The 71,642-nt window shown below is 43.7% G+C and overlaps 2 protein-coding genes across 2 annotated transcripts; both read left to right on the plus strand.

The window, feature by feature from the left end:
* The first annotated feature begins 7,064 nt into the window (after positions 1-7,064).
* On the plus strand, positions 7,065-9,140 carry BCL2A1 (BCL2 related protein A1). Its single transcript, XM_032195208.1, has 2 exons — positions 7,065-7,501; positions 9,003-9,140. The coding sequence occupies exons 1-2, from the start codon at positions 7,082-7,084 to the stop codon at positions 9,105-9,107; spliced, it is 525 nt and encodes a 174-aa protein (XP_032051099.1). The 5' UTR covers positions 7,065-7,081; the 3' UTR covers positions 9,108-9,140.
* A 3,550-nt stretch (positions 9,141-12,690) lies between these two features.
* On the plus strand, positions 12,691-36,422 carry MTHFS (methenyltetrahydrofolate synthetase). The gene is made up of 3 exons (XM_032194513.1): positions 12,691-12,843; positions 16,250-16,514; positions 35,688-36,422. Exons 1-3 carry the CDS (start codon positions 12,691-12,693, stop codon positions 35,909-35,911), a joined length of 642 nt encoding a protein of 213 aa, XP_032050404.1. The 3' UTR covers positions 35,912-36,422.
* Positions 36,423-71,642: the final 35,220 nt, after the last annotated feature.

The raw sequence follows: 71,642 nt of genomic DNA on the forward strand, positions 1-71,642 counted from the left end.
AGTACTATCATGGTCCTGCTCCCACTGCTTCATGAAGTCAGCAGGTTTTGGGCAGGCTCAGCACTTCTCCCCACGCTCATGAACAGGGACAGGAGACTCCTTGTGGGTTTAACAGGTGAAAGAGCCAGCAGCAGGCAATCCATTTCCTGTCTGGGGCATCCAGGTGTTGCTTTACTGTCTATAACAATCAGCACAAACTATTGATTATTTGAAAGAGTGTAGAAGAGCTCAGCTTTCTGAAAGGCAGAGCTTTTTGGGGTCTGAGCAATCATCGGTGTTAGCATCATTACTGACATGCTTCTAGTTTCTGTGCAGGCTTAATTCTGCTGCTGGCTTTGGGTGAACCAAAGGCTTTTTACACAGACATTACAATGAATTGATGCACCAATGTGGTTCAAAGCACTGAATGCTGTGAAGATATATGATTAAAAAATGAGCTCAAAAGCAAAATTCCTTCTGCTGTGGTCAAAGGATGACAGCAGGTCTGGATAACTAGTCATGGTAGCATCAGCTTCCTTCACAGTTATTTAATAGGTCGTCATTTCACTTAAAAAGATTGAGGGGCTAGTAATACATGCTCAGACAGCACGGTAATGAATGTGGTATAAATACCTGGAGAGACAGATTAGCTAGCTATTTCTGCTCACAGCCTTCTCCTAGGAGCACAAAAATGCCATCTCAGCAGGCCTTTTTTGGAGGATCACAAAATCATAACAAACACGGGGATAAAACTATACCATGGGAGCTACAGCTAATTTCTTGCTACAATTTGCAGCAATTTACACGTAATCATTGTGGGTTTGAAAATACTGCACAATGCCAACAGCAGAGTGTGTGCTGACATGGTGCAGATCAGCATGAGAAAGACACTTTGGATTAAAAGCCCCCCTAGAATAGTTGTATGGGATGTTAGGTTTGTGAGTTCTCCCCAGCACTTGGCTTATGCAGGGCATTTTTATTCTACTATATACAGTCCAACTTCTTACGCTATAGGTGGATGGAATGAATTTAATACCAAATGCTTTCACACTCCAGAAAAGTCCTACCAGATTGCAATGTAGTCTGTCTTCCCGGTACGTTAGGTGAAAGGCTTTTTAAAAAAAAAAATAAAGCTGAAAACAGCAGGCACTAGCACCACAACGTTTTCATGCAAATACATATTTGAAGAAGTAATAAAATTGTGGTAGAAATACTGAATTAGGGTTCAGAAACATATTTTAATATAAATATTTATTTTGAGCATATGAGGCCTGCTAAAATCACATTACACATTCATGTCATTAAACATAATTTCGTTCAAAGCAGATCTGGATTGATTATAAAAGAGGAAAATATCTGCATACTGTAAAGATGTATTTCAGTTCATTTTTATAACTTGAAATAATTCAAGGCAATTTGCAAAGGGAATAAAAATAAATGCACTCCCTGACTGGACCCTGTATATAAAACAAAATAAGGACGAGTTACAAATCTCCATGAAGAATGATTTATAGCTGAAATATTAGTGTTGCTACAGCCTTCTTTTATAGGGTCATGAACAGAGGGGGTATCATAAAAGGTGGACTAAAATGATTTATTAGAAGGGTACATTATCTTCTACAGGAGAGATATTTAACCTATGAATCACTAATACTTGACCCAGTGCAAAGGTTTCTGGTATTAACAGGAGCAGATGCAGCCTTGATTTGAAGGAGGGAGAAGTAGGGAAGCAAACGTGCTCCTGGGAGAGCTGATGCAGAGGACTGCAAGGGTCTGAGACATCCAGGTAGCTTGCACCTGGTGAAGTGAACTTGAATTTTAAAGCAATTTATTTTAAAAACATGAGATACATAAACTTCTTTTGTAAAACCACATAGAAAATAATTCAAGAGCACTCTTGACTCCTTTAATCTGTTAATCACCTTTTTGAGCAGCTACATTTTTTTTTTTGGAAGGCACCTAAAGGAACCAGGCACATATACCCTCTTTACGCTCAGCAGCAACTTTTTACTTCAATCTTGTTTGTGTTTTGAAAACCGCAATGACTGGGGCTCTCTGTATGCTAAGTAAGGCTCAGCTATGTGACTGAAGTGCTGTGCAACCACATTTTAAATGTCACCACGATTTAAAGTATCTTTAAAGCATCGACACGGCTGATGTTGAATGCCTGTCTCCTCTGATCCCATTACGTCCCAAGACACAGGTCTAAACAAAAGCTGCGGATCAATACACAAATGGACTTTGCACATGCTCACGTTGCACCTGCTATAACAGTGAACCAAAAGCCAAGAGCACTCTTGCCTTGTGGGAGTGTGGGACACATAACGTTTTGGTTATCCTATTGAGGCATGAACCTTTGACTTATTATTTCATGAATATTCCCAAGCAGCCCTTTTATTTAGCTTCTGGGAGCAAGTATTTTCAGCAATGAAGTTGGCTTCAGCCTGAAATGTTACTGCTGGGATCTGCAAGATCTTGCTAAGTTTCTACCTAGAGTTGTTTGTGCTCCATTGTCCCAGAGGCTTAGGGAGCCTGACTTTTCCATGGCTCACTGCTGACAAGCTCCAATGACTTGTTCAAATTATCCTAATCCTGGATAAACATTTGGAAAGGCATGTGAGAACAAAACATGTGTCCACACACATGCACATGATGACAAATGGCACATGCATCGTGGAGCAACGTGCTCGGCTGCCCCCTTGACTCATGGTGTTGAGAGAGGTTGGATCAAGGCAAGTTGTGAGCTGTTACCAGAGGAAGTGGCGAGGTAGTGGCTGGCCCCGAATAGCACAGCCATCCTGCCCCTCGCTGTACTCCCCTCACATCACTCCAGGGGTCAGGACGGCCTCTCAGAGAATTCTTCTCATGCTTAGTCAATGGAGAGCTGCAGTGTACATCTTCACCTGAAGGATCCTCCCAAATATACTGCATGGTACTTTGAGAGCAGGAGAGAGCCTGTGACATATTTCTCAGCCCTCTGCCATTCAGGACTGCACTACAGCTCAACAGAAAGCAGTTGGAGCTACTTGTTTTAGCTTTCCAACTGGTTCTGAATCTCTCAGTTGGCCCAGAGGATGCAAAAATAGCTGCCCCCTCCAATCCTTCCTGGAGCTTGTCTTCTGTGCTACATCAGCACCTCCTGAGGCACACAGGATGTAAGCTGGCTCTAAATCTCTCTTTCAGTTGCCACAGAATTTGAGAGCCAGGATCCTGCTACAGATATTCCCTATCACATTTCTATCCCAGAAACATTAGGAGATGGGAAGGAGTTTTATACGATGAACTGCTCCCCAAACTTCTTACGGAGATAAGCTTCCCAAGCTCTGGGCTAAAGATCTTGGCTGATAACGAGTCAGGCGACCTAGCATCATTGATTAATTTAGATCATTACCGGTGATGAGTCCCAGTGCTGCAGTATTTCAGCTCTTTGCTGCACACAGGATCCAAAGCGAGCTGGTGTTGGAGACACCCGAGTGCCCGGGCCCTGTGCCTGCAGCCAAGCCGGCTGCGACTAGGTGGCAGCACTCCACTGGGCAAAGCAGCCCAGGGATTATCCCAACACAGCTCCGCAGCTCACAGAAAGCCGGCTTGCATATTCCAAACTGTAGGGGAATGGAGGGTAAATAAAAGTCACCAAAGCCTCCCGAAGTCTTGTATCAGGGCTGTGCGGGACAGCTGGAAAGTTACAAGTGAACCGAGCGATGAAATCCAACGCTGCATGAAAATTGTCCAGGTTTGGACATTAAAAACTGAGGAAAAACAGGAAAAGTCTGCAAGGACTTTCTCAAGGCCTCAAACTGTTCCTCCAGACAAAGCCTGTCTGCCTTAGCAGAGTTCGCTGTTCCCAAATTTACCTGGGACTTGAACAACTCTGGCAAGGCAGATGCAGCACAAATAGCTCAGTGAAGCTGAGCTATTGCCATTTTGCCATTTTGGCTTAATTTGGTCTGAAATAAGATGAGACAACATTATCTCATACGAGTCCATTTTATGAAAATCTGTCAACTCAGTTCCCATCTGTTCTAGAAAATAAGCCTTTTTAGGTTAGGGGAGGATGTGGAGCTAGCTCTGCAGAGCACAGATTTAAATTAAAGTATTTGAAGCCCCTTTCTATGCCAGGTAGCAAGGAGAGGGTTTGCATTTGAGCTTCCATGTCAGGCTGGTTTCTATTTCAAACCTATTATCGAAAATTATCCTATATAAAAGAGAGAGTACATACAGATAAGAGGAAAAGAAGAAAGAAGTAGTGCGCTGTATGAGAGCTCACTGCAGGCAGCACTGTGGAGAAACAGCAGGTAGGAAGAAGAGCAGAGATTCATTAAGTTTGAGGTATTCACTTATAACTACAAAATGTGAATAAAATCTGGCAGGAGAAAGGAAGGCACAGCCTCATGTAGAAAATGAGAATCGGAGCATTACAGTGGCACGATGCAGGTAAGAGATCCCAAAGCTGACTTCTTGTGCTCAGAGCTGAACAGGAGAGCTGGAGAAGACTGCTCTGGTCAACCTTTTATATATATATACATATATATTTATATACATGTATAAACACCTGATATATATATATATATATGTATACACACACATATACGCATACATATACATATAACCTGTCAGGGCTACTAAACATCCAGCACTTCGAATCACACCCGCCACCACACACTGTTGAAAAGCAAATACATCTAACACTGAGGCTGATGGAGCAGGGGCACCTTCAGCAGCTCCATCCACAGTTCTGGTCACCAGTGTCACAGCTGCTGTTCGAGACGTCTGCTCTGAGCTGCCACCCCCCTCCTGGGAGCTGAGCATGAGCTTCACCTTTCAGCCCTGTAAGAGATCAATGGGCTGGAAGTGGCAGCGTTTGCACCAAAACTGCCAAGATATTAACACTGATTTCTTTCTATAATGGCGACATATTCATAGCCTTATTTCATCAGCCTCCTCAGAATCCTAAATGCTCCACTAATGAAGAAATATCTGCCTCTGCCTCTGCTCTGATGCTGCAGGTGGTGAAGAAAGCAAAACCTGTCTCCGTAGGTATTGTTCACTGTTCCCATATTCAGCTATTACTTACATTCACAATGAATACAAACAGCTTTTCATTAATCAATTATTAAGAGAGTCAGGAGTGAGTTATAACTTAATAGATGGTGCTATGTAAAAGGGGTTCTTGGGATTTTTCCTTGAGTACTGATGTTAGCCCTGTTTGCAGCAGGCACTCGACAGGAGGGAAGCTGTCTGGGTTCAGCGTTTTCACTCCTTTCTCCCAGAAATTTCTGTCCAGAGTTAGGTTAGCAGAGTTGGGAAGAGGTAAGAGCTGTCACATCCTTCTCTTCTTTTTTTTTTCTTTTTTCTTTTTTTTTTTTTTTCCTTTTCTCATTTTATTTTCATTTGCATTCCTCATAAAAATGTTGGCAGTTTGCTGAAATCACTGAACATAACAAAGGCAAAGACAGCCTAATAGCTCTGCCAGAGCAGCAGCTGCAGGTATTGGATAGAGGACACCTCTGAACTTCCAAAATGAGCTTCAGTAAGAAGGCGTGCATGTGGAAGGGAGAGCTAGCTTCCCACCCCAGCCCATTCCCAGCCCTAGAATTTCATCCTGCCCTGGGGGGAGCATCTAAAACATGAGCTCTTCCAGCTCATACCACCCTCCTAAATTCATTCTCGCCCAAGGGTGAACGTGGCACCAGCCACCTCCTTCTTGGCTTCCAACAGAAAGCGAGGCAAATGGTAATGGAGTTTCCCACTAACTAAAGGGATTGATGTCTGTGCTACGCTGGTGATACCTTGAGGTTTCGAACCCCGCTGTGTGTGGAAGATGACTGTGTCACTCCGAACCTGGTTCACCTCATACGGAAGAAAAACCCTGCGAAGGAAGTGGAAAGTACGCTTCTGTAATTAATGGGTTTCTGCAAAACTCTGATGTCAGAGCAGCAGCATATGCAATTTGAGGGGGCTAAGTAGGGCTAGCAATACACTGACAGCATGGTCGTGTTGCAGTTTGAGATTTGCCTGATGCTCCAGCAAGATCAGGTTGCCTCAGGACAAGTGGATTTGTCAGGAAAAGGGAGGGCTGGAGACCTCTGCCTCTTCTCCCCGAAAACAACTGCTTGACCAGAAATTTGAATCGCAGAGCAGCCATTGTAGGCATCGTGATGCTTTTTTTGTAATCTGTCACGAAAGAATCATATGGTATTACACACCACTAGCTTGGCCCCATATTTTCAGCCTCGTGTTCTGACATGCTGACTGCATTAGCATTGTCTTTTATACTAATATTGTTTTTCACACCAGAACTCCCTGTGGGGGAAGGAAATCCTTGAAGCCATTCACTCAAATCTTCAAAGAAGGACCTTGAAGCGCACACACAGGGAGAGTGTGGGAAACTTCAGACCAGGGAATAATGCTACAAAGCTGGCTTTCCCCTTTTCCCATCCATACATGCACCACTGTTGTGTTCCCACTTCTAGCCGTTATATAAATCTCCCTGCATGATGAAAAAAGGTTTATCCATTTTTCCATACTGTTGGAAACTCCCACCAGTTTCTTCCAAAATTTGGGAAGCAGAGGTAACCCATAAACCTGCAATACAGATTGCAGCTTTAGCCACTGGCTCTGAAGATTGAGGTGGGGGAAGTTGGGGATTAGAGCAGCCTGCAAGTTCCTACAGCAATGCAGCTTTTCAGGCTTTTTTTTTTCCTTTTTTCAGCTAAATGCTTAACCTTTGCTAGAAAACACCTCTCTTAAATGCCAGATCTTTGCAAGTGTTACATAGCAAAAGTCCCTAGGAATTGACAATTTACACTGCTTAAGAAATGTGGTAAGTGGTGTTTTTAGTTGTAGAATCATACTATTTATAAAAATAATAAATCACTCAAGATTTGTTTTCTCCCCCGAGCAGACTTTTTTTTCTTTCACTTCCGCTTTGACATATTCCACAACCCACACGATAATTGACTACACTTTTACAGGAACTTCCGTGGTAAAATAAAAAAAATTCCATCTAAAACCGAAGATACAAAGCTGTGTGCATGTCTTGTGGCTGCTCATTATTGACCCTGATTAAGAGCGGTGCACTGCTCTCTGAGCTTCATACTAAATGGAAACTGCTGAGTTCTATTACGTTTATTATTTAGCTCAAGATTATCTGCAATATGTGCTTCAGGAATCACATCTTGGACCAGCACAAACCAGAGTTGCTCATGTCTTGCGAAACATTGCATCTTCGCTGCAAGATCAAACAGAGGAGGCTCTCAGACCCTTCCTGGACAGGATTGATATTACTTCTGTAGATGTTGCCAAGAGAATTTTCAATGGTGTCATGGATGAAAAATTTGCTGATGGAAATACTAACTGGGGAAGAATTACGACCATATTTACTTTTGGGGGTCTTCTCACTAAGAAGCTTCAAGAACATGGAGTTCAGCTCACTGGAGAGAAGAAGGAGCAGATCTCTTATTTTATCACAGAGTACATCATAAACAACAAAGCCGAATGGATAGATGCAAATGGTGGCTGGGTAAGTTTCAGTTCAGAATCTTCTAATTTTTCCCCAAAATATAGAGTCAGAGATTTTTCTTAATTAAGGGAAACTTTTGTTATGTACACTTTCAAAAACATTATATTAAGGGCTTTAAGTGGTGGCTTAGTTTATGATGTCTGTAACGTCTGCTTGAGACTTACAGAGAAAGCTTTGCTTCTGCTTTAAAAGGGAAAACGCTAAAAGACATCTTTCTTTTGAAAAAGGCACTTCCTGTTAATAGTCAAAACCCTAGAGTTAATCATAGGATTGTACGATAATTCAGGTTTAGAGAGACATTAGGAAATCATCTAGTGCAACCTCCTGCTCCAAGCAGGTTAAACAAGGCATTCTATCAGAGCTTCCCATTATTAAATCTAAAACTGAATGCATCCTACAGTTAGTGTAGCAATTACGCTTTCATAGAGGAGTTGGTCCAAAAATACTGAAGTTCAAGGTAAGGGTCTCATCCTCACAGTTAAGTCAGTACTTCTGCTGTGGATTTCATGAAGCCATTATTTAATCCCCCAAATCAGTTGACTTAAAGACATCTAGAGGTAAGAACAACTGGAGACAAATCTCTTCTGTTTGCTTGGGCCGAGATAATCCTAGAAGTTCCATATATCAATGGCCAAAGCTGAGAAAAGCATTTGTCAATATGTGGATTACTTTGTCAAGCTGCTGAATTTCCCTTCTGCTAGTGGAGGGGAGGTCCCTTTTGCTTTGCATAGTTTCATCCCACCAATACCTTTTTCTATTGCAGTTAGGGGAAGCTGAGTAACGGTGACATCAGAGTTAGTTATTTCCCTGGTACTTTTTTTTTCTTTACCTATTTGTAAATGTTACTTTCTCTTTCCATCCCTTTCTAATCCCACTTCTCTTACATTTCCTATTTGCTATTAATTTTTTTTTTTTTTTTTTTTTTTTTTTTCCCCCTCAGTTGTCTTCTACTGCTTTTCTTTTCCTTTATTCTCCTTTTGCTTGTTTTGATCCTTCTCTGGCTGGTAACAGTAAAAAAAGGTGATAATGAGTCACGGACCCTTGATGAGATTTATTGTAGAGGCTTCTTTCTTCATCTCTTGCAAATAGAGTGATTTTTATTTTAGAGAAGTATCAACTCTAGGCAGCTTTCTGTCATAACATGTGGCCCATCATAGTAGAAGAAGGAGGCTTGAAGGAAGATATTTATAATCATATTATTATATCAGAAACACGGTACTTGTGTCTTCCTTTAAGATGTGGGCTCAGATGATATAATTCACATTCATTTTGTATTTATACAGGGAGGGCATGGTCTTGACAAACATTGAGCAAGGTGCAGCTATTTTCACCTACTCATTTTAAAGCCCTATTCATCTTTTTCAGGTAGAGCTCCAAAGAGCTGCCTCTCTATGCACAATGGTGTAGCACTTTGTTAATCTGATACTAGCACAATGTGGTACATTTTCCCTATACATGTTGCTCCTAAACTGTCCCTAACTGTGCACATTCTTTTCCACAGGAAAATGGCTTCCTAACAAAGTTTGAAAGAAGATCACTACTGTCTTTCTCCAAAATTACAGACTTATTCGTGGCTGTTTTTTCCTTGTTCAGAGAGTACTACTGAAATAATGGACCTGCCATTCACGCACAATTTAGATATTGCCACAAGCTTCATTGCTAAGCTTTCCTCCAAGCAGTATCAACTAGAAAATAATTTTACTCTGTTTTTTTTTGTTTTTTTTTTGTTTGTTTGTTTTTTGTTTGTTTGTTTGTTTGTTTTTTTGTAATTTATTTGTATTTATTTTGACTAAATGCAAAGTTTAACATGCTCTCCTAATTGACAAACCTAAAGAAAAGACCCCTCTGGAGAGGAATTGACACAGCAACATGCTGCAATGCAAGCCAACCTTTCCAGGCAGGACTGCTTCGAGAGAGAGAGATCGTCCCCCACATCCAGACAGTTCTTGGAATCTCTGTTGCACCTCCATGAAAGGACATTGTTTTTCTCAAATACAATCCAATGGGTTAGGAAACAAACTTTAATCTCATTTGTTTTGTAAATGAATACTATTGTAATGCATTTTTATTGCAACATTTGTATAAGTAAAAGGAGGGGATTCCTCTGAAGAAAAAGGAAACGCAAATTCCAATGTAAAAGTGGGTACAAATTACTGACACAAAGCAATCTTCATAGAACAAATTGTGGAAACTATCAACTTAGACTTGTACACTCACTCACTGTTAATGCAATGGTATGTGTTTCTTTGTTGTATTTTTAATTGCTCATATCTACAGTGACTGTTCCTTCAAAATTTTGTAATATAGTCACCTGAACATTTTTAAACTAGATTTTTTAAAATAGAGAAATACAAATTATTTTTAAATCAAAAAATTTGTGTAAATACACTAATATTTTTGAAAAATACATTAAAATATGTATTTTAAAGTCTTATGATTGGCCTCATCTCTTTCAGAAAAACTGGAGGAAGGGGAAAGATCTACCGGGGTAAGATAACTCTCAGAAAAGCTGTTACAGAGCTACGAGAGAATCTAAGTAATACATGGGTTTGAGCTGAAGCCCAGGGATGTCAATACTTTAATTTTCTGTAGTACTCTTAAGTGTTATATGGCAGTTTATACAAGAAATGGATAGCTTTTTGCAAAATTAATGAACTGGATCAGCTTCAATGACAGTAACTGGTGTTTTGGGATACACGGCCTAGTCAGAAAATTCAGAGGTAGTTCCTAACAGACTTACAGAATTTTATAGTCTGGGACAACTATTGTTTTGACTCAAGTTCCATTTGCATTCAAACTTTAAACTGTTCTTTCTCAAGAATTTATTTTAGAAGGGTTTTCTTTAGCTGTAGTGACTGCCCTACATTTGGGGACTAAGACTAGGTCTAAATAGTCTTCTTCTGTAGACATGGTGGGAGGTGAACTGAACCAAGTCAGCAGTGGGCTTGTGGCACACAACGGCAGTATTCCCCGAGACAAATCCTCTATACCATGAAGGCTTTATGACACCAGCAGAATGAACCAGCTTCCTCCTAGTATTGGGCTCTCTCTCCAACTTGCTGGGTTTAACTAGAGAACACATGCATGCGTTAACATTCACAAGAAACAGCACCGCTCCCTCTTCCTCTCCAATGAAAGCAATAAAGATGATTTAGCATGTATACCAGGATTTCTGAGATTAATTTTGTTGCTGTTGAAGAAGAGATGGCAGCTTCCTGAGGGCATATGGCAGCTAAAGGAAAACATCCCCTTCAGGACAGCTATGGAAGTTTCTGTCAGGAATGACATTTTAAATGTATTTTGTCATACTTATTTATTTATAGTCTCAGTCTTCAGGATAAGGGCAGTAATTCTTATTCAGTTCCCTTTCTTATGCCATTTAAAGCTCTTACTGTGTTATGGCTAATATCAGCCGTTTAACGCTATATTCACTTCCTTTTATACTAATATAGTACCTTATTTTATACTGGGGAGTACAATTTTTGAATTAAATATAAAAGACTATCCGACCCTTTAAAAAGTCTAGATGTTGTAATGATTTGATAATTGGCCTTTCATGGATAAGGCCTGGGTTTAAATAAAAGAAACCTAGACCACTGACAGTTCCTTAAGCTCTAGATTATCTTCACTAGGACATAAATAATGTGTTTGCTTCGCATTTAAGAGCAAGAAAAGCTGGGTTGAGAGGCTGCACCTCGAGTTCTGTGTCCAGTTTTGGGCTCCTCACTACAAGAAGGACATTGAGGCCCTGGAGCATGTCCAGAGAAGGGCTACGAAGCTGTTGAAGGGCCTGGAGCACAAGTCCTGTGAGGAGCGGCTGAGGGAACTGGGGTTGTTCAGTCTAGAGAAGAGGAGGCTCAGAGAGACCTTATTGCTCTCTACAACTCCCTTAAAGGAAGGTGTGGGGAGCTGTGGTCAGCCTCTTCTTGAAGATAACTAGCAACAGAACTAGAAGGAATGGCCTCAAGTTGTGCCAGCGGAGGTTTAGGTTGGAGTAATGAGACATTTCTTCTCAGAAAGAGCAGTCAGGTGTTGGGACAGGTTGCCCAGGGAGGTGGTGGAGTCACTGTCCCTGGGGGTGTTCAAGGAAAGGTTGGACATGGTGCTTAGGGACATGGTTTAGTGGGTGACATTGGTGGTAGGGGGATAGTTGGACCAGATGATCTTGAAGGTCTTTTCCAACCTTAATGATTCTATGATTCTACGATATACTGTCTAGAATCTAAACAGAGTTTGTCTTAAAACAGCAGTGCTACTAGCTAAGTCTTCTAAAGTAGTATAGATATACTTTGTTAACCGTCATGGGTTTGTGTATGACACTGTTCGACATGTATTGCCTCAGGTTCTGGGGCAGAGCTGTTTCACAGCTGCCAGGCGATACGTTGGAGAACACAATACTCTTTCCAGAGCAAAACATGTGGCCAACAAGCCGCATGTGGGATAGCTGGTGGCTTCAATAAACACAGTAATTAGATTGAGATGTCTCCCAGTAACACCTAGAGAAGATGTATGAAAGTGCCTGTTCCCAAGTTCCTACCAAGAGAGAAACCAAAGGACACTTGCAGTGTCTCCCTTTCAATGCTCCCATCACCAGGCCAGCACCCGTGGGTGAGGGGCTGTGAGGCTGCCATGGGCCGGTGCCAGCGCAGCGCTTTCAGTTCCTCTCAGGGCACAAAATCTCCCCTGTATTCCAGGCCCACCAGCCACCACCAGAGCTTGTAGGGATGTGAAACCATCTGTCAGGCAGCGGTCAAATATCCTGCTGAAGTGTAATTTCCCTTTCTATAACAAAATTAGGAAAGGGGAAATTCTTTGCAATCAATGCTAGCTTGACATTCCGCCTTGAAAATGGTTCTGCATGGCACAGGGCTCACCCTGACAGGTGTTTTGTGTGGAGTGGAGACCGTGGGCAGAGCACACCAGGCCTCAGAGCCACGACTTTTTGCTGGGAATCACCCTGCAGGGGAGGCTGACCCCATGGCTGTGAGGGACGGAGGAGGTGGCTGCCCCAAGCAGGGATGGAAGCACCCATGTTCCCCTGACCCAGGCTGGGGCACAGTGCCCAACAATCCCCTCCCCGGACAGCGGGGCTGTGCTGGGACCTCAGCTGGCTGCAAGCCTCCAGGGAACCCAGCCCAGCAGCTCCACAACGCTGCCCCGAGGCGCTGCTGCCCGGCTCCCCGGGGCTCATGGAGCCGCCGCGGGAGGGCGGCGGCGGCGTCCCCGAAATGGCGGCGGCGCTGCGGGCCGCCAAGCGGGCGCTGCGAGCCGAGCTGCGGCAGCGGCTGCGGGCAATGGGCACGGCGGAGAAGCAGCGGCAATCCCGCCTGCTCAGCCGCAAGGTGGGTGCGAGCCGGGGCCCTGCCGTCACCCGGAGGCTTCCAGGAAGAGCGGAGCACCGGGGGCGGGCGGGGAGGACGAAGGAAGCGGGCCCGGCCCCGGCTCTGCGCGGGGAAGCCCGCCGGGGGGTTTCCGAGCCCCGCTGGGAGCCCCGGAGGGGACTCGGGGCCGCCGCCAGCTCCTCGGATCCCTCCTGGAGCAGCGGGGGCGGCTTGGCCATCGCCGTGCCCCTTCCTAAAGCGGCTCCGGCGGTGATCAGGCCGGAGCAGGGCGCTGGAAGAGGACGGGGCTGGGATTTCAGGGATTTGGGGTGGCTGCTGCGGGCGAGGGGGCATTGTGGAGTGGGGACGGGCTCTGCGGTGCATTCCGGCGCGGGGGGGCTTCACGTGGCTCTGGGGTGGCTGCTTATCCTAAAATGTTCGCGTCGGCCTGGCTTTACAGCCAGCTCCGTGTCAAAACTTAGCGATTGGCTCATCCTGGCCTTCCGCTTAACTGTCTGTAATTGCCCTTCCGTGTCCTTCGGGGTATTTCTTCCCTGCAATTTGATTTCTAATGTGATTTTTATACTTTAAAAGGTATCGAGAGGGGTTTACCTCACTGGTGTCATAGCACAGAGTGGTACCAGTGTGTTCTTTTGAAATGTCCTGTTCGCATTTGGATTGCAAAGTTTTTATATAGATGTATTTTGTCATTTTAATAAACACAATAAAATTTTATTTTTCAGTCACTGCATGTAATAGAACAGTCATCCTTTTTTTTTGCAGCACCAGAGTGTACTTCTAGATGATCTATGTTTATATTGTTATTTTCCTGCCAAAGGATCTTAAATCTTTTTATAAACTTTGCGTAGTACTAATTTGTAGCCACTTCATGAATGTGACATGGCAGCACAGAAACTTTAGGTCATAGGTTCAGTTGGAACTCACATGAACTTTTTTTCATTGCTTTTATATATATACAAATATATATATAAAATATATATTATATAAATATATATATATATATGCATTACATCCTACTACAATGCAAGTATATTTTAATAATTTCACAACCCTGACTTAAATCACAATTTTTACAACATACTGTCAGAGTCCTCTGCCAACTTTATAAGCACCCGGGCCATATACAGAACTTTATGGAGCTCTCAACCTTGGTCTAACTGCAGCCGATAAACTCAGCAACAGGACACTTGTCTCTGTGGGTGAGGACATACAGAATATAAAGGTTTATTTTGCTTAAAAGAAAGCATTGGGAAATATGACATAAGTTGATGTTATCATGCCATTTTAATATTATGACACAAGTTGAAAATCATGAGCTTTCTTCAGACACAATGGCATTGCACAGCTGACAGAAGAGAGTCAGCTTCCTTATGGGAAGGGAATGCAGCTGACATGAAATTCTTGAAAATGATGAGAAATACTTGGAACAATATGAGGCTGACAGTGTAGCTCTATAATGTATATCAGTAAGTGTAGCTAATAAAAGTGAGTATGTTTTTTTATAGCACCTGAACAGCATTTTTAGTAGTAAAATCTCATCTCAAAATTATCTTTAAATTCAAACCAAAATTGCTTAGCTTCTAGATGACTGCTCTTTTTTAACATGTCTGTTCATGATTAAAGTCATGGTGTTAGCATGCTCTAATTCTGCAGCAACAGCCATCAACAAAGGGCACACAATACTTGTAAGTGTGGAAATTTTCTCACTCTTCTCAGAAACTGCTCAGAGTCTTGGCAGCTTTGTCTTCACATTTCTGAAAACATTTGAAGTCATGCCTTTCTGATAGCTTGTGGTTTTACATCTCCAACCTCACTTCTTTCTGTACTGCATAATCATTTGTGGTGTTGGACATGTCAGAACAGATTTGACCTGCGTGGTGCCCACAGCACCTCTTTGACAGAGGAGAGTTTTGTGTTTCGGTTTCTCTATGCTGTCAGCCCATGAAAAGGTTCAGCTCAGGAGCCCCTCAGTAACATGAATCACAGGCATTGTCTGGAGTCTGCAATTTGACTAAATAGTTGGTTCTTTCAAACAAAGGCTGCCATGGAAATTCTGTTGTTTAAGAGCTTAATCACTTAGTTGGAAAAATCCATGTGTAAGGTTGAACAAATTATAAAAAGAAGTAAAGTACGCTTTTGAATTGTTAGGCACTTCTATGGCCAAGCAACACCTTACCATAATTTGGGCCAGCGTGTTTCATTATATCTTGCCTTACAAAATATATCCATCTTTTGAATATTTCACCTGGACTTTTAGCTGGTGTGCTAGAAAGAAAAAAAAAAAAAAAGAATGAGAACCAATTCTCCACTCAGATACGGGCATATATCTCTCAAAACAGGGAAAGGGCAAGGGGTAAAGCTCAGGAGAGCAGTTACCCTGCAGTTACGCAAACACAGAACAGAGGATTTGGTGTAAGCACAGTTTCTCAATTGTCTGATATTTCTGACAGCTTTTTGCAAATGCGTAGAATAAGCATAAATCACATTTAAGTCAGAAGGGACACATTTGTATTTGTCTTGTCTTGATGTAAGTAACAAAATATATAAGATACTAAAGAGAGAAGACAAGCTTTAAAAAAAAAATCTGCACAAATCTTAATGTGGAATTTAATCTGGAATTGGGCAGAGACATAGTAAGGTATGAATCTGTTAACACTCTTTCACCATATAAGCATTTTTTATTTTCCTTCCTACATTCGATCTTTCATAAGTCCAGCACAGACGACCTCATGAAAATAAAAAAAATGGCAAGGCCATCTTTCCTTCAAGCTCTGAAAAATGTGCAGTAATAAGATCACCTATCAGAAGCAGGTGATGTTTGTAGTCATATATCTAAATTTGCTGGATGTAAGGCATTTCAGATTAAAAAAAAAAAAAAAAAAAAAAAAGGGCCTTATCTTGCAAGACTTTGAGCTCTGCAGTCAACTGCTTTGATGCTAATTTTCTTTTGAGAAATTTCATTGATGCATTTCTCATCCTGCCTAGGCCCAGTTGTGAAATGCAGCATGTAAAAAGGATGGAAAAAAAGGAATGCAAAATCCTCATGTCTTGTATAAGCTGGCAGTTCTGACCTGCTGTATCTTTCTCAAGTGATGTTTGGTGTTTGAGGATGCCTGCACTATATGGCACAAATATTTAAAGGATCTGGACTATCTCTAAAACAGTTTTTTGATGGCCCAAACCTGTGTTATAATGTTTTGTTCACTTGCAGCAAAAATTTGCCCATTTTGATTTTGCTCATGGTAGGGAGTAGGAAACAAAGTCAGTTTATTTTATTCTCTTTGTGATTCATGGTAGTTTGTATCTCTGCTCTTTCCAATGGGTATTTTCCTCCAGTTGTGTTTTTTATTAAAGTCTGTTGTTTAGTAAACTTTTCATAAGCTCATTACAGCAATTTCCTGTATAGGTGATCGGGCATTCAAGGTACCAAGAATCCAAAAGAATTGCAATCTTTCTGAGCATGCCAGATGAAATCCAGACAGAAGAAATCATTAAGGACATTTTTAAGCAAGGCAAGGAGTGTTTCATCCCACGTTACAAACCTGACAGCAATCACATGGACATGCTAAAGTTATCATCAGCTGAAGACATTTCTTCACTTACTTTGACATCCTGGAATATTCTTCAGCCTAGTGACGATGACAGTGCAAGAGAGGAAGCTCTTGCTGGTGGTGAGTATTTTCCTCCTACATTGCAGGGTTGTTGATCAGGAGTAGTCAGGATGCTGGTAAGAAGTAATCAGATAGCAAGAATTAAATGAAATGTTATGCTTTGGTCTAACGTGTTGTGGTAGAGATGCTGAAGTCGATGTCAGCAGGTGCTACTTTCTCTTGCCTGTTTTTCTCTAACGTGTGCCACCCCTGTGATATGCCAGCAGAGCTGGCAAGAAAAATATTGCACAGTTGATCCAACTGAAAGTAGCCCCCCCTCCAGATAAATTTGCTCCCCGGTCCCCTTCCACAGAGAGGCTCAATGCAATCTTGGCAAGCACAGCATAGGGCCTCGTGGAGGCAGGAGCTTGCTAGAAGATGCTTGGGCTGCCATTGAAAGTCATGGGGATTCGCAGATATTTTCAGACACACTCTGAGAACTTTAGTTTCCCCTGCCTGAAAGGTACAGAACTTTTCAGGTGATGCCTGTAGGCTGACAAGAGGATTTTCTGAAATCTTTGATCCTGCAAATTGTATTGCATGGATGAATCACAGTGCTGATGTGGAGCCTGCCCATGCAGAACAGCTTTCTGGATTGAGACCTTAGACTGAAAATAAAAACAAAAACTTTATTGCAGGCTTGAGTAAACATTGCAAACTCTTTTCAATCATTGTCTCTTACATTTTCATTTTGATCTTAAAATGCTGTCTCAGACACTGGATTCTTTACAGAGTTGGAAAGTTACAAGTTCATTTAGGTCTATCTATGACATGTGGTTTGGTCCCAAAAGAATCTCTCTCCTAACCTAAAATTCCCCAGCTTTTACAGAATTGTAAACAAACTTACTTTTTCTGTGTCTGCATTAATTATTTTCATTCTTTTTGTAAACACATTAGTGTCTTCCTGAAACATCTGCAGAAATGTTTAGTGGATCAGGCTTGAAACCTCAGGCTGGGGAAGTTTTCTCTAGATGGAAATTTACCATGCAGACAGCTTCCACACCTCACAGACTCACCAGCTTTTTAATGCTCAGTACAGGAACATAAAATTTATATGAATCTGTTTGGTTGAACTGGGTTTTGTGTTTGTTTTGGGATGCCAATGTGCTTTCCCAGAACACTGCCCTATAGACAATTCTGCTGGAAGCATTAGCTCTAGTACGTAGTCTTCATTTATCAGCATTTTCACTGTGTTTGTTTCTATTTGTTTTTTTGGATCACTACCTCTTTCTTAATTCAGAATCTTTTCCATGTCCACAATTCAGGCAGCAAGGGATTTAACTGCTTCATACATCTGTCTTCTTTCCATTTAATATTTAATACTGTTATTTGTTTTCCTTTTTTTTTTTTTCCCTGTAAATTTCTATATATTGGTGGTATCAAGTGGCTTTTGAAGGTAACCCTTAAAGTGTCCAGGGTTCTGTTGATTAAGTCTAGTTAGATACTTGGGACAAACTTTTGCACTACTAACTAGCTGCTGTTGAATTTAACAAGTCTGTTGCAGAGATCACAAGGGAAACATACAATTTTAGGTGTAATGGGAGCAGGGACTACCAGGTGCAGAGGGCACTGGGATGGACCTGTGGTACCTGGCTAGCCCTGGAGCTGCTGTTTCATTCTCGGCACCAGGGTATGCTTATGGGCAGAGAGCAACACCAAGAGAGCTACAGCGGTCCTGTGAGTCCTATATTTAGGCTGCTGACTGCAGTGAGAGGACAGGGGAAGAGTTGTAAGAGGCATTTCACAGAGATCCCATGTGTTGTGTTTTGAGGAGCATAGAATGATGAGAGTGCATTTGCTCAAAATTACTCATACTTCTGTTTTGATGTAATTTCTGAAATGGTACTGTTTCTCTGATCAGCAGTTGTAACAACTGATATAAGGCCATGTCAGTGTTGTCCTGTCTGAAGCTTCAGTTTAGTCTGTTTTTACTCTATAATACAGGAATAATTTGTTGTGGATAGGAAGTCAGATTCTGGTCTTTTTTCCTTGGAAAGCTTTTGAAGATTAGAGAGTAAGTTTAGTTTTTTTGCACTGTTACATAATTGGACAGATACACTCCAATTTGTCCCCACAGAAACAGACACTGCATCTCAGTGCATCTTTAAAATACTTCTGCTATATTTTTGTGTCACTTATATCTTTTGAACTTTGGTACATTTGCAGGAATGCAAATTGCCTTGCTTCTACATTTGTCCTTCATTGTTGGAATTATGCATGGATGAAACATTTATCTTTGTGATGTTATCAAATACTGTGGTGATCTGAGGCATTTACATTGTTATAAAGAGATGACATGGTGTTATACTAGTAACGTTCCCATTGCTTGCATAAGTTGCTATGTAATTTCCAAGGAATACCCTGCAGGTACATAAATAAGTCATGTCACTACTGAGTGTATTCATTTTGCATGACAAAAAGCTTAAATTCAGACTGTCCTTAAAACTTCTTTCCTCTTTTTAAGACAGAGTTATTGTGAAGAACAGCTCAAATGTAAAACTAGGTATAATTTTTGCATGGTTTCCCAATCTTTGGTAGTACATGCAGGCTGTGTTTACTAGACATGAGCCCCTCCTCTGGGAGATGGTCCTTTTTCTGTTGGATCAGGATTTACCTGTTTTCATCTTGACAGCACAGCACATTACACCTTGTTGTCATAAACAAAGATCAGTGTAGTTTCTGTAGTAGAAAGTCTGTTGTCTTCGCTACCATACATGGATAACTATTTTAATATGAAATATTCCTTTCTTCAGGCTAAGTGGACACAGAAACAGAAAGAACAAAGCTGGAAGAGGCTCAGATATTTTACTTGGAGTAGGGGTGTATGTAAGTGCATGACTTTCCAGGTATGCTCACTGAAAGTTTTAGACAACTTTTGGAACAAGCCAGTGGTACATTTTCTCAATAGGTCTGAATTCACATGCTTAAATCCTTGCCCATCAGAAATATAAATATGCACTGGTATAGTTTGTTGCCCAAGGTAATACTTTTGATGAAACTTTAGGCAGGTTGCAGCAATTGTTTACACGAGCGTAAACACCTTACACAACCATGGAAAGAGTAAATCAGATAAAACCATGCTCCCTGTTTGCTTCTTATCACGACTCCTACAGAAATTTAAAGGACACCTTCCCAGCAGCTCTCATTTCAGTGTGGTTTAGGGAGGCGGTGTGATTCAGCAGGCTGGACATGGGTTTCCTCATTTATAATGTTATTTATTATTACTTAAATCTACTTTGAGTGCTATGGGTGAACAGCTAAGTTGTTCCTCCTAAAAAACAATTATTCTTACTGGGACTTGAAAAAATTGATTGGGTTGAATATGTCCCTGTGGTAAAATTCTTGAAGGTGACTTTTTTGAAGGGAGTCGTGACCAACTTTGGCCTCAGGGATCTCAGCTGGAAATCTTGCATCCAGTGCATATTAAAATTAAATGTCCATAAGCAAATTGTAGACTGGTAGTTGAAGATGTACAATAAATTATAGTCAATTTTTAAAACATTCACCTGGGTGATGGGGAGAGGATTTTTGGCCTAGATACTTGGTTTTGGCTGAAATAGGTATTAGAAATTGTGGCTGTGAATCTGCTTACTCTAGTGGGTTGTGAGGTACTCTCTGAAGAAATGCAAGAAACAGGATTACATGCACAAACTTAGTTCAGCCTCTTTATCTGTGTATATTCTGCCTCAGTCTTCAAGTAGGCCATTACATAGGCCTTGCCCATTGGATCTGGGGTCATTCAAGATGAACCCCGATGCAATGATCTAGACTCTTCCAAAGATGCAAAGGATCAATGCTGTTAATGAATGCTGCTAATAAGTATGCATTCGGTCATTTGTTTTCTCCCTTTTGTTCAAGTTAGAGTGGCAGGCCTTTTTTGCTGTACATTATTCCAACTATGGTATGACACAAGTCGTCATTTCCGTATGGGCTCTTTATCACTGTAATGTTCAATAACTTAAGAATATTGCCTGGCAGTTGCTGAGGACCAGCAGAGGCTCAGGATCCTGGGTTCCAGGCTAGGCTGTGGGGAAGAGTTGCCCCCAGTGAACACAGACTCTTTTGCCTGTCTTTCCAAACAATATGGCTTCTTCTCTGTTCCCTCCCAAGTGATTGCTTCCCAGGCTTGTCTCATCCTTAGGCTGGACCCCCCTTTTCCAAGTTTTAATTTCTCTGCCAACCGAATACCTGCCTCCTGCTCTTTGCCCAGAGTCAGTGTCTCCCTCCCTGTGTCCTTCTTGGCCTTTCTCACCAGACTGCCCATTTCCTCTTCCTCCCAGTTATAGGCTGTCACTTTTTCGGCAACTGGGCCCACATAAATAGCTTTCCACCGCCAAAAGGAAGGAGATCATGTGTTTTCTCTTCTTTCACTTGTCTGAGTCCAGACATACATGATTCCTTGTCCCAGTTTTCTCATTTCCTTCCTCACTGGTGTGGCTTCTTTCTCATTGCCTTAGAAAAAAAAAAGAAGATAAAAAAAGAAAAAAAAAAGCTTTTCTGTTAAACAGCACTTGTACTAAACAGCACAAAATTGATTGTGGAGTACTGTGTTCAGGTCTGGGGCCACCAGCACGAGAAGGACATGGAAAAAACTTGGAGAAGAGAAGGCTCTGGGGAGATACCACAGCGGCCTTCCAGTGCCTAAAGTGGGCCTACAGGAGAGCTGGGGAGGGGCTCTTTGTCAGGAATTGTAGTAACTTTAGTTTAAACTAAAAAAGGGGAGATTTAGATTAGATATTTGGAAGAAATTCTGTACTATGAGGGTGGTGAGGCACTGGAACAGGTTCTTTCCAGAGAAGCCCTGTCCCTGGAAGTGTTCAAGGCTGTGTTGGATGGGGTCTTGGCAACCTGGTCTGGTGTGAGGTGTCCCTGCTATGGCAGGGGCTTGAAATTAGGTGATCTTTGAGGTCCCTTCCAACTCAAACCATTCTGTGATTCTCATGCAGAGTTTTGTGATCCTTTCTTGTGGGCACTGCTAGATTAAATCAGCCGCTACCCTCTCTTCTTGTCTTCTGTTTGTCCCAGCCCTCCGCTGTGGTGCTGGTACTGTTATCCGTGTGGCCCTGCTGTGAGCTGCACGGGGAAATCTTCCACCAATTTGGACTGGTGCAACTAAAGGCTTGGCAGGAAACTGGTGATGAGGGGTTGCACAAACTGGTGACTAGAAGAAATGTCAGTGAAACTCCAGCCCTCATTTCCTTCCATGTTTCAGTTCCCAGTCTCGCCCAGGCAGAGGGACTAGGGCAACCCCTGCAATAAAAGTCCTTCTGAGTCCTTCTGAGTCTGAGCCTGCAGCTCCATGTGCCCTTCTTTGCCTCGCTCCTGGCCTAGGGAGTTCTCCCTCCCTGCAATTTCAGCGTATTCCCACCCCGGCCTCTCTGTGGCAAACTGGATCAATGAGCTTCTCTGGATGAAAAAACGTTTTGTTCCTCTCTGCCTGTTTTGGTTGGGAATTTTGTAACCCAGATGAGTGAATACATCCAGTTTGCCACATGACCATCTTGATGCAGGGTGCGTGGGATGGGATTGAGTAGCCAGGATGGAGACAATGTCCCTTATAAACTGGCACTAGTTCCTCGTGAGCTGTGGGGCTATCTGTGCGCTTGCAGCTCCAGCAGTGGTAGAGAAGGTGGCATCCTCAGAGAAGCCCAGCATTAACCCTAATAAATCTTCCCTAAGATGTGCAAATGGCAGATTTTCAAACATTGACAATATTTTACAAGATCAACTCAAATGGATTCGAGTGGCTAAAGCCACATTGTTGACGCAGAGGCTACTCTGATCAAGTTTTCTACTTGCCCCAAAACATGGAGCAACAGAGGTTTCCTGGCCATTTTTTGCTAGCATTGTTCTTAGAAACCAGTGAACCATTTTGCCTTGAATAAAAAAGAACATAAAAAACCTTGGTTTGTCATAAATGCCCAGATTGAAAAATATAAGCACTTAGAAATATAGCATCTTATATATAATGGGGAATGCTGAATAATCTGGTACTACTCTCCTGGAGAATAATGTATTTTTGCTTCCAGAAATGAATGCATTAAGAACTGGACTTGTATTTTGTAATTTAATTTGGAGACTTCCAGAATTTTTAGTGTTGGAAACAGTAGTGGCCTACTGATCACAATATTTGTGTTGTCTTCAAATTAATTAGTGAGATGCTAACTAGATAATCCGTGATATAAATACCAGAATATTTATTAAGGAAAAACCCAAAGGTCAAAGTGAGGAAATGCTAACATATGTCTGTCTATCAGTGACTTACTGCTGTTCCATTTTCACATAGCCCTTTGTACATTAACTTTTGAGGTTAGAGCAGTTATATTTTTCTGTCCTTACAACCTGCAGAATACTTTGAGCCTTGCTGTGACATAAATGACAACAATATGCTGATAGTGGGAATGGACAGGGCCAGTTTACCTGTGTGGATCGTATTTGGTTTATAAGAGCTATTTACACTGGGAAGTGTGAACCTCTTGCAAGCAAAATGCTGTCTACCTCTAGACTACAATTCCAAGCAAATCCAAGTAGTCTGATTTTTTTCCAGAATGATGATTAACCCCATTTTAGACTTTGCCATTGGGATCTGCCCTGCAGAAACATTTTAGTCTGTGAAAGCTCTGTTTCACCTGTCATTAAAGTCCCACAATTTTGTTGCACATTCGAAGAGTCTGCATGTGCTGCCAGGAGTGATGGCCTTTTGATGACATTGCTATTCTGTCATTCCAAATTTTAGCAAAGTTCTTCAGAAATGTGGCTGAGGTTGTGGCAACACAGTCTCAAGAGGAAGAGATTAATTTACAGCTGCAAAGTAAAATAGGATGTAAAAAAAAAAAAAGATAATGGGTTAGAACCCACTTCCTCTCCTGCCCCCCTCAAAAATGCACCAGAAATTGAAAGATTTTGAAATATACGGCTCATGAAAGCTTAGAAATAAAAAGCAGTACAAAGAAAAGCAGTGTCTTGAAGCACAGGGAAGGTCTAATAAGCTACTTCAAACCCATTGGAGGTTGTAGAGTTGTACATGGAGGCATAATGGGAACATACAAAATGGTGTTAATCATTCTGAAAAAACACTTGTGGTAAATAATACTCGCGGGTAACTGTGACATATTTAAGTGATATACACAGATTGGAAAGTATCTGGAATAAATGAAATACAGGTTTGTGGAAAGCAGACGTTAAATATTACTGCTTAGTTAAAAAAAAAGTGAAGTGATTGAGGGTAGTATTAGATTTTCTTTTCCTCTGGGAGTCTTGATTAAAACTTACAGTACAATATATGTCAAGGGGTAGATTACAATTTAAAATCTTTTTACACTGGTCATAAAAAAGAAAATCTGAGACCATGGGATGAAACAAAATTGAAAATCGAGGCTTAGCTCTTAATATAATTTATTTTTTAATGATATGATCAGAAGTTTGGAATGAACTTCTGCTTGGAGACAATGAGCCATAGTATTGTGATACGCATGAGGAGAGCAAATTCAGTGCAAGTGAGGCGTTAACATTCTGGTGGTGAGTGTACTAGTGGAGGGAGGATGCTGCCCCCACGAAGTGCAGGGTCACAGCACTGGCCATTCAGTCCAGCATCGTGAGTTTTACAAGATGTAGGAAACCTCACAACTTGTAGCTATGTTGCAATAGCTGAAATTTCTTCCTACCACTGCAGATACAGCTCCTGGCTTATCCCCTTACACACAGGTTCTGGTTTTTCATTACCTGTGGGCATTCTGGTCATTCCTATAAGCAACTATTTTTATTTCTATTAAGCCCTTGGTTCTGCAACATTCTGACAGCAGTGAGTTGTAGTCAGTTAGTTGTAATGTGAAATATTGTGTTCCTTGTTACATTAATATTACATTATGTTCCTATGCTATGTGAAATATTATGTTCCTTGTATTCATTTTGAATTTGCTGCTTTCAGTTCAAGTGATACCTCATTCTTCTACGATAAGAAGTAAATAAGGATGTTTGATTTACTTTCTTTTTATTATTCATTGCTTAGTTAAACCTGTATTATATCAATTGTACCTTTTTTTCTTTACTAAACATTTTCTGTTTTCTTATTCTCATATGGAAGTTTTCTAGATCTGCAGCAGTTCCACCCATTGGCCTGTCAGCCTTTGCAATTTTGGAGAAAATATGCCTGAGAAAACGTTTTATGCCCAGGTGAAGAAATATTGTGAAATATATGTAACGACAGTGTTCAAGTTAATTCTTTCTGTATATGCCATAACACTGCTTTCAGATGAGCTTGCTGGGCAGGCCTTTTTACTGGGTTCCACACAGGTATCCCACAGCTACAAGTCGTTACAAAAACGTCTGTTCCAGTGTTCCTGATCCATAAAACAGACGAGATAATCTTTAATTGTTCTGTATAGGGTGTTCCCTAACATGAAATGCTAGGAAAATACTTGCTTGTAAATAAAATAGTTCAGGTTTTGGACCCAGCTGTGGCAGCAGCTGCTTCCCTTAAGGTTTTCCTGCATTCCAGCCTTCAGTTGCAAGTTGCACGACTCTGTCCCCATGCCTGCCCTGCAGTCTGCACCACCTTCCACAGCTCTGGAGCAGCCTAATAACAATCAGCACCCAATTTGCTGGGCGAATACCCATACTTTTAGCTGGGCTTCTCCCAGTACTTCTGTTTAAAAAGGTTCTTGCTATGATTACACAGAATCTCTTCTTTGAAAGACTTTTGGGTAAAAAAAATGTTGAATGCAAAAGTTGATGTGTTTCTGTGGTATCACTTTGTAATGCCCTTTTGGTATGCTTTAGTCCTGAATTTCTTTGGTGCAGACTAAACCACGAACACTGTGGTTTAACTTTAATACTGTGTCTGTGCAGAGGTATCCTGCAGTGAACCTGGAGGTCTGAGAGCTCTGGAATACTCTGTTTTTTTTTGCTTTTGTTAAGGTCATTAAGGCTTTAAAAGTGCTTTTCTTTGTAATCATCCTAAGATTAACATCCATATTTGCCTTCTTGCAGAAAACATTCTCCCTGCACTCAGCAAAACAACAAAAAAGATTACTTCTTCTGTCATCAACTAATGTTGAAAGAGAAGTGAAAACAACATAGGCGCAGGCTTTAAATTCACTGCAAGTGACTCTGAAGTGTTTTGTTTCAGAGAGCTATTTTGTTAGTGTGAATAGTGGTATTGTCATTTTCTTTACACTGTTTCCTAGGTACAGGAGTCTTTCAAAACCAAATAAGAGGTTAGGTTATTCTGTGCAGTGTGGCATGGGTCTGTATACCAAACTAGTACAGGGGAAATGCAAACATGCATCTTTGGCTGCATTAACTAATCCACAGATTTTTGTCTCCCTTTATTTTCCTTTTTGGACGGGAAGAGGTGGCACTGAACTTGTCTCTGTGCCTTTGCTCACATAATCTGGATAATCTGGAGGACAGGAGAGGATGCCTTTACCTGGTGCTCACCTGTGTATGGCGACATGGATTGAAGATGCAGTTTGGTGAGACAGCTGAGCCCTGCAGCTGGTGCCAGGAGGGGCAGTCCTGCTGCCTTTTCTTTGCTTCCAGCTCTGTTCTCCCCTTGTCCTCACAACAACGCTGATGTCATCTCTGGTGAGCAGATTTAGCTCAAGAATCTGGCAGAAAATTACTTTTTTTTTTTTTTTTCTTCTCCTAAGATTGGTTTTCTGCCAGATTAGAGGGCTATTAAATCAGGTCAGCACTTTTCCAGCTACAAAAAATTTGTCTTCCTGGCAAAGGTGTCACCCCTGCTCTCTTTGCTGAGATTGAAAATACTGTCATTTCCCCTGTACAGTGGGAAATCCCTTGGACCTGGCAGGGAGCTGCTGGCTTTCAGAGGGCAGGATTCACATGCTGCTGTTCCACCGTGTAATGATAGCTCATAACTGGATGCAGTTCTTGCTTGTGATGCCTTTTGTGTGTATGGGACGGGAATCAGTTTTTGGGTGTAGATGGAGGGCAAATTACTGTCCAGGAGTGATGTGAAGCCCTTTGCCGGCAGGTGTCAGTATTCCATAGATTTGCTATGGAGCACTGGTGTCATTTAGGCAGTTTTCCTATAATTTAAGTCTCATCCAGGTATTGTCAAACACACAGAGAGCTGGAGGGAGGTGGAGGATTCCAGGGATGGTGGGGTTTTTTTGTTTGTTTGTTTTTTCTTTTTCGGTTGGTTTAGGTTTTGTTTATTTTAAGCTGTGCAAGTTTTAAATATAAAACCTTGTGATGGAAGAAGCTGGATTACTCAGCTGTTGTGATGTTAACATGTTTGACACTAACAGGTAAGGTGCTGTCACCTACAAACCAGCTGACTACATGTTCAGCAAACCCTGCCTGGAAGGATGCCTAATGTTTCTGTCAAGTGGTGTAGCTCCTTACAGGAGTCAGGTTTATGTGCTGACAAAGAAGTTGATGGTATTTCACAAGTGATTCTCTGTATTTTATGATAGGCTATCTGCTGACTGAGTCAAGGGGTGTTGGAAATACTGATAGCGATACATGATGTGTTGAAAAAATCCCCAGATGATTCACTTGTGTCATATTTTGATTTAAAAATATCCAGACAGTAGCAAGCAAAAGAAGACCAAGAGTAGAGAAATGAAGTGCACATACGCATGTATCAAGTGGAAGTATTTTAAATAAGTGCTTAGATAAACACTATGGGAAATGTAGCTGATAAAATCTTAATGAATCTCACACAGGCACACAGAAAGATGCACAAAGATCCTTGTGTTTTAGGTTGTAGCAGAGTTATGACAATCCCAGCATCAACAGCTCAAGCTCCCTTGCCTTGTTAGTTTCTCTGAAGGAGAAACTCAGCAGTCAGCATTTACTGATTTAACAGGATGTGTTGATGTGCTCTAAAGTGGTTGTAATGCAGTTTGTTCTCCCTTTGGAGTTGTTCCTTTGCACATCTTGTTTCAGAGTATTTTGGTGGTTTAAAATCACAGGAGAATGCAGGTGCAACCATTAGAACCAAAAATCTTCCATTGCCCAAGTTTTCCCAATCAAATTGTTCTAACTGCTCCAACGTCTGAATAGCAGAAGTAGGTAAGTCATTTTTCACAGACTGGTTGCTAAAGCATTTCTAAGCAATGATTTCCTTTACTTTGAATTTGCAAAAGCAGACGTTTTTGTAGGTGGCATGGAGTGATTATGGTTTATTTACTGTGCCTTTGCCAACTCGATGAATAATAGCGAAATAGAAAAGAACTAGTTCAAATTTTCTCTTAGGTAGACATTTGGCAAATTCTGAAAATGAGACACTAGACCTCAGCTGACAATAACTTAAACCTCAGGGGAAATGAGTGTGATGGTTATAACCTCACACAGCCTTCCCACATGGTGAAACCAGCCAGAATTTGAACAAGTCTTGGCCTTATACCGATGACACATGAAAGGATATTTATTCGTGCGGCAGGATAGGGTTGTTTGTGCAGGGCTGAAGTACCACATCTGAAGCTGTGCAGTGCCCTTAACCTCTCAAATGCTTTGGCACTAAATTTTGTTTTAAGTAAATTCAAATTAGAAGGAGGAGGATGTTTACTTTTCTGAAGCTCAGTAGCACAGCAGCTGATCAAAAGGCATTATTAGTGGGTTTTGCAGGTTTGATAACAGGAGAGGGACTGACACTCCGTTGTTTTAAACCTGTATGACTGATGGCTATCATGTAGCTTCTCAGAGAGAAGTATAAATATTTTATTATGCCATAGTTCAGGAGGGCAAGTGTGAACTGTGGAGACCAATGTTTCATGCTGACACGAAGCACAGACATGGATGAGCAGACAAATAAGTGCTGAGTTGCTCCGTGCTTGTTTGTAGATTCTGCTGATGGTTCTATTTTCTGCAAAATATTTTATTGAAGCAATAACCAAAGCTGTCTCAGTCATTCTATAGTGGACCAATTACCTGTGGCACATGGATGGAAGAGGAGATAGTCTACTTGACATATATATGTATGTAAAAGAGATTGGTGGGCCATGTGTATGTGTGGATGTGGATAAAATGTTGTTTGCCAGAAGACAAAAGGACACAAAAACCTTCCTGGTGCCTGCAGTGCCCTTAAACAAACAGGAATACAAATGAAGCAAGTGAGTGCCCCTGGATGAGGTGAGCATTAGCCTTGGGGACCTCACGGTGTACCCTGTACCTAAAGTGTGGGCACAGCCAGTGGGACCTGGTGTGCAGAGGTGCTTGTGGAGGCTGTCCTCCACTCTCTGGGTGCTGAGGGACTCAGCTAGCCCTTGGCACGGGTCTGCAGGCAGTCACGCTCTGCAATGGTCTGTTTTTTGATTTCTGTGCCTGGCCAGTACAAGCATCTCTCTGGCTTTCCTTCTTAGGGGAAAGACTGGCCATGAATAGTTAGAAGAAAGGAGGTCCTGCCAAAGTGCTGTGGTACTGCACAATTAAAGTTGTTCATGTAATGGAAACACCTGGAGGAAGAGCTCATGTCTGCAGTTTAAAATTAGCTGTATTTTAAATCTAATACGAAACACAACTTTTAGTCCTGTTAGGTAACTGTGTTTGGGATCACAAGGAGACTACAGAGTGAGCACTCTAGGAAAGCTTTAGAGGAGAGCTGTTTATGAGCAAACAACAAATACCTACAAGAGAAAAGAATTGATTTTCCTCAAACATGTGTCAGTAATTCATGATACTTCCTATGTAGTTCTCAAGGTCAGTGCAGAGGGGACTCAGTGGGGCAATGCTGATTTACAGTAACTGAGGATCTGATCCTTTTGTGTTGTAACTTAGGTTTCAAAGGAAATGAGGATTCATGCTGAGCTTCTGATATTGATTTTCAAAGACTATGTCATGTGAGCAAATCAGAAATGAAACTCTTACCAATATTTCTTTTTCAGGGATTGTATTTGCATTTTAGCAGCCTGTCTGGGGCAAGGTTAAACAACGCACTTGTTTATGGCTGTGATCACTTGTGCTACTGGAAAAACTTGCCATAATTGGTTCTGGATGAATGGCTTTTTTTTCAAATGCTTATCAATTGCAGCGAAGGGTAATGCTTCTGTCTCCTTGCTCATTAGATTGGGATGATAACGCCACAGGGCAGCCAGAGCACAGCCTTTTGCTGGTGGCAGGAGTGGGTCCTGAAGGACACGAGCCCCAGAGGCCAGGAGCTGCAGGATCAAGGCTGGCTCCAGGTCCTGCCGTCAGAGCAGGGTGCTGTATAGTGTTCCTTACCCTCTCCTGGGCTTAGGATAATGAGCTGGTTTCCTCTGGAAGTGATCCCAGCTCTGGGAAGCACACACACCGCTGGGTTCAGGATTAGGCCTGTAGTGAACAGATTTGTCATTTCCCTTTCCGAACTTCTACCATGGCAGGTGTGTAATAGCAGAGATGCTGTGCCTGAAACCAAGAGCAGGTTTTTTCCAGAGGGCAGAAAATTTGCATCTGGAAGGAAGTACTGGGCGGTTAGCAACCTCAGTAGTGGTGCAAGGGGCACCCAGGGCATTCCAGGGGGAAAGCTGAGTACTGTTCATCTGCAGCATAATTGAAATATTTACTTCTGTGGAGTTGTTTTCCCCAAGGTCTGGTGATTAACCGAGAGCACACTGTGGTAGGTGCTGTGGAAAGAGCAAGATGATGATCTGAGTCCTGCAGAATATATGTTAAGAAGCTAACACTTACCCAAGAGGCCTAACTGTGCTGATGCTGACAGTAATTAAAGTTATAGTAATGATTCTGCCATTAATTAGAACTTTCTCAGTTATTCCAACTCATTGGCCCATACCCTGCATGTCACCAAGACTGATACTTCAATATTAGGATCAAATGGATTGAGTTAATGTTTTCTTCTCTGCTGGGGCAGCAGTTACAGAGACAGCAGGCAGTTACCGTGTCCTTTTAGTTCTGAAAAGTAAAGTTTTCCTGCGTAAGGGTTTGCTTTTTCTCCATTGTGGTCTTTGGTAGATCATGAAAGCACCAAAGTCAGCTTTCATTCCTTGTAAATGAACAGCTTTCAAGTACTTGTCAGCTCTGCAGAGGCTGTGCGTAGACTGATCTGACACTGCTTATGGTGAGCATTGTGCAGAAAGGCTTTCCTTTTCTTTAAACAGAAAATTGTTCTTGGCCCGGTTCTTCATGGCCCTGCACCTTATGTAACCTTTTATATCTGAGCAAAGCAGAGGGAGTCCCTAATGACCACTGCGGAATGAGCTATGCTTGGGAAAAAAAAAAAAAAAAAAAAAAAGCAACTGCTCAAGAGCTCGCTGGTGCTGCAGGCACCGTGCTGAGAGAACCCAGGCATCTGGCATCTTGTGGGGACACAGCAAGCCAAGCACAGGCTGCTGGGCTTGGGGGAGATATGTCCCCCAAGATAAACTGTGGAATAAATCTCCCTCACAGCGGGGTGGCAGTGGGCTGGGACCCCTTCACGTCAGGGAGGAGAGAGGCTGCGCCGGCTGCTCCATCTGCGGGCAGGCCAAGGCCCCAGCAGTCTTTCCATGACCTGTGTCTGGTGCACCATGCTGGACTCTTCTATAATTAACCATTGTCAAGAACACTTCAGAAAACACCGGTTGGCATTTCAAATAGGAACATCAGATTAAGGAGAAGAGAGGTAATGAGGTGCAAGGAGAAAATCCTTCCCTGGGGATCAAATCAAACTTGATATTATCATAAAGGGTAATGAGAAATGCACTGCCGAACTGAGGAAATTCACCACAGCTGCCTAGAGGAAGCGAAACTGTGTATTCCTATTTAAAACAGCAGAGAGAGGATGCTAATGTTTCGGTCTGCTGGGTAAGTCAGGGGACGCGCAGCATGCACACCTGCCTTTTGCATGTACTTTTGCCACACATTTCCTGAGTCCTCGGGCCAGTCATTTCACTTCTCTGTGTAGACATAAGGTGTATAGACATAGATGTTGCATGTCAGTGCAGACAAAGCATGCCTGCACACCCACATGGCAGGTTCTGAAGCTGTGACTTGATACTGCTAAATATAGCGGGGCCTAGTAGCACTGACTGGTCCTGTCCCCACCACACAGGACTTGGCTTGCCTCCCAGCATGAGGCCTTGTGGCAGACCATCACGGCAGTATTTTTGTAGCAAGAATACAAAGATTTGTGTGGCATAAACTGACAGGAGGCAGGAAAGCCTGTGTCTGGAGGAGCAACCCCAGTTTGGATGGTGTAGGAGGATCGTGCGGGGTGAAAGGGGCCAGACCTGCACACTTCTGTCTTTGCTGCTCACGGGTACTGGCAGAACCCGGCAGAGTACTAACAGATAAACAGTGTGGACCACCTGGGATCCTGTAAATGAGTCTGCTTTCTCGTCCTGCTTTATTTAGCTGTATAAATGAAACCTATGTGGCCGTGTCAGCACGGCTGCATGCCCACGTTGGTAAGTCAGGGTGTATTATTTCACACACGGTGGTACACGGTTGAAGGAGCTGTAGCCACAAGAGCTCATGTCATGGGTAGAGTGAGTATTAGGTGACTGTCATCATAATTGCCAACCTTACATGGGTATCCTGTAGCTTAATTAAAGTTTATAAGAAGCATTGGTATTCTCTTCACAGAAGACCTGGGCTGGTGCAACGTATTGCTGCTTGTGTGTTTTCAGCCCTCAGCATTTTGCAGACCACCTGAGAGAAGTACTCTGAGAGAAGTGCCGATTAACCACAGCAAAAGCCCTCTTGACGGTGGCTGTGCTTTTCTTGGTTTTGTGTCCTGGGCTTCTGGCCTGTTTTCACAGGAGGCTCAGGGATCCCTGAGCCAGCAGTTAATGACTGCAGGCGTGTGAGGGACAGAAGGCATTACAAGGACAGGGACAGAAGCTGGTGGCCATCGGGAGGCCTCATTTATACCATTTTACAAGGCAGTAAAAACTGACTGGTGTTTGATGCTCAAGAACCTCCTCTTTCTTCTCAGGGACGGGGATTTGGGAAAGGAACAGGCCTTCAGGGCATCCTGAGTGGCAACTCATGGTCCTACAGGGCTGGAAGGGCTTGTGAACATGAGGAGGGCCACATGCCTGGAGGGACAAGACGTCCTTCCCCTCACCTGCCATCCTGTTGATGTATGCTCACTGCTGATAGTAATCTTATATGTCTGCAATCTTGGTCTCATCTGTGTGTCACTCTCATCCAGCAACAGCTCTTCCCCCGCGCTGCCGCAGGCACCGCAGGAGGTTTTGTTGCTCCCCAAGTTATGTGGAGGGAAAGTGTTTTCTCCATGCAGCTTTCTTCCATTCCTTCTAGCTCCCAGGGCAGGATTTGGGGCTAATACAGCTTGAACTGCCTTCGGGCTCCTTGCAGGGTAGCTGTGTCATTTTTCTACTGAAAGTCTTGCTTGGTATTTTACTTAAATCTTATGCGGTGTGAGTTGCGTGGCTATCAGTGTGTTGTGAGTCAGAGCAAAGGCATTCGGTGTCACACTGCTCTAGTGGAAAAAAAAAAATATAACGGTAACTATTACAGTATTTACAGCATTGTTTTTTATATTGAGATTTGCACAAGCTTGTTTGAGTTATTCGGCATAAAAAATCCATGATTATAGCGGAGCTAACTCATTAAAGCAGACTCCATTTCTCCAGAGAACCCAGAAGAAAACACAGTGCTTTAATACATCTGAATTCACTCGAGTGTGCCCTGTGCTATCAGTTAAACGACACAGAAAATATATTTCTTCCCTGCACTGTTCCTGCCAATTCCCTCTTTCCTTAGTGCTTCCCCAGCTTGTCTCCTTCCTGTCTGTAATATAAATGTAAAAAGAAATTGCACCTTTTTCCTCAGCAGATTTGCCCCTTGTGTACATTCCTACCTGCCAACAGTAGTGGCAGCAAATGTTTTCTGCTTTTTTCCATGAGTCACACGGAGAGAAAACAACTAAAAAATGTGTACGCCAGAGTGTGTTTCTTTTTAAACATGATTGGTGCTTGGTCCGCACTGGTTCCTGGGCCACCTGTATGCCTGTACAAAGCCAATGTGAGGCAAGTCATGGAGAGAACAAAGAATGAGCACAGGATTAACAGGAGAGTATTTGACCTGCAGAATCTCCATTACTGACCATGCTAATGGGGAGAAGACCAACTGGTTTCCGGGTCCTAGGCTATAGGCCTGACAATTGGCAAATATCTGTTTTTATTTGAACACTCAAGAGATTTGACAAGGTATGTCCAACGTGGTGTACACAGTGACACCATAAAAATGACATCCCTATCCAAGTGAGATCGTATTTCTGCTCTCTTGCCTCTTTTTTTCTGTTTGCTATTCACCATTTGTCTGTCTTAGGAAACAAAAGTTGACTGCAGTGTGGTAAATTACTGAGGCTCCCTTGTAATTCAACCAGTAATATTCTGTAGCCTCCCCGTTGGCTAATTCCCTCCTCATATTTCCTTGACCTCTTTTGAAAAAGCATACTTCTTAACTGTATGATGCCAGATTTACAAGATTAATCTTTTCCAAGCATCGTGTATGCATTGCCTTGCATATTTTATGTCAATGTTCTAGTTCGGTCAGGTCATGATGGATGGGTGTTCACATCAGTGACTCTTCCTGAAGGATGAGCAGTGGAAGGTGATCTCCAGGAGCCTGAGAAGGATGTGCAAATGAGTTGGTCTTGTGTGCACTTTCAGCATGCTCTTCCAAGCTGAGTTCAGAGCTGATACTTGGTCTCACACAGGGTTTCCTGGAAACTGAAAAACTCTGCTTAGCTCTGGTTCTTTCAGTCCATGCTCCCGTGTATCTCCTTGAAAGCTGAGTGTTGTCCCTCAGCTAGATGTGGTGAGAGCTGTGCAGTTCAAAGTGGCAGTAGAGAGTTGGTTTGGAAAAGTACTGCCGCATGCTAGCTCTGGTGAAGGAGCAGAAGGTAATTATAAAACTGCTTCTTAAGGCAGTACTGTTGCTATAAGGAAGAAGCAGTGGACTGAGATGCAGTATTTGCTTTCTTTCTAAACTCATCTGAGCTGTGTTTAGTCTGTGCTATTTTTCCCCTGCCACTCCTGCTTTCCGCTTCTTAAGTGTCTGTCTGCTACAGCAGCAAGTAATGAAAGACTTTATTTGCATTGTGAAACTAGTAAGTGGTGTGTTCCTGGGTTCAGCGGTCAGTACCAGGCCAGCCAAGCTCATTTGTTTAGAGGATGTCCCTGCAAGACTTCTAACACCAGCAGAACAAGCCTCGCATAAGGGATGGAAGCAGCGCGCTGGCTGCTGTGCGCCTGGTGGGTGCTCAGTGGGGCAGCCCGTGCCCTTTGCCTGATGGCAGAGGTGTGATCAGCTCCTGAAACGAGTGGGCAGCAGCCTGTAAATTGGAGTATTGATGCGCCTGGCATGATGCTGCTCCACATCTGGTGACAGAGTATGAGCAGAGCGAGTATAAAGGGCTTTCCTGATCCCATCTCTTCTGTCTGGAGCTGGCGGGTGGGATCTGTAGGCAGGGTTTCCCCAACTGCTCGGATCTCTTCTGCCCAGATAACTGGCCACTTAAGCAGCTTGCTTAAGTTTTTTAACTGATTCTGAGTTCCAGTTGTACAATCTCAGAAGGGTCTCAGAGAATCCATACTCTTTGTAATCTCTCTGGAAGGAGAGAGATTTGGTGAAGGCAGGCAGAACAGCTGGGTGTGCTGCCGGAGTAACACAAATTGCTGGAGACCCAGCAGGACAGTCCTTTAGGAGAGGAACCTCATGAAGAGACAGCTCTTCAAAACTTCTTCACAATGTAAGAGGGCAGATAACCACTTTCAAAATACTTTGTATTCAAGCCTCTTTGAGTCATAGCATCTTACGGTTGTGTCAAGAAGGTACTCTCTGTCTTACACATCTTCTTCTCATTCTTTTTTTCCTTTCTATTATTGTGCCTGATGTAGAAGTTCATTTGATTTTCTGATTCTTCCTGCATTTAATTTCTCTGAGTTCAATCTCTGTCTAGATTTAGAGTCATAATCATTAGTATTTGGAAGTGTGAGGCTAAAATGATATAATAAATTTGTTATAAGGTAGATTTTTTTTTCTTTCTAGCTTTTCAGGGTCTAATTATTTTACAGCTGATCTAGTATGCAATTGGTGAGATGAAAATGTAAATTCGCAGGTTTAGTATTCAAGGTATTTTTCATCTGATCAAAGAGATGGAAGCATTTTGCAAAACACAAAGCTAGCACTTTTGCTATGTATGAAATTATGTGGATGTAGTCCAGCCATCAGGAAATCCACAGTGCATCCACTAATGTTTATTTCATTTTTCTACAGGGGGTCTTGACCTTATCTTCATGCCAGGCCTTGGGTTTGATAAAAAAGGCAACAGATTGGGAAGAGGGAAAGGATATTATGATACCTATCTTGAAAGATGTATGAAACATCCCAGTGGAAAGCCTTACACGATTGCCTTGGCGTTTAAGGAACAGATTTGTGAAGCTGTGCCTGTGGCAGAAAATGATGTCCCAGTAGATGAAATTCTTTATGAAGACTGCTAAAAGCATCTTGATACCAACCCGCCTTCAGAGTGACCGACCAAAGACTTCAGATCCATTAACCACAACTTTTTAATAGTCATATATGATGTTGGGAGCAATAAAATACATTATTTGTATTCGAACAAGAAAAAAAAACACAATGTATATGTGGTAATAGTAATGCAGATTGCATTGATTTGCTTCTAATTAGCAAATATCTGGAGTGAATTCTTATTCTAGAATCAGTAGAAATAAGAATATGTGACTGTTTATTGCAGTAAGAATCATTTATTCTCATCATACTCATGATGAACAAGCTACTTGATACCTAACAGTTTTATTATTCCAGTTTCAGAGTGAACTGTCTTCTGATGACATTTCTTTATCCATTCTGATATTTGTTATGGTAAATGTTCTTAGTACTGAAATATTATGTGCATCTGTGAGCAAAACAAGAAACCACCAGATAATTCGTAGAGTAAGCTGGACAAAAACTGGTGATTCAAAATAAGTTTTAATTGATTTTAGTGTATGCAAGTAATGTTGATTGTTTATTTGTCTCTGTGATCTCATAATAAAAAGAGTATCTGTTAAGAACAAGTTTCATGTCTATGACTTTCATACGTGTTTGTTTCTTTTATCTTAATATAAAAATGTCATGTGGTCTCAAATGTGGGCAGGGAGTTCTTGATCTGGAGAACAACTTATATTTTTCTTTTTTTTTGTAAAATAACATTCAGAATTACTTCAACCTTTACAATTTTGTACATGAGCCATTCTTAATACCCCAAATGTTGTACAAAGTATGGGAAGTATGTTAAAAGATTAGACACTAAGAATTGCAGAGAACAGTTTTTATGGATTGACTAAGGTTTTGGGTGGGAGGTTGTTATTTGCCCCAGGCAGATTAAAAACAATATGTATGTAATTACGCTTTAATGATGTCAAGGGGCAGATTGGAGGAAGATGGACACCCATTAGTTAGGTGGATGTGGCAGAGATTATCAATCCTCCAGACCATCCTGGAAGTCAGCAGGAGGACAATCAGTTTTCCTCTGCAAGCTGTCCTCATGGTAACAGGACATGATATTTCTGACTCTGGATCAATCACAGTCAAAATTATGTTTCCGTACCCAGTGGTCCAAAAGCCTTACAGAGTTTTTGCCATGTAATCGTGCATTGCTGTGTATGTGCTGCACGTGTGAACTGGAACTAGAGCAAACTAAAGCATGACTCTGTCTTGGAGTCTGCACAGCATCTAAAATGTGTGTGCCCAGCAAAAGTGTAGTGCCCACTCAGAGGGAGGGTGCTAGGTTTTAAAGGAAAACAGGTTTGGGAATTAAAGGCCAATAATAGGTGATAAGAAGGGTGGCAAAATGCTCAGTTTCTCCCCTTCCTGTGCTATTAATAATCCTACCTGCCTTCTTCAGCATGACTTCACTTTTCCTATACATGTTTAATCCCTCAATCAATAAGTCAGTGCATTTATTTTAACCAAACTACTGCATGTCATCATTAAAAATTCCATGAATTCTCAAGGACCAGATGCAGACCAGAATGCCCTTAAGACTTCGTCCATGGTAACTGTCCTTGTGAACAAAACCGTGCCTACCTGTGATTATATGAATCTTTCATCTCAGAAAGCTTGTATTCAATTTTATTCCCATTTTGCCAATAGAGTAATTAATTAAAACCCTCTTGTTCTGAGGTTAACAGAGCTCCATTAGCTCAGGTCTCTCTGGCCTGTGCACCCTGGTGTTTCTTTACCCCATGCTACTGAAGGTCTGTCTGCCTGGGGTGAAGATGCACCTTCAATGTTGGCCTGCTGGCCTTCCCACCAGCGTGCACAGCAAAGCTGCAGCCTGAACAAGACAGCTGGAAGCAGTTTGCAGCTCGGGCTATTTAGTAAAACGATGGTGCTCAGACTTGGCTGCCTGTCAGTTCTTTATCAAACTGAATCCTTCCGCCAAATGAAAGATGCATTTTCTCACTTGGTGTGTTGCAAACTATGCAGAATAAGTTGTGTTCAGGTGTCATACAGCGTTGTGCAAGCAGAAGGTGAGATGATGGTGTTGGTGCATGCAGCAGAGCGTTCTCCAGCTTCTCTCAGCTCTGCAGTGCTGTCAGCTGTTCTGCTGTACAGGACGAAGGCAGACTCTTAAGATTCAGGACCTTCAGGGAATAAGTGTGATGAGAAAATTGGACTTTTTTTTTTCATATCCTGGCAGTGTTTTAATCCCTTCTTCATTTCTGAACTTCTGTTGGCATAAGGAGAGCAAAAAGGAAAAGACAGGGCAGGCTTCGTGTGTAGCAGGTTTGTCTGCAAGGCTGCTAGAGTTCACTGGTCACATTAGGATGAAACCTATGCCAGATGGCACTGCCTGCCATGGACATCAACAAAGCTGTGCTGAAGCCAGTATTTTTCACAGAGGAAACCTGGATCCCAATCCTGATAAATGTTTTAAATGCGTATACTACGTCCAGCCCTATTCAAACAGCTACGTCCTTCCATCCCACCCAAACTGGGGTGCTTATAGGAGTGTCCTGCCTCAAAGTCTAACCCTGGCAGCATAGCTGGGCTCCTGAGACTTGTTTCTGTGCTTTTGGTTAGTGTGACACTAAGCATGACTGCGTCAACGCCACTCCAATCTTACTTTAGGCACAAATTGAGAGCCCATAGCAGCATAGCAGAATATAATCAGGCACTAATGACCTCTCGCTGTTACATTCAAGCAGAGGGGAAGCCATGATGTGTGGTTTTGAGGCTGAATAATTTTTTTTGACTGTGTTTTATTAGAACACTTTATATTACATAAATCAAATAGCTACCAAGAAAGCCTCCTTTTTACCCAAATCCTCTGTCTTGTGGCTTTGCTTTTCTTAGGCATTCTTTACATAAGAAGGTATTTTATTATTATTATTACTGTTATTACTTTATTTTATTTTATTATTCTTACTATTATTTGACCAGTTAGATATGAGGTTAGTCACACTTTATGGGCCTTTTGGATTAGCTTTTAATCCTTCTGGCTGAGCTTTGGTGTGTTCACCAGAACAGACCTTGGTTTGACACACATATTTCACTGCGGGTGATAACAGGTGAGCAGCTGTGTACAACAAGGCTAGCAAATGATGCAGAGACTTCAGGGCCAGCACTAACAGCTGTACAGAAACTAGAGAGAACTGAGAGCTTGGTCACTCATTTTGGTGTGGGGGAGTTTAAAATGGGGCAAAAGGGAAAAGCAAAAATTTGGCTGCAAACTAGGAGCTCCTGTCCAGCACAGCTGCAGGTAGGTGCCAAGCCACTTTGTGGGCTAGCTGGAAATAATTGGTACAGAAAAAGAAAGCATATTTTGAAGGCTTTCTTATCTCACAGATCACATCACTGGGCACTACAAAGCCGATCTCTGCCACTCATGCTCCCAACCGCCCTTTTGGCTACGGCTGTGAGGGAGGCATTTAATGCACCGTGACAGTGGGAATGAGAGGAGCAGGCACTGTGTTCCTTACCAGCCCCTCCTGGGTCAGAAGGAGATCAGCACAGGCCTGGGGAGCCACAGGGCCCCAGCTGATGCAGACAGCCCTTAACATTTGGCTGGTGGGGACAGTAAACCAATATTTATGTATATCGTCTCGAGAATCACAGAGCTAAATAAATGTGACAGCTTTCATCTGACACCTAAAACTCGCCGCTGTCGCTCTGGGTTTTTCTGTTTGCCACATAACATGAAATCACTGTCAGTTTGATGGTATATAACAGTGTTTCTGAAGCACAAAGGTTAGGGGGCTGGTAGGTGCGTCAGAATTATTTACGTTTGCTATGCATAAAATGGCACTTGGGGAGCAAGGCAGGCTGCCAAGGAGAGGAGCCTGGGCTGTCTGTATGCTCCCTCGTATCAATGCTGGATTGTCAGGGTAGGATTTATAAAAATTGCTTCGAAACGGTATCATCCTTCCCCAAATGGATGTGCCCCTGTCTGTTGCAGTGAATGTCATTATTGCTCTTCTCATGACAAAGCGCCTATCAGGCTTTACTTTGTTTATAAACAAATCTGCCTGCCCTGCATAAGAAATGGGTAGTTTAAGGAAAAATACCATTACCAAATGAATAAGGTAATTATATTTCAGGATCCCAGCAGGGAATGCTATCTCAGAGTATTCAGGAAGATCTGACCAGTGGAGTTATAATTAAAAAATGTCCCCAGGGAGGAACTTGTAAATTATTTACTGTAAGGGGCTTTTCCAGGCTCTTTTAGTTTAATTACACACTCTGAAAGAGAAAGGCCTCAGAAACAAATTAACTAAGAGGTTGAAATGGATTTGTTAAAATCATGTTCACGGCTAAGCAAGTGGAAGACTGTGAGTAAGGTTCAAATATAGGACAAATCTTCGGAAGTTTTCGAAGATTGTTCGTGGTTTAAAAGTCAGATGGAAAGCACCAAAATGTACATGCATGGAAATGCAGTCGGTGGGTTTGTCCAGGATTTCCACTGGCCTTTGTATGTACTACAGGGGCTCAGATCTGACGGTGCTTCATGTCCTCACAGCCATTTGCTTTGTGAGAGGAGGACCTGACATTTGTGAGCCTTTGGGAAGGTGCAGATGACGTCCGAACGGAGGGGGTGAGGGATTAGAGGTGATGGAGAGGCACAGTCAGAAGGTGCTGAGACATAATGAGTTTTCCATTGCTCTCATGCCTCCTGTGGCACTTTAGCTCAAACCAGCCTGGTTAACCCTTGGTGGAAGGTGGTCTGAATGTGGCCCTTGGTGCTGAGCCGCAGGCACCGGTACCATTAACCCATACCATTGACACTGTCTCCATTTCGAATGCCTGGCTGAAACCTGACTTGCTTGCTGGAAGGCAGCTGGAGTGATCTCTGGTCAGATGTGGAGAGAGGGAGTCAAGAGGCCAGAGCTCTCCTCTCATCTCAGCCCCTGACTCATTGCTTGGCAGAGAAGGAGCCATTATCTAATATCTGTTTGCTAAGAAATAAGGTAGCCAGTAATACTATATCTGCCTGCCTGCCGATGCCAAACCTTATGTATGTAATGGCCCTTCTAAGCTGCTTTTCTCCTTGCATTTACCTCTTTCTGAAAATAAATAAATAAATAAATAATCCGCTGTGGCACCCTTTGCAAACAGCCAACTGCCTGAGCAGAGCAGCCTGCCAGGCAGGGTTTCTGGTACGTTAGCACATGTACATGCATATAGAACTTCTCTTTTCCTCATGTTTCCTTTTTCTTTCAATTTATTGCACTTACATGTCTTTCTTAGATGGAAACTGCCCCAGAGTTAGCAGTATTTCTACCCCCTGCATGTGCAGAGCCTTCACCACATGCCATTTGGTTATAGCCTCGAGGTCCTGCTATAATGTCCTAAACAATAAGTTCTCCACCTTCAGGCAAACTAGCTGAAAATCTGTAGATGAAAGCTGCTTTAGTCATTCATCAGGCTGATGAGATCTCAGCTTTTATTTTGTTATAGTGTAAATCTGCTGCTTAGTTTTCTAGTCTCTCTGAAAACTACTGAATCATAAAATGCTTGTAGCAAATGCCATCTTGCCTGTCACCAGAATAATACATTAAATGGCTTATCAACTCCAGGAGACGACTACAATACCTTCGAGATGATTTGGATGTATAGTTAGGGAACAAAATATGTTGACAGCTTTAGAATTGTCTTGATCAGTAGATTTTATTTTGTATTTTACTATAGTATCCAGTAGTACCTGGGGAGGAAAGAAAAGACCACTAAATTTCTGCAAATCTAGCTTATTCATGGGGAAAACCATAGAAGAAAAGTGGAGTTTAAATGTAAAATGAAGGACTCTTCTTGAAAGGGCAGAACTGTGAGGTTTGACTATCCTCAGCAGGAGTATTGCCATTTAATTATTAGGAGTGGTGAGTCCATATTAACCTTTATGGAAAGGTACTATAGACCATAATAAAATTGAATATTTTTCTATAGCTTTTTGTTATTGCTGTGTCAAATTTAATAAAAATTTATTAATAAAGAAATTCCATTAGAATGACTAAAAAATTACTGGAAAGGATCATTTGCTATTAAATAGTGTAGATTCATAGAGTGATTATTATTGGACCATATAAAAGCGTGTATGACTTTTTCCTTCTGCATGCAGCTGGAAAATGTAGTTACAGATAGACCTCGAAGGGCCCTGGCTGATGTTGCTGTGCCTGAAATGAGTGCCCCTGGGCAGCTCTCCATCACTGCCTTCCTACACGTGGCGTGCCTCGAGTGGGGCCAGGAGCTGTCCCAGACCAACCCAGCTGGGACACAAGGCACATGCAAACCTTGTCTGGAGTGAGATAGCCCCAGAGACCCTCCAGGTCATCTGTGGGTTTCATGCAAAAGCAGTCCCACCAGGGCCAGCTGTCTGGCTTGCTTTCCCTGGATGTGTAGGTCAGGATGGCTCACCAGTGCCCTGGAGAAGGCGCCCCTTTGCATTCTTCTGCCACACCAGTTCTGCACCTTTCTGCAGAAATCCTGCTGGCATGAGGCTTCTCTGCAGGCACATCATCCAGGGTTTCTCTCCTGGTCTGTCCTCAGTAACTCAGAGGAGGTGGGAATCTTGGGAGGTTTAGGGAAAATCACGTCATGCTGGAAAAACAGAAAAACAGGTCACTCTTGGTGAGCTGAGCTGTGGTAGGTGGCCCACTGGGAGGAGAAAGGGCTTAGCTCAGACTTTGCAAACGAGGGTTTTGGAGATCCCCTCCTGAGCAAGTGGCCAGATGCAAACTGCTCTTTTTTTATGAGCATGATAAATTCTCTCCACTTTGCGAGGGCTAAAAAGGCGACTTTGCAGCTTGTGAGCTGGGAGAGATGCCTTGCCCTGGGACTTCTGCTGCTTAAACTGGTGGCGCTTTAATAAACTTCGTCTGCTGCAGTGCTACAGGACACGCCACTGTCTCCCTAACAGGAAAAGCTCATGTATGAACAGTGTTGTTATAATAAATTAAGACTAGTGGGAAAGGCCGTGGAAGTTAGCCATAAATCTGGTGGTAAGCGCCAGCGAGCAGCAGGGGCTCTGCTGTACATCGTTAATAAAGATGTTGGAAAGGCACAGCAGCGTGTTGCTGGGGATATTGTTACTCGGGTCTCCACCACAGCAGAGCTGGAGTTTGATACGCAGCGAGACAATCAGTCAAAACCTCTCCGCTATCGTCAAATGAGCCAGGTTGCTCTCAGTAAAAGCTGCTGGTGGCAACAAGGTTATTGTTTCATTTTTATGTTAAAAAAAAAAAAAAGTGTCCAGCTTGATTTTTCAACATAATGCAAATTCCTCAGAAAATTCCATGGCTTGTTGAACAGTGCTGTGAAGACTGTTTTGCATTATTTGCACCAAAATTGAAGCGAGGTTTTCAGCTGTTTAGATCACTGGCCTTGGCTTTGTGCACACAGTCTTCAGCATGACAGGCCTCTGGCTAGCATTAATGCCAGCACAATGCAGATTATTAAAGAGGGAGAATAAAGAGGTGAGAGGAGGGTATTTTAGTGCAAGAGGATTAAATCTGGTTTTGAGTAAGGTCTGTGGATCAATCAGGCTATTTTATCACCGCTTTGGTAGTTCAAAACAACCTAGATAAATAATTTTAGAGCATTGTAGTTTTCCCTGATGGCTACCCAAATTTCTGGAATAACTGTGTTCTCCCTGTGTGTGTGCAGGATGCTCTGAGGCCCACGGGCAGACTCTGAGGGGCACAGCAGGTGTCTTGCTCATGCTGGCACCTAGAAATTGAAATGTTTTTCTCGCTAGAGCTCAGGTAGAGGATTGAATCCATCTGGGCATCGAGGATGGGGAATGAGGATCTGAAAGTGCATGGCAGCGGAGCACGAAGGGGACCAGCTCTGCAGCTGGGGCTATCCCGGATTCATCCCCTGTGAGTCAAGAGCAGGGAGACTTTACAGGCAGAGCCCTGGAGAATGCAAGCATTTGTGGACTGTGGGGAGAAATAGAATGCAAATTAAATTTTGAAGTAAGCATTTAGCTAAAATTAGCGCCCATGGGCCTGATGTTCTGTGTAGGCTGTGACAGGAGACATGGCTAATTGCAAGTGAGTTTCCACCCCACTTGATTATTGTTGTGACACACAGATCATTAACATGATGGTCTAAACATGAAACAAATTGTTTAAATATTAAACTGTCAAGCCTTTCCTCTGATCTCTAAATCACTACCTAAAATAGGGGGGATGTGTGTGTAAAAAATGAGTTTTGGGCTCTGCCACCGTCTGATACCGTGTTGCTCCCTGTCAGCGTGGCGACTGCTGCCAGAAGGCTGTGAAATGGTGTTTTCCATCATCTGCTTTGTTTGCAGATATATTTAGTAACTGGTCACCTTCCACAAGCTCTCATGAAGACACAGAGGCTGCTGCCTCCTGTGTGCCTCCCTCTGGCCTGGCTCTCCAGCACAACTGGCCCTAGCCGTGACTTAGGGCATTTGGAGCAAGGGAGATGAAGAAAGAGGCCATCTGCCAAATTCTGGCCCCTTCTGCAGTGGTTCCAGGTGGGAGTCATTGAGCAGTGAACAACTGCAGTGTCCTACTGTCCATCTTGTGCTGAGCTACAGCTGGTCCTGCAGGAGCTGGGTGGCTTGGAAGAACCCCAGGAGCAGCTACAGGCAACGTCTGTGCTCCCAGGTAAGAAGCCTCCTTTTGTCACAGAGCTGCAAGATCCACAGGTTTGCAGGATGCCCTAATTGCCAGCTCTTACACTTTCAGAAACACCGGCCTTCAGGTAGAGGGAGGCGACCACAGACAGCCCTCATGATGCAAGAAGGGTGTTGGACATGTGGGCGAGGCCTACACCATTTTCTCATTTTCCTGGTCCTTAGGCCACAGAACAACACAAATATCCCCTAGACGCTCCAGGTGCAGTAATACTAGACTGGGTGTGGACTAGATGATCTTTCAAGGTCCCTTCCGATCCCTAACATTCTGTGATTCTGTAATACGCTTCCCAGAGAGGAAGAATTTGTTTGTGTCCAAGCACCTCACCTCTTTGAGGGTCTCCCCAACACCATTTCTCCATGAAACGACCTGTGTTCAGCATCAGCTTCCAGATAACATAGGATAAAATGAGTGTAAGAGCACTGAACTTCCATTATTTACAGTTCTGACCAGCTGAATTTTATATCTCAAATAGCTGTTCTGCCATGCAAAAAGTGTTAAGCATAAAAGACAGCAGAAGAGACAGAATAGAAACTGTTTAGCAGGAGCACAATGCTGTTGGGAGAAAAATACAAGCACATTAATGACATTCAACCAAAGGGTTATCAAAGTCAATGAGACTAGGGCACTTATTTGGGAAACTATTTATTCAAGGAGGAGACTCTAACAGGTTTGGATTCATGGTTTCCTTCCTGCGTAATACATGAGAGTGCAGGAAGCCAGCTCTTGAATTCACAGGTCATAACCTTATCTGCTGAAGAGCTTGAGGAGGATCAATTTGAAATGAGTCCTAGCACTCTTCTGCTTTTCCCCAAGAGCACAGGAAAATTAATACACCACTGAAGTTTCTCTCTGTCTCAAACCAGAAAATACACATTTGTGCTGATAATTACTTTGACAGCCATCACATGTGCGTGTTGTAAAGGATCAGCACAGACGCAGCTTCCAATGTGACGATAGCCTGTGGTAATAGCTACTACTAGGAGGAAGCTAATTAGAATGCATTACACAGACAGTCCCTACAGTTCACTGTTCCTTAAGAAAATTTGCATTTGGAAAGAGAGCCTTATTTTTAATATACATGGACAGTGTTGCCTGCAGATGTCTATTGTGCTACACCGGATCCATTTGTACCAAAGCATTCTCTGCAGTATCTCACCACATATAGCAGCTTTCTTTAGCACAGCAACAAAACTCAGAAAAAGCTTTGTCCTAGTTCTCCTTATAGACAAGCACATACAAAAATATCAAGCAATATTTAGCAGGAACAAAGATTTTAGAGGTAACCTAAGGAATTTTGTCCAATACTACTTTTTCAGAGTTCTCTCAAAGGCTACCTGCTGGCAACGTAATATGCAGAATAATGAAGTGAGGATAAGTAAATCTGTTTCTCACACACACATTCCAAAACTAGATTCAGAATGAGTTGAAGCTTTTGAATAGTACTTTGATTTCTAAGTCACGTAAGTATTTGCAATTTTACCCAGTATCAAGTTGCACATGCAAACAGATGAGTTTCAAGCAGCACGAACATACTCAAATTCTTCTGTGCTGGAGGTATTAATCCACATACGAGCATTCAATTACTATCAGAGCAAACTGTTCAACTGCACTAGAATCAGATAAAAATATGCAAAGCAGGTAGCTTGAGGCTCGTTTATACTACAATTCTTTTAGCTGTTTGAAGAGACTTTGTAATGTCAGTATACTCCCACCTGAGTATATTTTTTGTTGTGAGCATAGTAAAGTGGCCTTCTCATATGCGAGAGCTGGATCTGAATATATTCACTTCAAGGATGCAGGGCTTTTTGTCTTAAGATAAAAATGACCAAATAAGAAAAATAACCTAATTATTATTATTATTATTTTAAGAACTTATGGAACTTATAGAGTGAGAATCTGTGAAAAATAAATGAAAACCTGGATTCTACTTCTCTTGTTTTCTCCTGCTCATCATTTACCCTTTCTTTCTAGTTCTTCCCCCCACCTCCATACTATCGTTCTTGCTATCCTTATCAGTATAATTGGTTTTGTTGGCCTCCAGCTCAAAGGCCTGCCACCCCATCACTGTTTTAGTTTTTCAGATGCAGGGGGGAGGTTCAGGATAGAATCCCATCTTTTGGGAGCCTATGGAGATGCATAGAAAAAAAAAAAAAAAGCAGATAAGAACAGTAAGTCTATAAATCTTCACATCTATAAATCTTCAAATGGATTACTGATGACAGTGACTCTTTAATGGAAAGAGTGACAGTCCATGTAGACGAAAGGCAGTGTAATTCATGGAGGCTATTAAATTTGAGAGGCCTTTTCATTCTCATTTGTCTTTCAATGTTATGTGTCGATTTCTGGGAGATTATTCTCTGGGGAGATATGTGCCCTACTCAGCAAGGCCTGAAAACTGCCTGTGTTTGTCTGGCATTGGCCACAGTGGGTAATGTATTTACTTCTCCTGCATCAGGGGCAACAACCCCCAGCACTTTTGGGGGCTGTGGTAGGGCACCCATCTGCCCTGTCCTGCCCTGCTCATGATGTTTGAGACCCTGCTGGTTGCACTCACTGAGCTTTTAGGATGAAAAGGGGCCAAAAACCCATCACAGGGCAGCAGGACACCCACAAAAACTTCTCCACATCTGCTGATCATCTGTGATGCAGCTGTCCCCAGACAGCCCCTTCATAGCATGGCACAAAAATCACAGGACAGGGGTCACCTCCATGGCATGGGACCTGCTGCTGGGGCTGTTTTCTGGGAGCTCCTCAGTTGGCATTTTGCAATGGGACTGAGATCTGGGATGAGACTTCGAGGCACTACTGACCACCAAAATAAGACTGTGGTTTTAAAATGCTCATACATCAGAATAAGAGTGCAGGGTAGCAAGTGGGCTCTGGGGGGATTTGCATCTCAAAGCGCTCCCTTTGCCAAGGTTGCATTCCTTTATTTTGATCACGGATTACAAAGCTACCGTGCAACAGGTTCCCATGGGAAAATAAAGAGCAGCTGAGTTTCATCAGGAAACAAGTTACTGCTTTGAATCCAAAGAGGCCAGGAATGGGATAGTTTCACTCCACGGCGCAGGAGGATTTACTGTAACACAATCACTCCATGCAGGTGATTGACTGTTACTGCTGCCTGCGAGAGCCTGAAATCTGTTGCCTTTGCGTCCTTGCCGCTGGTACAATTGTTCATTCACGGGCTGAGACGCTCCTGGTGCATCCAATTCTGCCCTGGGTAAGTGGATGCGATCCCCATCAAAATCAATTGACTGAAGTCAGGCCCCACATCTCCAGCTGCTGAGGGGAGGCAACGAGATGGGCGCTGGTGCAGAAAGTCACTTAGCGCTCCCAGCTGCTTTATGGCAACGGAGGCTGGGAGAGGAGAAGCAGAGACACGAACAGGGCCCTACATTGCCTGGGAGTCCTGGGGATGTGGGTGGGAAGGAACCTGGGAGGGGGAGCTGCTCCTTGACCATGTGTTGAAAATGCCCTTTTGATTCTGGAGGAAATTACACACTATGTATTTGTTTACTTATTTATACAGCTAAAAAGATTGAGGACATTGCTGTCAATCTGCAGGGCTCTGGATTCACACGCTGTCACTACAGCCAGGTGCTCCAGTGCTCTAAATTCCTCGCTAGCTGCAAATAGCCCCAGGCTGGCCAAACCTGCTCCTTCCTAAGTCCATACCTATGCAGCCCAGGTCAGCAGTGGTGACCTAAAATCGTTGCCTTTCCCCCTGCAGAGAGGGTGCATTGGCCTCACGCTCCACACCGCTGCCTAGAAACTTTGTCACAACACCCCGCTGCATTTTGGCAGCCTTACTGTTGTTTTGGGGATGAGTCACAGGAGACTGAGCTATCTGGTCCCAAAGGCTCAGTTTCGGTGCTGAGTCACTGGCAAGGCGGTGTGGGCAGCCTGGGGCTGCGTTTGTGCTCTGCCTCCTGTTTGACAAAGGACTTTAGCTTATTTTTTGCCCATCTAAAATGTCATGCATCCATAGGCCTCCATTTGCTGATGTTTCTCCTGCACATCCAGCCAAGGATGGTGTGGCTGGTTCATGGTCCTCGCTGGGTAACACGAGGGCTTCGTCACAGTGCATCACCCTCGTGCTCATTGGGGCTGCCTCCAGCCTGGCTCTGACTCCAAGGCAGACTCCATTTACTTATTTATTTATTTATTTTCAAATAAAACCAATATTGTTATTGTTATGTATTATTTATGCTGTGGAAAATACTGAGACGAAGAAGTAGGAAAAAATTAGCTCATTCTTTCTAGAATCTGAGAGCAGCTGAAAGACAAAGAATATAGAATTAAAAAAAAAAAAAAAAAAAAAAAAGCTCGGCTAATTTTGGAACGTTTCATCTTCACAAGATCCTCTCATTTCATAGCTAATTCTTTATAAACCGTTATTCCTTTTGTTGCAAGTTTGGTATCATTTTACATTATGCCAAGTTCAATGATAGAAAGAAAGGGAGAGATGGTTTGAATTATTCCCCATCCCCCTATCCCACAAGTAAAACTTGGGTTTGAAGATCACTTTTTAATATGCAAGAATCCAGCCAAGGACGCCCTTGCTAATCTTTCAAAATGCAGCATTGTGCTCCTTCAAAGTATTAAAAGCTGCTTGGGTTTTGATGGAACGTGTAACCCTGTATTAAACTTCTAATGGCTAATGAGACAGGACTTGGTTATGAGGGCTAAAATATAGAAAATATAAATCAGCAGCCTGGAATGAACACTCGTCCTCTTTTACTTTCATTAAATCCATTTTAAACTAACTTTACCATTTATCTTTCATGAGATTTTCATTACTTTCCTATCCATTGAGGACAAGCTGGAGCAGTCAGTTTTATCGTTCATTTGTCTAATCTTCCCTTCAATGTGGGTTATTCAAGCATCTGAGCATGATATTTTGCTGCCAGCCCAAGCTAGTGTTTTAGTGTGCGCTGACCCTGCTCCTCCTCCTGTAACACGCTGTACTGGCAAGAATATGCACCTTTAAAACAAAAATACTCCCTTCCAGTCTCATTCTAAGCTGGAGCAAAGAATGGAAATGATAACAGTGGATTTTGTTCATCCTGTTTCCCCCTAGAAAGTTGCTTTGAGTTATATTGGGCTTGCCTTGTGCAAACAAAGTAGCGAGGTTTGATTCAGTAATGCCAGGGGGATTTCTGGCTTTGGCTAAACTATAAATCTCTAATTTTGTTAATGCACACCTATGGAATTCCCAACAGCTGTGGCTCCTGGCACCTAGAAAACAGCTGAAGGACAATGACAGGGTTTATGTAAGTTACTTATTTGTGTGGAGGCTACACTGTAGCTCTGCTGGAAATAATGGTAATTCTCCAGTAATTTACATCAGTGAAATGATGTTATTCCCCGATTGCTCTGCAGTTAGCTTGTGCCACTGCTACAACCCAGGAATGGAGCAGGTAGGATATGTTGTTAAAGAAATCAGCGCACTTCTGAAGGTGTTCCTTATGGCCACCAGCCCCCAAAGAGTCTCTCTGCTTAAGAAAGAGATGGACAAGTGGTAGCAGTGAGGATCCAGAAGTATTTTTCAGGACAAAGCTCAGTGTTGTTGATGGGGTCGCATGTATGGGAGCCTTACCCCAAAGGGAGAAGTGGTGGTGTACAGAGAAAGAGCTGTAAATTGGCCAGGAGAGCAATGATCTGCATCCAGCCCTGGTGTGTGGATGGCCTCCAGCTCCATCACCCTTCCTTGCTCAGGCCTGGCTGCAGAAATCAGGCACTGAAAATGCTGGAGAAGCCTTCCCAAGTCTTATCAAAAAATAAAAATACCTATGTTAGTTAGAATGGACAAGGGAAGGCAAGGTGCATAGGCTGTTCCTTACCAGAAGGGCTGGATAGAGGGTAAAGATTTATTATATGCTTCTTTAAGGGGTTTTATTATTTTTTTTCAGGGATCAGATGAACGTGACTGCTAATGGGAAAAACCCAGCGCCCACAACAAAGGCATGTGGATGTCAGGAGCTGCCCTTCAGCCTGGTGGGGGGGAAACTTACAGTGATTGATCCCTTCATCCTGGTTAAAGTGCGGAAAGAAGGCAGAGGCTGGATGTGCTGCAGAGTTATTAGCAGCAGTAATTCCCTCCCCGCCGCTACTGTCAGCTCCCTCTGCAGCAACCAGCCACCGGAGCCGAGCAGGGAGAGGCTGAGCGGTGCCATGTGGCACGAACACATGTCAAGTCCCGAGCCCTGGGGACAGAAACTGGGACAGGGAGCTCCCAGCAGGAACCTCGGCAGCTTCTTACAGCCACTGCTGGGTGCTGGAGCCTCCCCTACCTATTAGCAGACAAAAATAGGGCCACAAGGCTGCGACGGGGACAGATGATGCTGTTCCTCTGAAATCAGATGTGTATGTCTGGGGTGTTGCATGGTTTCTGCCTCAACAGCTGGATCGCATCCTCATTCTTACTGCTCACTAATGTTCCGAAATTAGCTGCGCCGAGCTCTTGCACATTTAATTTAAGGTTTTTAATTCTCCTTATAGACAGTCGCACCCAGTAGTGCATCGCATGAGGAGGTGTCGGGCTGGTTTCCATACAGACCTGCAGTGCTAGATGCTAAGGAAGAAAGTGGGGAGGAAAGGCTTGCTCCTCTCAGCAACACCACCCAGGTAAATGGGGCCCGTGCCACTTTGCAGGCTGTTCAACAAGGAATAAATCACCGTGTTTTCAAGCTTGGCAGCTTGTTTCTCATAATTCCTTGAGAGACAGTAATTAAATATCACTGCATTAGTACCAATATGTCCCAAGCAGAGAACAAACTCATACTCATAATTATGTAGCCATCACATTAAACAAACGAGCTGCTCATTAAAAATAGATGCAAAAGATTCAATTAGATCTGGTGCTGTATTAAGAATCTGATGACATGCTGGCTTTATTTCCATTGGTTCTAGCAATATCGAAACAGCTTTTTGTAGTGACCCAAGAGGAATATATTTCTTTTTTAAATACCCATTTCCTTCCTAATCTTAAAACTACTGTTAAGCACCTTTTCCTTTAAGTGAAGAGAGAAAAACAAAAAAAAAAAAAAAGGAGCTTTATTGTTTTCTAGCATTCCAGCTGCGTTTGGAGGCATAAAAGGGCGAGGGAGCCCAATCTTTATTCTGTGTGCTACCTCTAATATAATTCAGGACAATGTAATAAAGAATCAAATCCCTTTAAGGATGATTACTGAACACACAGAATTTCTTCTAGCTGTTACCTGCCCCTCCTTCATATGCTCGGAGCACCAGAAGAGCCGGGGCAATGCGGTGCTGGTGATGGGAGCGTTGCCTTCAGTGTGTGCTCCCCGGCCAGCTGGGCACTGCCTGCCCAGTCTCAGAGGGCTTCGGCATCGCCTCAAGCTTAGCAAGTGGTTTTGTTCTCCCAGCCTGGTCTCATTTAAACCCCCTGCCTGTGGCCCTGCCCCACATGTTTTGGAAGCAAGTTGCCTTTTGCCAGCACACCAGGATTATGCTTTCTCCGTCTCTGCTCTCCTTCCTCCTGAAGTGCTTCCCAGGGGACGGGGCTGTAAATTGCATTCCAGTTCTGTCTTAATCCATCACCTGGACCAAGCAGGAGAGTCCTAGCAAACACTGAGACAAAATCAGCTTTGCTTTTCCCCTGAATCTCTCACCTAGTGCGCAATACACTGTCGACTTTTAATTAAGTGTAGGCAGATTATCCAGATTCAAATGGACTGTGCTACACCAAAAATAAAGCATTTTTATTCCTGTCTTTGACCTTTTTCTACATCATAACTCCAGTTTATACTAAGATTAATATAGAAAATAAAACACTTATTTTCACAATCTGATTTAACTCTGGTTTTGTTCAACTGTGCTTTACTTTATTTGAGTTAGTTCCGCTCCCTCTCCCGGGTCTGGATAATCATGAGTTGACTGAATATAGTGTGGAGAGACATATTAAAATTTATACTTATAAAATAGCCTGATGCAGCGTCTGCTGTAGATGGCAAAATAGATCGGATTGATTGGGCATTTGTCTCCGAAACAGAGGGTGGTTTTGATGTATGTGCATAATTTGTAAGTGAATTTGCTTCTCCCTAGAACTGCTGCGTTTGATGTTGCATAATTAAGAATTTCATCACCAGCCTGAAAAGTGCCCTTCAGTTTGTACTGGGGCTTGATTTCATGAAGAAATCACCTTCTGGACACAATGCACTTGGAAACCCCAAGAGTCCCAGCTGCTCTGGGATATTTGATGTGATGGGCATTTAAAGGACCGTGAGTTTATGGGTGATATCATTATAATGACCAATTTCTTAACTCCACCTTGCAAGTCAATATATTCTAGCAAAGGGCACTAGCATGAAAAGTTGTCCACCTAATACGCTAATCTGCAAGAGACATGAAAAAGGGAATATTTCGGGTATCTTTACAGTCAAATTTCAGCTCTTGCTGCTGTATCCAGCCTATAGATGGCTGTGAAATCTCTTCTTCGCAAGGTGCATTGTAGAGTGAGGAATAACTTTGCAGTGCCTCCAGTGCAGAAGAGGAGATGGTGATGGGGACGTGAGCTTGCTTCTCCAGTCTGGTGCTTGCTGTGTTTTCACGTTCTCATGAAGACACAGATTCCTTCAGAAAAGTAACAGATGTTGGCTTTGTGTGCAGCGCATACAAACCTGTGTCTTGAGGAGGAGAACTGCAGGCTGGAAAGCAGAGCACTGGCAGTTGCTGCTGCTGTCTCTGCCGAAACTTGCAGAACGTATGTTTTTTCCACTTTTGCCCACATACTTTTCCCTAGCTAGCTCATTTCCCTTTTAAAAGACATTCTTTTCCTTTTTTTTTTTTTTTATTTTTTTTTTTCCAAATGAGTAACAGTTTCTTATGTGCCATTTTACTGTCATCTCCAGGAAGGTGCAAGGAGTTGCCACGAGTGGAAGGAATTTGTCTGTGCATTTCTTCCGCTAAAGGGAAAACTGTGACCGTCCACAGCCAAGCTGCTGTTAGCATTTCCCTTTGCACGACTCTGTTCTGAAAGCTCTTGACTGAAGAAAAAAAAAATATGCAAAAGGTTAGGTTTTCTTTACACTTATAGAGCCTTTCATCCCCCAATGACTGAATTTATTTCATCCATAAAACAAGAGTCTCAAAGGATCCCACTTGTCTGTACATGGGATGGGTTGATTTGTATTCTGCTGCTGTTTTCTGTAAGATAACAAATACAGGAGGAGAACATCAATCCTGATATTTTTTTTTCTTTCTTTATCTACCCTCCCATTCTCTGTTGTGCCACGACTGCTAATAGCATTCTGTTTTAGTGGTGGTTGTAATGAGATACGGATGCTGAATATTGTCTTTTTGTACCTGTTGCACATATACAGATGCTGACTGCAGGCTTCCCTCCTCCTCTCCTGCTTCTGTCTGAGCTGAATTCATTTACCTCAAAATTACAGATCTGTAGTTGTAAACCCACCGGGTCAGGGAGATACTTGGAAGAAAGATGTAGTCCACTCACCCCTCCTGTATACTCATACGTTATTATCACTCCCTTGCCTCCCTTCTTTTTTTTTTTTTTTTGAAAACAAGGGACAAATACTCCATCCTTCGGCTTCAGTTTCACATCATTCACTAAGAGTCATTGTGTGTAACTAAGTTTAATTATTTATAAAGGTGAGACTTTCTGTACTTGTAATAAATTTCTATACTCATAAAAAGCTGGGGATTCATAATACCCAGAGCTAAATTATTTATCAGCCAGAAAGATTGTGGGAGCCATAGTGCCAGGGTACTTCTGAAGACCTGAGCTGCCCAGAAGGGTCATCTCCTTTGGGCAGAGCAGGGATTTGACCTTGCTCTTTCTACTCCCTTGAGCTTTCCAGACAGAGGAAAGTGTTTGGCATTATTCAAGCCCAGGCTTTGAAAATTATGCATTTGCTAGAAAAAAAATACACTATGGAGACATGATTTGAAACCTAGGAACCAGATATCTGTTCCTCATATATCAAATGGGAAGAGCAAAGGTGCCCATCAGAGATGCTTGTGAAGGGCAGCACTGTCTGCAGTCACTCATGTTTTGCCCAGAAATACAACTTCACCCGTGTGGAGAAAAAAGGAAGGAAGGAAGGAAGGAAGGAAGGAAGGAAGGAAGGAAGGAAGGAAGGAAGGAAGGAAGGAAGGAAGGAAACAGACAGAAGGAGAAGAAAAAAAATCCACTTGTCAGAGCTATTAGATGAACCTCAAAGCACATTCATAACTCTGTTGTTCACCAGCAGCAGGGCTTCAGGAAAAAAATCTCCATAGCAGCCAGCAGCACAGGTGATATAGTGCAGAGAATCAAGGGCAGGAAGTCATCCCCAGATTTGTATTTTTGTAAGTAACTGAGAATTTCAGTTTATTTTCAAGACAAAAGAACTGAGCAGGGAAAAAAAAAAAAAAAAAAAGTGTTGCTCCTTCCATCATGAAATACATACTGTGGCAGAATGCTGCATGCCTTGTGTCAAAGGATCCATAGTATTGATTTCTTGAAATGAAAAATAAGTTTAAGGTGGAGTGCTTGAAAAAAAAAAATCAATAAAATTTAAAGTGACTGAATAGAACTATCAATTGTAATGACAGCAGTCAAAAAGCCTTATCCACTTCCATAACATTTTGGTGTCTGGACCTTTATTTTCATTACATTTGTCATTGACAGAACTCTGACCTTACCTTACCAAGCTGTCTGAAATTAGATTAAAATTAGTTTGGCCGAAAAATGCCTCTTTTCATTCCTCACAATGTTTGTAAGCAAAAAATGGAAAACAGAGCAGAAGTGCAAATGTCTGCAGTGTAAATCGGGATGCTACAACCTGGCCATCTGGGAATCAAATCTGAAAATACATCCTGAGATTTAAGAAACAGACTCAGCTTCCAGCAGCTACCACCCAAACTACCTCCCAGGCTGCCAGACCAGAACTTGAGAACGTGAGGCTCTTACAAACCCTTCTTCATTGTTTTTGCCCTTTATCCCCGCAAGAACTGAATTATCAGCAATCAATAAACAAACAGCCCACATGTGTCTGAGGGCAGTTTCCCCCTGTCCGCCTGACTCGTGACTTTCATCTCAGCCTTGCCCATCTCCACCATCATCACCATCACCACCATCATGGTGGGGCTTGTGGGAGGACTCGAGGCTCGTGCCAGCCTCAGGACCCCAGTGCCCTGCCCAGCATAGATATTAAGAGTGCACAGGGCAATGCTGGGGAAAGGTATATGTGGGAAGATGGGGTTGAAGGAAACACTTTGCTCTTAGAGGGTGTCAGGTTTGTGCTGCAGCTCCGGTTAATGCGTAGGAATTCATTATTCACTGTTATAAACCATCTTATCTCACTGTACATCATGTAAACAGCGGCATCCTTTTCCACACAGGATGCTCCCTGCACAAGATACCACCGTAACCCCTGCATGACCAAGGCAGTGGCTTTTTTGGTGCCTCAGGGATGAGCAGAGGCCCGGTAAGACCAGCAGGTCTGCCTGCTGCTTGCTCCTGAGCCCTGCTCCTTTCCTTGCCTCTCCCTTTGCTTCGTGGCCTGGCTGTGCCATCTGCTCCGAGCAGCCCTGCAGCCTGCTGCACCTTCCCCACCCATCATTTGCAGCCTTTCCCAAGCAGAAATCAACTTTCCCCCTCAAGCAAGCTCTCCTGCTCTGCAGAGAGCTGAACAACCACCTAGCAAATCCACGGTGATATCTAACCTGGTATCATCAGAGCAGTGCCCCTCTCTGCCTCCAGGCAGCGAGAGCCCAGGATGGACAGTGCCCATCGCCTGGCTTGGCCATCCCCAGACACCTCCTTGCTGCTGGCAGCCCGAGAGGCAGCAGAAGTGTGGTTTCTGGCTGACCTTCTGGAGGCTGCTGGGGCTCTGTTGTTTAGATACTGCCTTGCACACCTACAGCAGCCTGAGATGGTTGAACAGCCGGGGTGTTGATATCGCTGGTTTGCACCCTTACCAAAACCTTATTATTTCTTTCAGTTTCCCCGCCTGTCTGTCCACACTGACCTGCTGCTACTTGTCTTCTCCCAGGGGAGAGGCGATGTGTTTTTGTTCTCTAGCAGCACGTAGGAGAGCGAGGCCTGAGCTGCTTGTGCCCACCAGAAAAGTCATTCCCAGCAGTGAGGACCAGCAACCTCTGCAAACCCGGCATGGTCCTGGCCTGTCCTTGAGCTTCTTGCAAAGAGCCAGTCCTTCAGTCTCCCTGATGCCCAGGGAGTGCATCTTGAAGCTGCTGGCCACCAGAAGGTGAAGCAGGATGTGCCGTTCAGGGTGAAACACTCTGGCCACCCCGATACTCTGCATTCAACAGTGAGGCCCATGCCCAGGGCTGAGGTCCATGTGCACGGCAATGTTGCTGATGTGGGATGCATCAGATGCATTTGTCTGGGCTCTCATCAGAGGCTTCATGTCTGCCGGTATCTGGAGGTTGAGTCCTCCTCTCGTGGAGAGTTTTGGCCTCTCTTGCTCCAAGTGATGACATTGCAGCATACTCAGCTGATGGGAAGAGCTCTCTGGAAATATTGCTTTGTATTAAAACTAAAAAATCAAGGCTCTAAATAAGAAGCTCAGTGGCAAGTGATTTTATCTTTCTTAAAGCCTTTTGAACTTTTGAAAGCTCCAAGTGCTTGATTTACTTCGGGGTCCAGATGCCAGCTCAGGCTGATTATTTTCGAGACCTGTTCTCTCGTCCCAGGTCACTGAGTTTTGCACTTGATCTTCAAGAGCACCTTGGCTTCCACTGCTGGGCTCCTTCGGGAAAGAACGAGCTTGCGCTCAGCTCCAAGGAAAGCAAGTCCAGCCTCCCCCAAAGCACTGGAGTTGATTTACAGGAAAAGGGCCAATTTTTCCTTTATCACTTCTACTGTTGCAGAGAGATGAATTCTCCATGGCATAATAGCGGAACAAAAATAGATTGCTTTTGTAATACACTATACAACAGGCTGGAATGCATCAGCCTTTTTTCCTCAACTCTTCTTTGACAAATGGAACTTTATCTATCTGACTTTACCACATCGTTCTCCTTCTCACTTTTTCTCCCCTTTCCCAAAGTCCCTCAGGAGCCCAAACGGTGCTGCCTGCGGTAGCAGAACTGTTAGGGCCATGCATATTTTTCTGACGTGGACATGTACCTGATTTACCGGTTGCTAGTGCTGCAACCAGAGCTGTGCAGAGTGGCTCAGCGAGGTTGCGAACACTTTCTTGCTGGCTGGAAGGACAGAGGTTTCCATTTGCAGCTACTGACGAGCAGCAGTGCTAGGATGACTGGGCTTGGGTCAGGTACCGGCCAGGTTTCTGTTTATATGGGGCTGGTTTTGTTTTCACAGATGACTCACAGTCATTTTTTTGCACTGCATTCCTGTTCTGTTCAGTTTTGAAGCAAGAACAGCATTAGGGAAATGCCCTTGTCTATAGAAAACCTTCTAATTAAAACAACTGCTTGGCTGTGTGCAGCTGAAGGTAAACAACTCTGAAGGGAGCATTTGCTTTATCAGTACGTAGAGAAAAAGCAATAAGAGATCACAATCTGTCTAAAAATGGATGTCAAAGTGAAATCCCTATTTTGCTTCATCCACAAAATGTAAAACCTTTAAAAAAAAAAATTATGCTTTTTGTCAAACGCATTTCAGCATTGGGGGAAAAAAATGTTTCCTTCAACCAGGGTGAAACATCCCCTTCCACCTGAGGGCTTTGCAGCTTCATCCTTCCCCAGATCCTCAGCAAGGTGTTTCTTTAAAAGAAGGATGTCAAATGAGACTAGCAAGGAAAGCAGTTCCTCCATATATTGCATATATTATGATTCTGTCACATATTTTCACCCCTTTTTTTAATTTTCCTTTTTATTTTTTTTAATTTTTTTTTGGTTTATTTCCTTTGCACAAATGATAAGTGCTTGTGGATGCTCCAATGGCTGCGGGGCTGCTAGCCCAAACACCAGTGACAGCCCAAATCTGTGCCCAGAACCCCTCAGGGTCCCCGTGGTGGCACACAGGGCTTGCAGTGGCACACCAGGGACATCGCCCCAATTGGACACAGACATGTGGAGCTGCTGGTGGGGAACTGCTCACATTCAAGACCGAAAAGCCACAAACCAAAGCATCTGATGGCTTTTGGCACCGCCGCGGGGAACCCCTGCTCCGACTCATTCTGTCGAGCACCAAAAGGGCCCGTGCCGCGAGCTACAGCCCCATCAGGCGCTCTGGGTGAGGATGCCAGATTTCGGGTGCGGGGAGTGGGCTGCAGATGGCAGGCACAGTTTGTGAGCTCACTTCTCTACCCTGGGGCCCGCTGGGCAGGATTGATTGTGCCGCTCGGAAAGCGGCATTAGCAGATGTTATTGATGTGGGACCGGAGTTATCCACAGCCCGTGCTGTCGATGTAGAAAAATACCACAGATGGCATCGTTTTTTAAAACCCCTCTGCCAAAATCTTTTAAAACAAAACTTGCCATTTCTGCTCGCATTGATCCTCCCTCCCTGTTATTGATTTTCGCTTTTTCCCATTACCGATGCGAGGAGGGGGAGCGCCCTTTGCAAGCCGACTGGCTGGGGGAAGGAAATAATTCCCAGAAATCCTGTTAATGGTGGGGGGAAACTTGTTTTGCTTGGGTTCTGATTTTGTTTTTGCTCTGCTCTTACTGCTCTATTTAACATCAAAATAACAGGGATGTTAGACTGGCTACCAAGTCCCCAGGTGGCCATAAGGAGAACTTGGTGCTGTATTTATGTGACGGCTGCACCATAAAAAAGGATCAGTAAATGCTTCAAGCAGAGAGTTCAGCCCTATCGCCTGATATGAACTGGAGCTGAGGAGGGATTTTGGAGCCTGAGAGACGCATTTTCAGGAAGCTGAGGAGGAAGGAGGCTGCTGGATAAGGTAGAAGAAAACCTGAGACCTGGAAGTCTCAGCCTTCCTTCTGCAAAGGGACCTGAGGTGAGTTTGACATGTTGCAGTGGTTTTCATCTCCACATTGCAACTCCTCTTCTGCCTTACTGAGAACTCACTGCAGAAAATCAAGCATGGCTTCATCCTTCCAGGAAGAGAGTCAGTCCTAAAAGAGCATCCTTAAGGTGGAGTTGTACCTGCAGAGCTTTTCAGCAACAGAGCTGGCCTGTGCCCAACTGCTGAGCTGGAGCAGCTCACTCCCAGCCTGGATGTCCCAGTGCAGCCAAGGAGGCCATGACCTGCCACGAGGTGTGATTTAGGGGTACAGAGGGTATAAACAGCCAGACCCTGGCACTCGTTACCAGAGCTACCATCGCAGAAGCTGTGATTGCAGCCACCCCTGCCGTCTGTGCCAGGAGGGGGACGCAGCACCCCATGGACTCTCGCCATCCCGGCATGTGTATCTAGAGGAAAGACAGGCCAGAAATACAAAACCAGACCTTGATCTTTCCAGGAAAGTGTTGCAACCCTGAGTCATGTCCCCTCACTGGAACCAAACAACTTTTTTTCTGCTTTGCAAACAGTGACAACACCATGCTAATGCAGAGAGCAGAACAGGAATAGGTTCACCCCTGCCACATGGCTGCAGGGTCTGAATTTGCCCCTTGGAACCTCTCTTCTATGGGAAGCTGAATTACAGAGAAACCTGTGCTGCCTTTTGTACCAATTTGTGCTCACTGAGATGTTTGCTGGCTAGATCAGCCAAAAGAAAGTCATGATGCCTTCTGAAGGAAGCTGCTTATTATTTTCTTGGGCCTACCAGATCAAAAGACAATCACTTTTAACTAATTAGTAACTGTGCAATGCTTGATCAAGGATCAGGGTGGTACCCCTCTGGTGGCAATGTTTGCATGTGAGCTGTCCTGGAGCAAGCAGGGTCTGTGCTGAGGAAGACCCATGGGATGCACTACACCACATCCCTCTGGCTCCACTGTCCCTGCAGCAAAAGCCCTGGTGCGGCTCAGCACCAGCTCAGGACAGCTGGAGGGAACATGGAGGAGAATCAGCCTCTGATTTGTTTTCAGAGCCATTACATTTACGAGAACAGACCTCTTCTTGCAATGTATTCACATGAAGTTTTGTGTCAAGCAGCAGATAATGGAAATCATCCTGGTGCCCATTACTTTGGTGGCAGTTTACCTTGAATGCAGCATTCAGTCCTGGGCACATCATTACCAGGCAAAAATAGAGAAGCCGGAGACAATTCAAAGAGCAGCTAAAATGATTTTGGAGTTGAAAAGATTGATTTATGAGGAAAGATGATGAACTAAATATATATAGCTTCACTGAGTAATGACTAGGGTTATGGTTACTATGTTCAGGCATACAGAAAAGAATTGTTGTGTGTGTACGAAAATGTGATGCTAAGGGGAGCACGATAGAAAAGGCAGAAGCAGAAGTCTGAGCTCAGTAACAGGACAAAATCTCTGTGAAATAGTCTCCTAAAAGGCATGGAAAAAACCTCCCATCTTCTTATGGGCATTTAAGAGAAAACAGGGGAAAATGTAGAAAGTGGTTATTTATCCAATTGCTTTTTAATCAATCTATAAGCCAGAAAAGTAAAAAAAAATAAAAAATAATAAATAAATAAATAAATAAATAAATAAAGAGATTCATTTTCCCTGACTTCAGTGTTCCTTAAAAATACCAACAACTATGGTGGAGGAGAAGCTTCACACTACGTATCTCTCAATGAGATCTGGATTTTGTAATCTTGGCAATTCTCAGAACCCGACAAATACTCCCTCACACTGGGGACAACATTTCCAACCCAGTCGGTCTGTGGTTTTGGGGGTTCCTTTTGTTTATTGCACACCGCAGAACCCAGAGGACGTGGGCGAGGCGTCCTCGGGCATGGGGCTCAGCCTGCTCCGGCTGCTGCTGGAGCTGCCCCCTGCCAACACCTCTTCGCCAGGCCCAGGACCCTTGCGAGGCAATAGCCATGGAGAAACCCAAGTCCCATCCCATCCCTTAGCCCTCTGAGCCAAATTTCCCAGTAGGTTTGCAGAAATGCTCGCTTAGCCCTGGTAAGGGAGAATTAAGTAGAAGAGAGAATGATAACTGGAAGAAGTGGACAAAATGGACAAAATCCCTTTTTCTTCTGTCCACTGGGATTCTCCAAAGCCCTGGAGAATATGCACAGTGAGTGCTTTTGGAGTTTGAAGGGATTCCAACATCCCCAAATGGTTTAGTTTGAGAAACTGATGTTGGAGGCCATGGTCAAGGGCCACCATGCACAAAGACCCTTGTTGATGCAGTGTCCAGCTGAGAATTTCATGGGGAAAATCTGCACCCTTAAAATTAGCTAACCAGCAGAATGGCTAAAGAAGTAGTTGGCTAATTTGGATCGCAGCAATGCTGGCACTTCACACTGCCATGCCTGTAGAAGTAACAGCATGGAACATTAAGTGATATAAGTGAATGTGCTATTAAAGAACTGAAGGGCTATTTTTTTCTAGATGTCATTTAAAAAAAAAAAAAATTGCCTCATTTAACCTCATCCTAAAGCTGTTAAAGCAATTTTACACATTGCTGTTTACTTTTGAAGTATGTTGAGACCTTATTTTATTCCCTCCTACCACTGTTCAAGGCTAATCAGAATATATTAATGCCTTTACAGTAAGAAAATCTATTTTCCATTGCAATAAACCAGCAAATGAACTTAGAGATTTCTACATATTCTGATTACCAAAGACCTGTTCTTTTTCTTGTCCAAAGGCTAAGAAAGGAAGTCATGAAAGAGAAGTGAGATGCTGTATGACACAGGCACCTATTCGTGGAAGAGAATTACAAAAAAGCTTAATGGTTAAACAGTGGGAGTTGAAAGCAAGCCTAAAATGACTCAGGCTGTCCTGAATAAGGAGGCTTTCCAAAATCTGGCCATCAGCAGGCTGGTGAAGCATTTTGCATCCCTAAAATCAGCTCTGTTTCCCAAAGGGGAAAAATACCTGCTCGGTAATAAAAACATGGGCTATCTGCTCTCAGTGCACCGGCTCAGGGACACAAGAGGTGAGCGATTCTGCATCAGCCATGCTCACCCTGTGCTGAAAAGCACCCTCCCACATACAGCAGGGTGCAGGTAAAGGGGAGATGTCTCAGGCTCCCCTGGGGCTGCCTCCCCCCCGTGGGCTGCGGATCAGGGACTGTGCACGGGGCGGGCGCTGAATCCAAGTGAGCTGATGGAACATTTTGATAAGAGGACTGCACGGGGACTTTGCTTTGGGTTGTTTGCTCTCCCTGCTTAGGCAGGGACAAGCAATCTGAGCTTGTTTCTATCCCTCTGCAAGAAGCCAAGGAGAAAATTTAGGGGACTGCAGGAGAGACTGTGGAAAGCTTTGGGAGATAAAAACAAACAGCAAACAGAGCAACACGAGGGGACAATGCAGTGTAAAGGGTAGGAAGATTTGCTTGATGCCTATGGACGAAGGACAAATATGCAAAAGCATTTTTCTTTCTCACTGCAGAGTTTGCAGTGCTTTTTGCAGTTGCTTTTTTTTTTTTTTTTTTTTTTTTTTTTTTTTTTTTTTTCCTACACAAAAGAGACTCATATCTCCCTGCTTCAAAAAATTAAAAAAAAAAGAAAATCTTGGCTCAGAAAGGGTCAACAGATTTATGGCTAGCTTTAAATCAGTGCAACTTTACCTGGGAGGTTTAGTTTTGGATGTATTCAGAGCAGGGAATAAGCATATGAATTATTCTGGTATAGTGGTAGTAAATAGTCCAGCGGTCTCAGACCAATTTCTGCGGTGCCATATCTCATACGGGCTGATAAATCCAGCATGTGCAGCTGCTGAAAACCAAGCTCCAGGTCTGTACAGCCAGTGACTTGCTGACCATGTCCCAGCCCCACCCCAGTAATGTGTTTTTTGTGATGCCAAGATCTGGTGATGGCCTCAGCCTCCCTTGATTCATTTGCTGTTTCTCAACATCGGGAAAAAAAACATTACCATGTTAGATGGTGAGAAAAGCTCTCTCTGCAGCTGGAACAGCAACTCTTCCTCCCACTACTAGAAATTAAAAACAAAATTATAAAAATATTGTTGTGGATAATTTCAGCCCAGAAATACTGAGCAGCTCTTATGAATGATAATGTTTTCGCTAATGCTTCCTGGTAGAGCCACATCCTTATTCCTGCTGCTCAGAAGGGTGGTTTAACGTGTTTAGGAGGTTCGGAGAGCTGTCTGAAAGCAGTCAGTCAGCCTGCACTGTGATATTTTGGCTCTGCCTGTATTTTGTTTAAAAAGCAGAAGTAAATGTTGCCTGAGGAAATAAAAAGAATTGAGAGGAAAAATGTGGCTGTGGAAAGCCAGCTGTCAGTTATCCAAAATGTATTAAATCCTGGCAAACAAGTCTCCAATATCACCTCCAGCCCACTTTCTCCTTATTTTCCTTTCCTCCAGCCACACACAGTCTTTATGCCATCAGAGCACTAACAGAGAGTTGATGGCCCCCCAAACTCCACCACCATGAGGTCCGTTTGACCAGCCCCAGCACCAAATGGAAGCCCACCAGGAGCACACGGGATGTATCAGTGCTGAAAATTCAGTGACCTGGATAGCACCGAGCACTGCGCCATGCTGCAGTGGAGTGAAAACAGCCTGTTCAGAAAACCAGCCCTGGAGACCTCCCTCTCACTTATTTTGAATCATCCTTGACACAAGGGAGGTGTGAGACTGGCACCCGTGTACAGCCACTTGCTTTTGAATTTACAAGGTGGAAAGTCCTGGAAAATTGCCCTTCAAATCCAAACCTGACTTCCCTCAGATAGATAAAACAGCGGGATTATCTTGTCTGCACTATCTCATTCAGCTGAGACTTTATGTGCTGAATGCATTCCTGATGTGCTCTCCTCTGAGGGGCTGCTGGTTGCTGTACGGGTGTATGTGGTGGTGGCTTTTTGCCAGAGCATTTTGGTCCCAGCAGCAGAGGTTGTCGGTTCAGCATTTGCTCAATATTGCTCTTTGCTTGATATTGCTCTTTGCTCAGGAGAATTCTTCTCTTCTCTCCTTTCCCTCACAGCTATCACTGTGCCTCTCCACGGTGCTCTTAGCACCATTTAAACCATGCCAGCACATCCTATTTTTACACGTTGAGAAATTGTAAGCCTATAATGAAATATGGGCACGAAGGAGAGCGTACAATAGGTGGTGCAAAACGCTCGCCGTGCAGGTGAGTCTATAAAATAGCGATGTGTAAAACATCTCTGAGCCCTGCTACGTTTTGGCAGACTATTTCCTTTTGGTTACAATTCAAGCACTAGTACAGTCTGTAGAGACTTGCACAGATTTGCCTTGGGGCTTGCTTGTCTAAAATATATACCTCTGCATCTCTATTGTTTCAGAGCAGTCAGGATCAGATGGGATTTTTTTAAGGTGTCTGATCTGGGAGAGAGTTCTTCAGGGCTGATGCCACTGTACTGCACAAGATATATAGGCTTATTTCTCGAAAAGCTGGCTCTAAAAAGTGCTTGATATGGAGAAAATTCTTTTGAGGTGTGGGATTGATGGCAGCAACAGCCAAAGGACCAACCAGAGGCTTTCATTCCCAGGGAAATGAAAGGAAAAATGACCCTCCTACATGGATTGTTCTGCTGATGGGCATTGTGCACAGCTCCCCCTGAAATTATTGCAAGTCAGCCACCAGGGGCAAGGAGAAGCCCTCTGTAATTCCTTGCAACCCATGTTCTGACTGAGGATGCTCAGGTTGGCATTTGTGAGGGCTCTGCCACCTTTTGCCAGGCTGGCCTGGGACACCTGATAGAGTATTAAAGTATTGGCCAGATCTGGCCAATGTTGGTGGGATGCTCAGAGGCACAATGGTCCCTCTGTGGAGAGCTCTGTGGCTCTGCCTTCCAATGAGAATGACAAAAGTTTGTTGTTTTTTGGTTTTTTTTTTTTATCCACTCCATACTTGTTCTTTCCATGCCTGGCAATAGGAACAGGCAGCAATGAAAACACCAGTAGCTTTCTATTGAAATGTCTTCAAAATGTTCCCAGACTGGGCAGAGTGGCTGAAACCCATGCACAAAGCGTGGCTCATTTTTGTGCTTTTATGGCCCTGATTTGCCCACTCTGATGGCTGGACCTTGCACTGGGTGAGGGCTGGTGCTCGCCTTCGCCTCTCCCCATCAGTGCTCAATAGCCTGTGAAGAGGGAAGGCTTTGTTTTAGTGGGAGCAGGTGTTTGATTACCTCGCCTTTCTCTTTTTGCATTCAACACATCCCCAGCTCACCTCTCCAGGAGGGATAAACTTGTGGTAGTGAAAACAGCAAGGGAAATCACTTGAAAGGCGACATTGGAGGTAGGCTGCCGAGCAGAGAGCTTGATGAAACAAAAGAGGAAAGAAATGAAAGAGAGCATTTAAAGTATTTTCCCTCCCTGCGGCAGCGCTGCCAGCCTCACACAAGCCTGTCCCTGGGTAGCTGCCCCAGGCTGCACCCCGCAACTGGGAGAAATTCAGTGAGAAATTCAGCCCCCTTCCCCATCCCTGGCAGTGTCCCCTCCAGGGGTCCTTGCCTGGAGGCCACACCACTGCTGGCTGCTCTCTCACCCCCAAACCAGGAGCTGTGGCTTCCCCTCGCAGGACAGGATCCAAGGAGAGTGAAGGCATCCCCAGAGGGGACATTGGATCCGCTGCCGCCCGTGCCAAGCCGCAGTCACGCAGCGGGGCCGTGCTGAGCAGCAGCAGCTGAGGACTTGGCACCTGAGCTGCCCTTGGCCCGAGCGCCCAGCTCCATGTGCCAACACCGAAAGGGCTGGTGGGCCAGAAACAAGCAGGACGGACACACGGACTGATGTTTTTTGGATGCAAAAGAACTGGTGGGGACCCTGCCTCGTTTTAGCACACCCCAGGTAAGCATCCATCCCACCAGCTTGGTCCCAAAGGAGCAGACAACTACCATCCAGGCTACATCTTCCTTTCAAAGATAGAAGGTGGCCATACCTCAGTGACTCCAAGCCCATCGCTCCGCTCTAACCATCTGTCAGGCTTGCTGCCACGGTGCCTGGGTGTTTGCTCAGACACTGAAAGGGAATTACCCACCTTGTATCACGGCAGATTGTCTTTTGCCTTCTCGCCACTCCATTCCCCTGGTGAATATTTCGGATCTTTGCCTCTAGTGGCTCAAATGCAGGTGTTGGATGATTGCCATGGAGAGTCAGGGACAGAGAATAAAGAAATTCTTGGTGTCTTTGGATGAGGTTGAGGTTGGAAGGGATTTGTGTCAGCTCTCCCAGAGTTTGCAGATACCAGCACAGCACTGGGATCAAAAGATGAGCAAAAATGATTTCTAAGCCACTATTGTTCCCTTTAGATAACATCCTCCAGCGTTGTGCCAGAGAGTGGCCCAGAGTACAGACTCAAGGCCAAACTGGGAACATTTGCCTATTGGAAACATCTGCTGTTCTTCTCTGCTCCTCATATAATTTGCCAAAATTTACTTCTCGTACGTTCCTGGCTCAGAACACTTTGTTGTGAGGCTTAATTCGCGGTGTGTAATCTTGTGACACACTGCTGCCTGATGATGTAGGACATGGAGATGATGAAGGAGGATGACTGGAGTCTAAACACACCAGAAAGAGTGCAGTGCCCAGCTTGGAAGCTGGACAAAATATTTTCATAAGCATCAGCTAGCTTTGCTGTTATTAGTCTTAAGAGCTGGAGAGAATGAGAAAGTTGTGCAGCCAAAGATAAAAGGCCTTTCAATAGATGTGCCCATGAATTGAATGCCCTGCTGAAATTTCAAGGTTTCTTTGACCTCCTGATGTGATAAAATGAGTGTCCTATGCTGGCATGTAAGCTCTTCATGCCCTGTGTGGACATCTAAATGCACTCAACTAGCCTAGGTGCCCTGTAAAGCACACCATTCCCTTAAGAAGACACTGTTGCATGATATGGTTCATTTTCCCTGCCCTAGATAAACACTACAGCTCATTAGAGCCTCCAGCCCTTTGGTTGAAGGATTTCCTGAAGGACTTTTCTGGATCAGAGCACGGAGTGGTGGGCAGTGGTCTCACTGCACCTCAGCTCTTTGGTTTCTCCAGGTTGGCCATCTCCAAAGTCAGTGATTCAACCCATCCTGAACCTGGGATCTGAAATGTGTGGGTTCAATCTATTTTGCTCTGATAATGCCATGGTCTGTCCTTTAATAGGAGAGGTAGGGAACACAGATGAACAACCTCAGCAAGACACAGGGAAAATCAGGGAAGATGAACTCCCCTCACCCAACAAAAGCTGGGACTAGGTGCTGATATACAACTCCTACAGCCAAAGAGATGTGAATGCTCCTAAAACTCATTTCTTACTTATTTTTGGGTTGTTTGAATCTAGAGGTCAAATACTAGACTTTAGCATTGCAGTCATGCCTTACATGAAAGATGAATATATGAATACTTTATAACAGGCTAATGAACAATTAATAGTTAATTCAACAAATGGATAATCAAATGTTATGGATTGTTATACAGTCCGACAGGTCAATATGCTGCCTGTGACCATGGCTGATTGCTACCAATAACACCTTGAGTGATGTGATTACTACCAGCTTTAACACAAGACGTTTGTGTCTGGGCAACTTCTATTAACCCTCTCCCCACTCTTCTAGAAATAGAAACTTCCTCCATTGCATGCCCAGAGTTAATGGGTTATGATAGGAACATAAGGCTGTGGGCTGTTGAGTAGCTCATTTGTAGCTCAAAAACTTGATTATGGATGAGCAGAAAGAAGTAGAGACAGATGAAGGCAGACTGCAAACGACGACAACATCTGCTAACTGAACAGGCAAAGCTCCGAGTGCCAGAATCGCGCATCCAGAAGTCAATGAGTGGTGGGACTTTTAATCTGTGCTGGGGGGGCTCAGGAGGATCCTAGAGATTCCTTCAAGGTTTAGCCGTAAGCCTAAGTGTCTACCCGACTGTTTTAAAATAAGAGTTTGCAGAGCAGGTTAGCTAACTAGCCCAGATGAGTCTGTGCAAGAGAAATTGCTCTTTCATGATCTCAGCTCTGCTACCATACAATCAATTTTGCCTTTAAGTAGTAGAAAGGCTCCCTGGAAGTTGCCAGCTCTGATTACAGTGTGAAACATCTAACCTTGGTTTACAGCAACCGCAGTTGCGTTCCCCGTGGCTTGAGATTTACTTGGCCTGAGGCTGTGCTGGGCGAAGGGGGAGAACATCCCCCCAGCACCCCTGGGGAGGTGCAGACCGCTCACACATGCCATCAGCAAGATGGAAAAGCAGCTGAAGGAACAGCTCAACGTGGGCTCGTGTCCTGAAATGCAACCGCACAGCCGCTGCTCGTTTGTCCTTGGAGCTGCAAGGATTGCTTGAGTGACGGCCGAGGCATTTCACACGCCAGTAAGCACATTCTCCCCAGGTATTTCTGATCGCTGTTCATTTTGTTTGCTGACAAGTTTGTGGCAATATGCTCGCTCCGGCTAAAAATTACACACCGGCTAAGAGATGAACAGGCTTAATTTTCCTCACTTTTACACTGGTTTTGCAATCAGTGTAACTTCAATGACCCTTTACTTTTATACCAGAAATAGTACTGAGGAAATTGGATTTAACAGAGTAAAGAGCTGTTCGGTGGAGGTATCGTAGGAAGGGAAAGACAAACCAGAGACTTTTTTTCCCACTCTTCCTGATTCTGGCACAGGCTAAAAGCCAAATCTGCCACCAGTACAAAACAAAGCAAACCTCAGACTGCTTTAAATGCCCTTGGTTTGTAAAAGCTGCTAAGGAGCCTTATGGTGCCATGTTTTCTGCATCTCTGTGCGCATCCCCTCCAAAACATGAGCAGAGCTGCCGTCCTGGTGCTGTATGAGATGGTTATGATCCCCAGCTGGCTGGTTTCAAGTCTCTGCGCCAGGCCAGCTACAAAGAATCTCTGGTCCAGAGACCACTGATGTGAAGATTCACTGTTCTGAGGTCTCTGAATCATTTTTTTCTGTCTCCTCTCATTTCTTCTCCCACCTGCTGAGTGTTAGAGGCTTGATCAGCCTGGTAGAGCATGCAAATATTAACATTTTCCCCCAGAAGTGCTAACAGCCACATGAACTTCTTGCTAATGGGTGCAGCAAGCAGGAGATGTCACTGGTGCATCCAGCAACTGTCCCAGGGAGCCAGAGCTAACACCTGGGGGCTGTGGCCATGTGAGGCAGCAGGAGCAGCTTCCCCTCCCTCTGCATTTCTCCTCTGGAAGGACAGCCCAGAGGGACAGCAAGGAGGGGGAGCTGGCTGCGATCCTGAAGGCATTTCAAACCATTACCAGCTTGCAGTAGAAAATGTTTCCCAGCAGATGAATAGCCCCAGGGGTATGCGCAGACAAAAGATCCTTCTCTCAGTACGTGTGTGGATCTCAATGCCAGTATCCAAGTCATTATTGCATTTTCTTTTTTTTAATCCTCCCTAATTTTATAATGAACTTATCCTTGCTTATTTGCAGACATTTGGGGTTTGTGCCCTTTTATATGAACATAGATAGAAATAGGATAGGAAATCTTTTTCCTATGGATTATGGAGAAGTGTCCATGTCTCTGCCACATCCAGAGTCCATGGGAAGCTTCTGGCTGCCTTGTTCCTGCTCCCCCTGTTCCCAGGCCCTCTTCTCGACTGGCTGAAGGTTATCTACTGGGGGAAGGTAAGAAGATAAACCCTGCTGGCATGCTAATGCCTGCTGAGTGGGATGTGCAGCCTAGAGAGCGCAAGGAGTCCGCAGCACTTGTCCTGGGCAACGGAAGGAATGAATCAATTAATCTCCAAAAGTGGGGACTTCAGAGTTGATGAATGGCACTCAGTGAATATTAAACTCCCTTTTCTGTGGGATGGATGTTTTCCAGCCTGGCAAATTTTGTCCCTGCATACTTTACAAGAACAAGCTGCAGTGCTCTATGGCTGTGACTAAGGACTGGAAGAGAGAGCACCTGCCTGGGGCGAGTTCCTGTAGCACTTCCAGAAACAAACATCCCTGTTCCAAAAGAAGATCCAGCACAATTTAAGATTGAAATCTGTTACTTCGAAGGATCCAAAAATGGTTGATTTTAGCAGAGATTTCACTATGCTTTTTAACTATCATAACAAAGGAAATAAAATTAGCCTGCTGGATCCACACATCTGACTCCACTCACGTGGCGCAGGCTCTTGTATTTCCCAGAAGATCATTTTCCAGCCTCCTCCTCTTTTCCCATGACAGGTGATATTAGTATTTATAGGTTAATAAGCTAGCTTGGGAATTCTTGAACAATTTCTGAATGGGGAGAAACATGTGGTTTGTTTTACGGCCCAGCTGACGCTGTTGCCTCTCGGTTGAGAAGGATGGCTTCTCCACAGCAGGACGACCCACGTGTCTGCAAGGTCTGAAGGGTTGCAGGAGCCCTCATGCAGTAATGTGGGGTCCCAAAGATACCGTGAGATCTGATACTTGTTTCTAAGAACTGGCACAGATGGGAAGCAGAAAACACCAGGCTCCCAGGACCCAGACAAGAAATGAAAGCAGAACAAGGGAAAGGAGCACAGGGCTCCTAAGAGAACAACTGCCCCATGGCAGAACTGGTGCTACCAAAAATACTTCACAGACATTTCTCTAGCCCCTTCCTAAAAATCTGCCTGGGCATTCAGTGCCAGCACGTAGCTCTCCAAGCATCCAGGCAGCTTTTGCTGGTTTCTAACGTCAGAGCTCGCTGCATGGTCTCACCCCCAGAAGCGGCAGGCTTCAGCAGATTAGAGCTGAGGACTCAGCCTTTCGAGTATAAAATTGAACAAAATCTTAACTATCAGCGTATTATGCGCTCCGTGCAGCAGGCCTGAAGTGGCTCTGGAAAGGACGGAGCACTTACAGTTTTCACAGAAAGAACTTAGAGTAGATAAAGATGAGCATTAACTTCTAAAATAAGGGCTGCATTTCATATAATAACTTTCATTATCTGGTGCTGCTGGCCTGGACTGTGTTATCCATGTGGATTTGTGGATGTTTAACCTGAATTGTTCTGCTTGTTATCACCCTGCAGTTACTACAGGGCTCCTCTTCCACCAGCTGTGCAGCAGGAAAGTCTAATCCCTGGTGAGATTTCCCTGCCAAGGCTCTCAGGAGCCTTCAGGACACCAGGAAGGCCAGATCCAAAGGCAGAT

The sequence above is a fragment of the Aythya fuligula genome, chromosome 11 (genome assembly GCF_009819795.1).
Source record: "Aythya fuligula isolate bAytFul2 chromosome 11, bAytFul2.pri, whole genome shotgun sequence".
Classification (NCBI taxonomy): Eukaryota; Metazoa; Chordata; class Aves; order Anseriformes; family Anatidae; genus Aythya; species Aythya fuligula.

Coding starts and splice junctions, on each gene's coding strand:
- MTHFS (XM_032194513.1), top strand. CDS start 12,691: ATGGAGCCGCCGCGGGAGGGCGGCGGCGGCGTCCCCGAAATGGCGGCG. Junction 12,844..16,249: donor CCCGCCTGCTCAGCCGCAAG/GTGGGTGCGAGC, acceptor TTTCCTGTATAG/GTGATCGGGCATTCAAGGTA. Junction 16,515..35,687: donor AGAGGAAGCTCTTGCTGGTG/GTGAGTATTTTC, acceptor ATTTTTCTACAG/GGGGTCTTGACCTTATCTTC.
- BCL2A1 (XM_032195208.1), top strand. CDS start 7,082: ATGGAAACTGCTGAGTTCTATTACGTTTATTATTTAGCTCAAGATTAT. Junction 7,502..9,002: donor TAGATGCAAATGGTGGCTGG/GTAAGTTTCAGT, acceptor TCTTTTCCACAG/GAAAATGGCTTCCTAACAAA.